Source organism: Pseudorca crassidens, chromosome 2 (assembly GCF_039906515.1).
Source record: "Pseudorca crassidens isolate mPseCra1 chromosome 2, mPseCra1.hap1, whole genome shotgun sequence".
Lineage (NCBI taxonomy): Eukaryota > Metazoa > Chordata > Mammalia > Artiodactyla > Delphinidae > Pseudorca > Pseudorca crassidens.
The window spans coordinates 146,642,069-146,703,016 of NC_090297.1; the positions used below are offsets into that span (position 1 = coordinate 146,642,069).

The 60,948-nt window shown below is 47.0% G+C and overlaps 3 protein-coding genes across 6 annotated transcripts; 2 read left to right on the forward strand and 1 right to left on the reverse strand.

The window, feature by feature from the left end:
- Nucleotides 1–15,076: 15,076 nt before the first annotated feature.
- On the forward strand, nt 15,077–30,908 carry IRF6 (interferon regulatory factor 6). 2 transcript variants are annotated; one of them, XM_067729086.1, is made up of 8 exons: nt 15,077–15,365; nt 19,790–19,966; nt 23,533–23,737; nt 24,757–24,885; nt 27,104–27,262; nt 28,298–28,690; nt 29,405–29,523; nt 30,180–30,908. In XM_067729086.1, exons 2-8 carry the CDS (start codon nt 19,793–19,795, stop codon nt 30,402–30,404), a joined length of 1,404 nt encoding a protein of 467 aa, XP_067585187.1. In that variant the 5' UTR covers nt 15,077–15,365; nt 19,790–19,792; the 3' UTR covers nt 30,405–30,908. The 2 variants fall into 2 exon arrangements, with proteins under 2 accessions (XP_067585187.1, XP_067585186.1); XM_067729085.1 differs by lacking the exon at nt 15,077–15,365 and adding an exon at nt 18,735–18,758.
- Nucleotides 30,909–34,665: 3,757 nt separating this feature from the next.
- C2H1orf74 (chromosome 2 C1orf74 homolog) lies at nt 34,666–37,009 on the forward strand. 3 transcript variants are annotated; one of them, XM_067729089.1, is made up of 2 exons: nt 34,666–35,186; nt 35,810–37,009. In XM_067729089.1, the coding sequence occupies exon 2, from the start codon at nt 35,905–35,907 to the stop codon at nt 36,694–36,696; it is 792 nt and encodes a 263-aa protein (XP_067585190.1). In that variant the 5' UTR covers nt 34,666–35,186; nt 35,810–35,904; the 3' UTR covers nt 36,697–37,009. The 3 variants fall into 3 exon arrangements, with proteins under 3 accessions (XP_067585190.1, XP_067585189.1, XP_067585188.1); XM_067729088.1 differs by having other exon boundaries at nt 34,667–35,112; XM_067729087.1 differs by having other exon boundaries at nt 34,808–35,108.
- On the reverse strand, nt 37,004–60,646 carry TRAF3IP3 (TRAF3 interacting protein 3). Its single transcript, XM_067729090.1, is given in 17 exon segments — nt 37,004–37,380; nt 37,975–38,096; nt 38,867–38,949; nt 38,952–38,993; nt 40,087–40,146; nt 41,636–41,698; nt 42,231–42,366; nt 44,350–44,487; nt 44,610–44,750; nt 47,019–47,090; nt 53,684–53,779; nt 53,873–53,902; nt 54,164–54,188; nt 54,469–54,532; nt 54,665–54,812; nt 56,461–56,864; nt 60,419–60,646. Coding segments are annotated over 16 exon segments (1,656 nt in total). The 5' UTR covers nt 56,806–56,864; nt 60,419–60,646; the 3' UTR covers nt 37,004–37,289.
- Between the last annotated feature and the right edge of the window lie 302 nt (nt 60,647–60,948).

The following is a 60,948-nucleotide window of genomic DNA, read 5'->3' on the forward strand; positions in this document are numbered from 1 at the left end:
AAATCCACGCCATCCATGCTAGTTCCTGTGTGGGGCGTGGATACAACATGAGGGGATCGTAGGGGCCAAGCTAATGGGCCGTGCTCCCCATTGCTGTTAACTGCTTCTGTTCTTCCTCTGTTCCTGGGGCTCAGAGACGCTTATATCCATCTTGACAGATACTAAAATGATCGTCTGGGTCAATACTGCCTTAATGAGAACATCTGTGCATTCTCGCAAGGTAAAGTTTCCCTCCTTGTCATTTTGGTGACTGATAATACTCCTGTAAATGTATTTGGTTTTTTGAAGCTCAGAGGGTATTAATATGTTGGAGCACTATGTAAACTTAAAGGAGTCATAAACAGCATTTATTACTTTGGTATATCAAAAAAAAGAATGTCAAGATCATTCAAATCACACATTAAATTTGAGGTTGCTGTTAGACATCTAATGAAGAGGTCCAGGAGGCAGTCAAATATGCATGCACATCTGGGATTCAGGGGAGAGTCCAGGATGCCCAAATGGGAGTGGTCAGCCTAGAAATGAGACTGAATGAGATCATGACGTGTAAATACAGAGAAGGAGCCTGAGAACTGAACCCTGGGGCCTTGTAAATTTCAGGGGCTGGGTGGGGGGATGAGGAAGAACCAGCAAGGTGATGGAGAAGAAGCAGCCATTTGGGGAGCAGGAAAGCTGATATCGTCTCCCATTCACTGATCAATCCTTCTCAGGAAAGGCAGGTTTACAAAGGGCTTAAGACCAAGGGTATTGGACTCAGCTGGATCTGGATTCAAATCTCCATCACGGTAAGTACAAAATGAGTTTACGCTTCATATATGCCACTGGAACTAGTATAGGACCTGGAGGGTATTTGTTCAGTAATCACTGATAGCGCATTAATGTACACTGGGCATATACGGAGTGGCAAGGGAGTTTATGAGAAAGAATAAAACAGAGGCCCTGGCCTCAGGGAGCTGAGTCCTGAGGGAAGGAGGAGTCCTAGAAGCCGATGATTGTCCATGACATCACAACATGATAAATTCTTGAATGAAAGTATGAGCCATGCACCGAGAGAACAGAGGAGGAGTGATTAATCCAGGCTGCGATGACCTGACTTAAATGTGATGCTTTCTTTTTTTTCTCATTCACCTTTTACGTGCCATTTTGCCTGTAAAATTCATGACTCTTCTGAGCACCACCAGTTAACCTACATGACAGTTTATGAGAATGCTTTTCTTTAGGAGAAAAGAAGTGGGGAAAAATCCTCAGGATATAGACTACGGTCCTACATTTAAAAAAATGAAGTTAAGAATTACCATCTTGAATGAAATTGAATCTATAATTGCCTCTTAGCCCAAATTGACAGCAACTGCTATGTTCTCCCACTTTTGACTGTTAGCAAATCACTCCCCGGTGTGGTTCTCCCATCACAGGCTTAACTGCCCAGCCTGTTACATCTGGTGTGGGAGGCTTCAGTGATCTTAATCTTTTTCCTTGGGCGATGATTTACCTTCTATTTTGGAGGCAGCTTTTCTTATTCAGATAGTGAAGCCCCAAGAATGTCAGCCTTTCACATATTGAACAACCATACATTTCTCATGAAGAAGATTTCTAGCATCTTCTTGTGGTTTTTCTTTCTCCTTGTTTTCCTCTCTGTGCATTTATTCTGACTAGAACTAAAATTTTTAGAAATAAAGTTTGCAGCTAAAGATGTCCTTCATGAGTTTACCATAAATTCTTGCACTGAAAATTCCACAAAGGCAGATTGCAAAGCTGCTTGTTAAGTCAGTGTTGAAGGCGGACTACCTTCATTCTGCAGACTTAGAGCTCCTCCAGCTCTGCCTGAAGAGGGGATTTGGGAGCCAGATGAATGTTTGGATCACTGTGTCCTCCAATCCTAAAGTAACTGTACTATAGTCTCTTCGATGGCTGGGGTGGATGACAGTGAATGTATCTGGGACAAGGCAGGAAAAGAGATGAGGGCAGCATGGGTAAGTGTTGAGCATTGTTAGCTGGGACCCAAGGAGGACATTCTCTTCAACCAGCCAGGAATATACCCAGGAACCAGTGTTTGTTCTTCCCAAAACAAAAAGACCGTGAAGAATCATTAAAAGAAAAATAAAATGAGACAATTGTGTAGCCCTGATTCAAAAATGAAGAAAACACTAGCCTTTTCTCTTAGAAAAGATAGTTAAGGTTTATTTCCTATGAAGGGTATATATTATTTGAAGAATAACTGCTCTTCAGAGTTGTCCCTGTACTTCAGCCTTTAACTAAAGGGACCAAGTCTCTCTTAAAGTATGAATCCCAATGACACTGAGTACAATGGACTGAATATTTGTGTCCCCGCGCCCCATTCCCAAATTCATATGTCGAAATCCTAACCCCCAATGTGATGGTAGCAGGAGCTGGGGCCTCTGGAAAGTGATTCGGTCCTGAAGGTGGAGCCCTCATGAATGGGATTAGTGCCCTTATGAAAAGGACTCCAGAGAGCAACCTCGTCTCTTTCACCATGGGAGGACACAGCAAGAAGATGGCCTTCTAAGAACTTAGAAGTTGGTCTTCACCAGGCACCAAATCTTCTTGGACTTCCCAGCCTCCGTAACTGTGAGAAATAAATATCTGTTGTCTATAATCCACCCAGTCTATGGTATTTTGTTATAGCAGCCCAAATGGACTAAGACACCAAGTTTCTCCATGAGTAGATTAGCAAGGAGTTCAGTCTTCCCTCTGGTTTGGCCAAGTCTCTCAATGATGCTGACCCAGTCCAAAGGGTCAGTCCTGGTTACATTCATCAGCAGTCACTGCTGAAGCCTGGCTGTGCTCCAGGGGGCGAGAGCAGACGTTCTCCCCAGCTCTCCCTGTGCCCTCCCCCAGCTCCCCCCAATTTGTTATACTCAGTCTCAGGCATGCCACTAGCTCCCAGTGGTATAGCTCTTTAGGGTCCGAGTTCTTCACTTGATGAGTGCATGGCCATTTCCCTTGGCACACCCATAGTGTCAAGGCAGGTGGGTTGGAAGGAGGCTTCAGCGTCAGCCTCATGCCGTTCCCAGAGCCAACTCACCCCTATGATGGGCTCCAGGCCCTAGGTCACTACTGTCTTACGGTGAAGGTCATTTCAGTGGCCTTGTCACAACTGTCTGTCACTGAGCCTTGTCAGGGCCCCTCTAGTTCATCTGACATGTTCTGGTGACTCTGAATCTCAAAGAGACTAGATCTACAAAGCTCAATATGAGCCATTATTGTTATTGAGCATCATTTGCTGTCTAAGCATAAGTTCCTATTAAATTAAACTGAATGAAATAGGAAGGTGGGGAGGAGTTGACTCTGCCACTCACGGATGAGTGTGTTTGTGTATGTTGTGGGGAGAGGAACAGGCTATAAAGACCTGAGAGCACATTCTACAGAGGTCCAGGACTCTAATTTTCCTTCTTGTGATTTCCTAAGAGTCTAGGGTAGGACAATACCAAGATGTTGAAGACAGATTTGGGGTAACAGGGAAATTTTATAACCTCTAGCCGTCATCAGAGTCAACTGTCTAAAATTCTTGAACCTTCAGCCAGTTTGGGCAGAGGCCTTGCACTGCCAATAGTAACAACATAGAACACTTCTGTACGTTTTTACAATCACATAACAGGCCAGATAAAACTCATACAGTAGGTATGTCAGGAAACCCAGAGAGAGCTGCTGAGAGCCCTGGGAATGCAGAGAGAGGCAGACATGCTTCTTTGGTCTATCACAAACATCCATTTTTCGCAACCCAACTAGTAATGCTGAGCATCTCCTCTACGCTACGCCTTTAGGGAATGGAATGCTCTGGCTCTTCCTGTGCAAGAGTTGATCACCTCCTTGGGGAAAGCAGAAGGATGCACCCCTGGAAATAAATAATGAAGACAACAGACTCTGGACAAGGCCTCTGGGCATGACCTTTAGCTGCCCTGGTTACCATTGTGTGACCAGCTACCTTCAGAAGGAAATGTTATATACCTCCCACATGGCCACTCTACACAGCAACAACCTGATTCCTGGCATCAAGGAAGAGTTTGCTCCTAGTGGTCGGGGCATTTGGGTTGAGAAGTGAGATGGCAGCAGCTGGCACCCCTTCTGTCCGTTCCAGAGCTAGGGTAGACCGGACAGAAGGCTTTTTACCATTTACCAAAAGGCTTTACTCCGGGCTTTACCATTCATCAAGGAGGCACAGACATCTCCCGGGAGAGGGTGGCTACTGTGCCTGGAGAGCCGGGTGCCTTGTTGTAGTGAAAAACCATCTGAACAAGGAAAAAGACAAGGCTAAGTCAGGGTAGGTGGGAGCAGGGACTGGGGCTGGCAGGGACATCTACCCTCGTATTGGATTAGAAGAGGTTGGCCATCTCCTGGGAGAGTGAGGTAGGTATTTCTTACAAAAAGCAAAGTCCCCCAGTTTCCTACAGGGCTATGAGCAAAAGTGCTGTTAATTATGTTAATTACAATAACAGAGCACTTCAGTTCTCAGGAGAGCTTTTCATCTTCAAAGGGACTCCAGGATGGAGCATTGCCGGTTGACATGAAAGTCTCTGGAGTTTCAGAACTGAAGTCTGAAGTCCGAGGGGCCCTAGCTGTGTGGGACAGGCAATGCCCAAGGAATTCTCTTGCTTCAGGGTGGGGAGCAGGTCAAAACAGGGTTATGTGTCCAGAAACTGGCCCTTGCCTCCCTGAAATTGGAGAGACAGGGGGATGGAGTGTCAGCCTCAGTCCAGTTCAACCGAGTCCTGCCTCCTATATTGGGGTTGCCAGATAAGTTCAGTTAAATTTGAATTTCATTTAAGCAAAAAGCGCATGGATGCACTAAACAATTATTTGTCGCACACACACACGCACACACAGCCCCTGCACAATCAGAGGCTGGGCTTCCTACCCAGAGACTCCTACCTGAGAGCTCAGCAAGTCGGGGCGTGTTCTCCCAAAGCCACAGGGAACAGGTGCTCTCCAGACCTGCCCAGACCCAGCCTCTTTCCCACCCTCCTGTAGGAATGTGAGAAAGTCCTCCTTTCAGGGACTCAGGACTGGGCTGCTGGGAAGACAGTCCAGCCTTCCCAACTCCCTTATTTGCCTTGGATTTGGGGATGAAACAACCTCAGGGATGGAATGTCTCAAGCTTCCCTTCCCTCCCCTCTGTCCTTCTCTACACACTGATATCCACCCACCACTCTGTAGCTTAAGAGAGAAGAAGCCTGTGGCCACCCACCCACCCCCATCGCCCTGAACTGCTGGAATAGAAATTCCTCTGTGACAAAACCCAGGGAGAAATGGTCCCTGGGCTGAGATGAGCTTTCTGCCTAGGCGGTGGAATCCAGGCCACCAGGACGGGTCCGGGCCTGAGCTAGAAATGCCTCCGGTTTCCCAGGCTGGGCGGGAAGGGAAGACAAGCTGGCACTTGCCACAGCACAGAATAGCAACTGGGAGGTGGCCATGCCTGCTATGAAACAGCGAAACTCTTGGGGCCTGCAGACATTGAAGCACTTAGAGAGAGGTTCCCAGGCCCCTAAACCTCCAGATCCAGCCCCTGGGTTCAGTCAGTCAGGGTCAAGGACAGAGCGTCTTGCCTTCTTCACGCCCCCAGGACAGACAGATGGTCATGCACATTCACATCCTGGGATATTACTTCAGGCCCGTGGGCAAGATTAACATTCCAAAGCTTGGGTTCCCCTCCATGACCTAATGCAAAGGACACCGAGCCAGGCAGGTCGGGCCTGGCCAGCTTCCTACTCGCCATTTACCAGCTGGTAATTTATCCATTTACCTTGGATAAGACTCTTTTAAAGATTAAATTTAAGAAAAATCCCCTGATGGACTTGAAAATAAATCCATTTAAGGAAAATGAATGTGTGCAAGATGAACTGACTGGCCAGCAATGCAGTGCATGGGGTTCTGGTTCAGAAAGCAGAGCACTGAGCGGTGACTGTACCTTCAAATACAAGATTCTGGAAAGAGTCCAGAAATTGGTAAATTACTCTCAGAATTGTATAGAGGAACAACAACAGCTTTCCCCTGCGAATTGTAATAGTTGGCAAAACACGCTAGTGTCTCCTCTCCTTATCCCTTCTTAATAAATTGAAAGTGTATGAATATATGAATAAAATGTGACACAGTTCACGGGCATCATTCAAATCATCACCTGCCAATTATGGGAGTCTGTTGAACACTGAACAACAAATGTTTCTTGACTGACTAAACTACTGTCTGATTTGATGAAGGGAGGAAGAGAGGAAGAAAGAGGGAAAGGAAGGAAGGATTGATTTTATGTCAACTGAGTAGATCTTAGCCTGACTCTGATTTTAGAAGCCTCAACCACTGAAATTCTATTTCCCCAAATCCCCCTTCACTGGCTCTATTGTTTTCCCACCTCCTTTCATTTCTTTCTTTTTTTTAAATTAATTTTTATTACTTCACAATGTTGTGTTAGTTTCTGCTGTACAGCCCACCTCCTTTCATTTCTACGTATGCAGCAGCCATGAGCAGCTCTGCTAATAATGTTTGTAAAAGAGTGAACTAGATCAGAAAAAGCCTTGTAGCTACCTGGTACCCCTAGGGATTTAGTCGTCCAGGATCCTGGCCAGCAAGATCTGGTGGGTCCTTGTTTGGATTTGAAATACCCAGAAGAAACTGCTACTGCTAGCAACTCAACGTTTTACAGATGTCACTGTGCTGGGGAGGGACAGGTGGTGAGTGGGCTGCCTCATCTCTGATTCCTAGGTCTGAATAAGATAAGAGAGGGAAAACAGTCCCAGAGAACGGGATCAGAAGTTTCCCAGGGGGGTTAAAATCAAGTGGGAGCCACACACAGGACATCTGAGCTGTCCCCACATCCTGGATAGGGGATGGGGGGCGGTGTAAGGGTGTGACGAAGAGCTGTTTCTACTCTTCTACTCTTAGACTATCTTAATCCATCTTTCTTGCAAGACATTTTGTCTATTTCCAAGTTCAGAGATTTGAACTTGAACCTGAGTGTGGCCACTTCCCGTGTCATCTATTATCCTCCATGAGCCTCAGTTTCCTCAAGCGTACAATACGAATACTAGTAACTAACACATACATATACATTTAGCAAACATGTATGAACACCTACTGTGTGCCAGGCTCTGTGGCAAGCACTGAGAACACAGTGGAAATAAGACAAAGTCCCTGTCCTCCTGGAGCTTACTTATACTCCAGGCAGAAGCCCCCAGAGGGTGGCTGCTATGCGGGGTTTTATATACAATTAAAATTTTATAAGTAATCAAAATTTTTAAAAAAACTTGTTGCAAACATATAAAAAATTGGAAGATTTTATATAAAAATCTAGATTTCCCAGTGGCAAAACTGGGCCTGTCTTTCTGTTCAGCAACCATCAGCCAGAACCCTGGCTGCTTCCTTTAAAAGGAACGCAGGCTTTCCAAGTAGACACAGTCCTCAACATTCCCGGACACTCTTACCTTGTTCAAGCTTAAACAATATTTTTGTTTACTTGTTTGTTTACCTAAAACCCTTCAAAGTTCCCTCACTGTAAATAGGAGAAAGTCTAGCTCTTCGATATGACATTCCATTCAAGGCCTTCCAGATCTGTTTCCTGCCTAATGCATCCCTATAAATGCTACACACCAGTAAACTGCAGTTTCCTGACCATCCCATGTGGTACCTCTGAACCTGTGCAGTGCTATTTTCTTTGCCTTAAATGTCCTTTGCTTCTGTTTTTCTATCCAGATAATTAATGTTGACATTTAAGGGTCATCTTAAACATCTCCCTCTCCCTTTGTGCAGGCTTCCTGTGAGGAAATGCCTAGAGGGTCACATGTTCTGGAGACCCTCAAAGATGCAAATGGTCCACTTGAGACCAAAGGGGAATCAATTGTTCTTTATCTTATGGTTGGGCCCAGGGACCTTCGAATTGGTGGCAACTTGTAAAAAACCTCAGCTTTTCCAATACGTGGGGACAAAATATAAACATTAAATGAGATAATGTCTGTAAGTGAAATTAGACAATACTTTTTAAAAAATTGAATGGAATTATTGATGCTGGATAAGTAGCAGCTGTTATTCCAGGTGTTATTATTATTCAAAGTGGAGGCCACTTCATCAAGGATGATAGGTCAGCAGCTGCAAAGTGTGTTCAGGGAAGAAGAGTCTGTTAGGGCTACAGGGTAGCAGAATAGTAAGAGATGTGATTGGACAAACAGAAGAGGGCCAGCAAGGGGCCTTCCAACTCATCTCCCTGCTTGGCCATTTTCTCTTTTCTCTTTATTTTAAACACAGCAGCCAGAGTGATCCTGCAAAACAAGTCACCCCACGTCACTCTTCTGCTCAAAACCCCTAGTGGCCCCCTATCTCTATCAGAGTAAAACCTGCAGCTATTAGGTCTCAGATCTCACATGCCAACCATCTCCCCTCTCTCCTCACTCTGCCAGACACTGGGCCTCATTCTGACCTCCCTGCTCATCCTTTAAAGTGTGCTCTTACCTCAGGGCCTTTGCACTTGCCAGCCTCTCTTTCTGGACCCATATTCCCTCTGCTATCCCCAGGGTTCCCTGCTTCATTTTCTTAGATCTTTACTTAGATGTCTTCTTCTTGCTGGTTAGTCTATCTAAAATTTTACTTCTCCCTCACCCCCTCCACTTCCTGACCTGTTGCCTTATTGTTCTTAGAACTTATCACCAACTAACACGCTTTACTTATCGTACATGTTTATCTTGGTTATTGTCTCTCTCCCCCACTAGAATATAAGCACTATGAGAGCAGAAGTTTTTATCTGTTTCTCTTGCTCACTGCTGTATCCCCAGCACCTAGAACAGAGCCTGACACATAGTAGACACACAATAAACATTTGTTGGATGAGTGAATCAAGTTTCTTGATTCAATAAACATTGGGAAATCACAGAATGTTTTTGACCAGAAGAGTAAACTGATCAGAGCTCACAAAGGGGCTTAGGCTAGATTAGGGTAGGGGATAGGATGGGGCCACAATAGTAGAAGGATACACATGTGAAAGTTTAAACAGAGGGCTTCAGTAGGAATAAAAGAAAACAATAGGAGGCAGTAAGTTTCATGAGGGTAGGGATTTTGTCTGGCATATAAGAGCCTCTGAATAAATATTTACTGAAGGATGAATGAAGGAATGATGCTTGTGTCTCATGTGGGATGGACCCAGGGCTCTGGTTTGGGTCTGTCTTAGAAAAGATATAAATCCTTTTTGATCTTGACTCGGATGTGCTCGTGGTCAGGGGTTACACGAGATCAACACTGAACTCTTATATCTGTATGTACATCTTCCCTTTCTTCCTGGATTGGGCTAACCCTCCATGGCATTTAATCACCTTGTAGGCCTCAGTTCAACTCAGACAAATTGGGATTCAGACTCTGGTAACTGAGGAGGGGGGTCGAGCTGTAGGTGTCTAGGAGCAGCATCCAGATTGAATGACCTGTTTGAATGCTATACAACCAAAGTCTTAAGTGATGAGGAGAAGTTAGTGTGGAAGGCAGCCCATAGTGTGGAAAATCAGTGTGCCAGTCCAGAGCCACTCAAGACAGAGGAAATCCCTGTGGACACCATCTTTACCTTTTCTGCAGAACTATAGGTAATGGAATAGGAGGCTAGTCTAGGTTGAGGCTGTGTACGTGGACACTGTTAAGAGAAAGTTCCCACAGTGGAGGGGTGGCAGGATGGAGGGTACTTGGTCAAAGAACCTCTCATTCATGCCCTCCCTTGTCTGCCCTTTAGTTAGCTACCTCTCCTCAAAGGAATTATACTAGGCTCTGATATCCACACTTGGACCTTGCCCCTAATACAATCAACAGAAATGAGGTGCTTCACGTTCTCCCTGCCCCAAGAATAAATATAAGAGTAACCCATTTCTGAACTCTTCGGGTTTTAATTAAACCAATGCCTGGTGCCCAGAACTGTGCCGGATCCTTGCCTAAATACGGGAGGTGCAGCAGTGGAGAAAACATACATTTGCTGCTTTACTTATTTGTTGCTTTACTTATTTCATTTAATCCTTTTGTCAGTCCTGAGAAATAGGCAGTATCCTCATGCATGAGTTGAGTAAACTGAGGCCCAGCCAGCTCACACAGCTAGGAATTGAAAGAGGGGAAATCTGAGACAACTTTTGACTAATTCCAAAGCACAGGTTGTTTTTCTGAGGACGTCAGTGCTGCCTCTATAATTTACTTGTAGAACTAGGAATTGTTAGAACTGGAAGGTGATTGTGGGATTTGTTCAACTCCTTCAGATAAAGGGGCTCAGGCTCAGCGACGGTGACAAGCTCTGCGTGTCACCAAGTACCAAAGAAAGATCTGACACCCAGGTCTCTCCTGAGTCGCAGGTGCTCTTTCTTCTTTCTTTAAAAAAAAATACTGATAATAATATTTTTCTTAAATTTTATATATATCTGCTTTAAAAATTAAATAGTACTGAAATCTTTATAATCAAAATATCAGCCCTCCCCACTCCTTATTTTTGTTAACATAATATTTCATCTCCTAATATTTTCTGTTGAAATCTTTCATCCATCTTATCTCCCCGCCTGTGCTTTTGTCCTCTCTTAACCTTGTGGGTTAAAATCTTTTTTTTTTATTCCTTCATTGTCATTTTACTGGAATGGCCTGGGGAGGGAGACAAGATAAAACACATTTGGTCAATCAGTCTTATTGAACAGAAGTCCAGTTTTTCGTCTCACTGACCCCCAATGATCCTGTATCCCCAGGTAACTCATTTTTCTGAAGTCAACACATTCTCCGCTGCTCACGGAGATCACCCTGCCCCTAGCCCTGTGCCAGGAGCTCCTGACGTACAGGAGTTCCTGTCTGGCCTGTGCCTTGCTGCCCTCAAGGACTTGACTGAGGCCTGGAGAGAATGATTTACAGGAGGAAACAAAAAGCAGATAATAGCAGTGAGAAGCCCTCCCATCCACACAGCGCTTGTCCAATTTCAGAGAGCTTTCATATCCACGATCTCATAGCCATAGATAATCACAGGATAGGTAGTTTGGTGCTGACCAAAGTCAAGACACTGCTCTGTCCCAACAGGGAAACATATTTGAAATCAGGACTATGAACCCTCATGTTCATGGTACTTGTAACTTCTTGTTTGGCTCTTTTATCTGCAGGTCCAGTGACAACTTTCTTTGCCAGGGGAGATGGAAGTGGACTGTTAGATTGGTGCTGAAGGGAAGAAGTTTGGAGCGAGGGCCCCAGGTGGGCAACATACTTCCAAGGGAGTTACTGAGCCTTCTTTTTCCTCCTCCTCCTCTTATACAGATCCAAGTTTGGAATAAAGAAAGCTGCTTCTCTGAGAACACGTACCAGTGCTCAGCTTGGTCCAAGGATAAGAAGAGAGTCAGAAACAAATAATTCTGAACACTTTAGTGGGCAATTCTCCTAAAGTCCCAAGCCAAAGTCTGTTTCATTGTCTGGGTTGGAAAGTGAGATTCATTTATGGATTTCTACTGCAGCTTCCGTTGCAGAAATCTCAGTGATTCTAGGATTTGGATTTCATTCTGGGATGCAGTCTATGGAGGGTAAGGGGACAGAGGAAGGGGCAACACCAATGTGCACTACAATTTAGGTTGTTGTTCAGGCAATGCGTTAGGCCCACCTGTGGCCCCAGTACCTTGAAACACTTGATGGAGCCAGAGATAAACCAGGGCACAGAAAGGACTGGGGGTAGACCTGATGGGTTCCAGAATTGCCTTCCAGAGGCTGGCTGGGGTCTGAGTTCCTCTGAGAGAGCACAGAATTGAATTGTTTAGCTTGAAGTCCCTAATACCCCTTCTTCAGCAGCTCCACTGACGTGCAGCCCAGTCTCTGAGATTATTCGTTGTCACTGATTCCAGGAACACTCTCCACTATAGCGAGCCATTGGGAAAGGTTCCAGTTGCCATGCCCTCTACTCTGCCAAGGAGAGGGTGGGATTTGGGTCACATTTGGGCTTTATTGTCATATGTTTGATACTGCAGAGGCTAAAGCCACAGGGTGGTGAAAAAGACCCCTCCTCACCAGGTAAGAGTTGCCTGGGAGCCAGAGAGGGAAATTCCCTGATTCCCTGTAGCTGTGAATCACGGCCTCTGTGCTCAAACGTACATCTCACTGCCTGAAACTCAGGCTCACAAGTGACTCAGTAATGCCTCACCTGAGCAGGGACATAGGGCAAAATGCTGGGAACACTGCAGGCTCAAGCCATACTGGGGATGTCTGAATCCCGTGACAGCTCTTTTGAGAACATAGAAGAACTGATTCCTCTAGAGCCCTTGCAGGGACTCACAAGGTGTTCTTCTTCCTCAGACCAAGCAGATGAGGTATGTCTCAAGCAAAGGAGACTTCAGGGTGGCCTATTGCCAGCTCTCATAATTTGAAGAGCCAGAAATTTCCTCCTGATCTCTACCTTAATTCCTCCGGCTTTATTCCCTTTCATTGATTCTTCAGTAGAGTGATACAAGAGTTGTTCACCATAGTATCGACAGTGTCTAGATGCACGGGCAACTTTAAAAAAAAAACTTAACGACCAGTGCAGCACAGTCAGAATAGAGTCTGGCTGGGGTGCTGAACAGTCCAAGCGGGAAGAGCTCTGGGCTTGGGTTCTAGTCTTGGCTTTGTGGCTAATTTGCTATGTGACCTTAAGCAAATCACTTGACCTCCCTGGGCCTCAGTTTTCTCACCTTTAAAAAAAGGATATTTGGACTAGAGGTTGCAAACTCATATGCCTACAGAATCGGGAGATTAAAGTAAATGAGTGAATCCAATATGATGGGGTTGTCCTGACTGCTACCTGTAGACTCTCTCTAAATGGGCAGCTGTTGCCTGTTGGAAATGCTGACCTAGGCTGTCCAGAGCATTTGACTCTTCAAGAGATGCTAAGGATCTGGATGTGTATGTGAAATCTCCCAATGTTTAAAAAACTGTGTGGGGGACTTCCCTGGTGGCACAGTGGTTGAGAATCCTCCTGCCAATGCAGGGGACACGGGTTCGAGCCCTGGTCTGGGAAGATCCCACATGCCGCGGAGCAACTAAGCCTGTGAACCACAACAACTGAGCCCGCATGATGCAACTACTGAGCCCGTGTGCTGCAACTACTGAAGCCCATGTGCCTAGAGCCCGTGCTCTGCGACAAGAGAAGCCACCGCCATGAGAAGCCCGTACACCGCAATGAAGAGTAGCCCCCGCTTGCCGCAACTAGAGAAAGACCATGTGCAGCAACGAAGATCCAATGTAGGCAAAAAATTTAAAAAACCAAAAAACGTGTGGGTCAAACAAATATCTCTAAGCCAGTCTCATCCCGAGACTAGAGGATTTGAAGGGCCCTCCCAGCTCAAATTTTCTGATTCTAAAATATGTGTCTTCCAGGGAATTCCCTGGCAGTCCAGTGGTTAGGACTTGGAGCTTTCACTGATGTGGCCCCGGGATTCAATCCCTGGTCAGGGAACTAAGATCCTCACAAGCCACACAGAGCAGAAGAAAAAAAAATGTGTCTTCCAGAGAAGATCGCTAAGAAATCACCTTAGTTATGGTAATTTCAGCTACTGGAAAAGTGAATGTCCGTGTGTGTACTCATACTTGTATGCCATTGGGCTTTTGGCTCCCCTCAAATGATACTCCCCTGGTGGTCTTCCTCCATCACACACACCTGCAGTGGACTGTTTGCTTGGTCTCAGGAGCCCAGCCCTGGGCCAGATGGAAGATTTGGCTTGTCCGGTGAGCTCATCAGCAGTAATAGACTGGCTGTGCTGATGAGATAGCCCTTCCCTTCCCCTAAGTGAAGGGAAGAGTGGCCACAAGCAGTGACTGAGACAGAGGCTGCCTGAGTCAGGATCTGGACCTTGCTGCCTTCCCAGGCCTTTGCTGGCTATGTCACTAGGCTGAGTTGGGACTAGGAATCAAGTCCACAGTATTGCACAATCACATTCTGAGATACTGCAGGTTATGGGACCTCAATATCTGAATTTGGGGGGGGACATAATTCAGTCATAACACTACTCCATCATGGTCTCTAACTCATTGTTTTAAACTCCAAAACCTAAGTACCCTGCTTATGCCCCTTCTTACCTGTGACAGCCTAGTGCTTCCACATCTCATGTGCTAGTACACAGCTCACTGTAAGCGTGCACTTTACATGGACTGGAGTTCTCTGCAGTGGGAAAGGTGAGGGAACTTTTATCAAGCACCTGTTAGGGGACATACAGGCCTTGAATTTCACGTAACAGTAGATGTCTGTTTATTCCATGAGGCAATGCCAATATGGTACTTTTTATCCTCACACCAATAAAAATGGTATTTATACTGCACTTGGAAAGTGCCAAATACTGTTCCAAGCACTTTATATGAAGTAATTTTTTGAATGCCCACAACGCCCCTTTGAGGTGGGTACTATTATTTACCTCCTTCTACAGATAAGAAACTGAGGCCCAGACAGCTTAAAAAACTTGCCCAAGTCTGTAGTAACTGATGGAGTTGGATTTGAATATCAGTAGTTGGCTCCAGAGGCCATGCTTTTAATCATTACCTGATAGTGTTTGGAAAAGGCAGGACTATTATTCTCATTGAATAGATGAGGAAACTGAAACTGAGCAGCTAAGCAACTCACTCAGGGTCATAGGGGTAAAAGGCAGAGTGAAGGCAGAATTCCTGCCCTGTAAGCCACAGGGCTTCCCTCACAAGGGACCAAGTGTCCTGAGTCCCTTCCCAATACCCCACTCCACTTACACAGGCCCACAGGTATTAGGGCCAACCCAGAATCTCTAAATCCTTATTTGTAGTTAACCGTCTCCATACCGCAGGGTGATTATGGGGCATGAAGGAAGGGAGGCACCTTCTCGACTTAGATCTAAGTCTTTTCGACTTATTTTTCCTCCCAGTCGCTTCCAGTTCAGAAGACCACTAGCCCCAAGGGGTCAGGTCTAGACTCCAGTCCCGGAATTTTCTCAGCCCGGATTAGAAGCGGGGGAGGGCGGTGGGGAAGGGGCTGGGGGGGGGGCTGGGCTGCCCTGGAACACAGAGTATCATATTTCTCGCAACCCGCCAATCCTGAACGCATGGGGGCGTGGCCACACCTGGGAGGCGTGGCCGGACGGCAGATGGGTCCGCGGCGTCCCGAGGCGAGGCGCTGACGTGAGCTTGGCTTACCTGGGCGGGGAAGGTGAGGGCCGGTGTGGGACTGGGAGCGGAGCCTGCAGTCCCTACCTGCGCAGAGCCAGGTGTTGCTTGCCCAACCGGCCGAGGAGAGCAGTGGCGACGGGTGATCCTAACTGGGACTTGGTTCGGAGGGACGTTCGCTTCTGGCAGCCGGATTGAAGAAAGTGGGGGGCGCCAACGTCTGGAGCCTCGCTTGAGGGAGGGAGGACACGCCCGCCGGTGAAGAAGCGTCCCCTCCAGAGTTTGTGGGGGTGAGGAAAGCTTGCTTAAGGACATCTGTTTGTTTGGGGATACCCTCTAGGGCTGGGTGCCCATCGCTCTGCTTCAGGTAGCTTTCGGGCGGTCCTAGCCCGGGGGCGCTGGGCCCTTACCGACCCCCTACTTCTGTCGACTCCCTTTCCCTCCCGCCCAACTGGAGTGTGCGGCTCTCGGGCCCCTACCTACCAACCGTCGGGGAGCGCTAAGGCTCCTCCACCACGCTGGTCCTCCCAGCTCACCGCTCCGCAGGCCCCTGGATCCCGAAGAGGGGATTTCCCAGGCCGGCCGGCCGGCCCTTGATCTTGGTGGGTGTTTTGGGAAATTGCGCGTCGGGGCGGCCAGTAAATTTAGCCAGTTTGTTTCCTCTCCTAGGATTTGTTTAGCGCAGTCAGGCCCCTGCCCTGGGCCTGAGAGACACCCGTGAATTTCCAAGTAGCTAAGCTACTTGCCGGCGAGGGTGGCGCCGGGCGTGGTTGCTCGGGGGGTGAGGCCCTCTTCGCCTGAAAGGGCTGGAGGCCTGGTGTAGAGAAGTGGGGAAAGTCTTCCAGGCCAGACTGGAAAGCAGGCCCAGGGTGCCACTGTTTACAGGGAGCCTGCTGTGTGGTAAAGGGGTCATCCCTACCCCAGCCCTGCTCGCTTGGTGGATGTCACAAGTGGAAGCCAGGGAAGGGAGAGGAAGAAGGCGTTTGAGTAGGGGTTGGTGAAGGCTGGTGTTGACCTAGGAGAGTAGTTTTCGATGTTTGTATAATGCGTGACAGCCGCACCTATACCCTGTAGCTCCCTCTCTCCAGCCCTCAACTTCAATCAAGCAGGGAGGCAGGGCGTGGGAATTATGGCTAGAGGTCCAGAATTTACCCCTAAACAGGGCTAAACTAAATGGAGGAAAGACTGGGGAACTTGGAAGATGGCATTTCAGGTCTCTCCAGGAGGAAGGGAAAAAGCAGGACCACGCCTGAGGCCTGTCTGCAAGAAGTGAGGGTGTGTGTTTTACTCTGAGCCAAACCATTGACGACTGAATCTTGGCTTTGGGGTGGCCATGTTCCTGGAAACTAGTCTGGGCAGGGGCCGCAGAGGTGGCAGTACAGGTGTTTGTAGGGGACCTGTTCCCTGGAATGGGGGTGTGAGAGAGGATGGTTTATGCCTTGGGGAGGTTGATAGTGTCCCTGCTCATTGCCCAGTATGAGGGGAGTGGATGGGTTAAATCTTTGTTCTTTGGCTAGTTGAATACCTGTTGGAGACACAGGCCTTGAATTTTGCTGTGATGGCAGCTAGAGATACCAGAGCTGAGTTAAACTAGGCTAAGCTTGTTCTGTGGGCATTGGGATTTGGGTGGTGAGAGTGTTCTGAAAGAGAACTCTGGTTTAGGTGTGTTTAAGGCTGGGTGTCATGCAGTCTCCTCCCTAACCACTTCGTTGGCCCTCCATGCTGCTTGGATCTTTGTTGATGTTTTTCATTTACTTTCTTGGTGTATAGAAGAAGGGAGGGACTTAGAAACCTGGGTGCAGTGGCAGGATATGGTACAGCACACTCTGACTGAGAAGTGTTGGGTCCAGGCCCCACATAAAACACTTTGCTGTGCCTCAGTTAACCCAGCTGTAAAATGGGGATGATAACAATGGGGATGATAATTTCATTATGAGGATGAAATCAGACACGTTAAATAAAAGCGCATGTAAAAACTGTTAAGCCTATGTAGATAGAGGATTGCTGTTACCGTGGTTTCATTAGCTGAAGGCCATCATCTTTTATATCTCCCAGTGGCCAAGAAATGTCTTAGCTTCCTGTGGTTAAAAAAAAATACTACGTAGTGTTTTAAGTTGTGAATCGAAACACGTCATTGTAGGAAAATGTGAATCGTATATAAAAGTACTTAGGCACGTATAAAATTCACCCACAGTCCTATCACCAGGTAACCACTAAGAACTTCTTGTTGCATTGATGTATTATTTCTTTCCCTTTTCAACAATTCTCAGTGCTTATGTACACAAGTGCATGTTATGGTACAAGATGGAGACACTACTATACAGTCAATATAGTATGATGCCTTTTCCCCCCTTAAGTACATATTTAAACATTTTCCCAAATCCAGTAAACATTCTTCAGATGCCTCGATGTTAATGGCTACTTGATATTGCAGCCTATGAATGTCTAATTAGATATTTTTCTCTGTGATTTTGGTTGGTTCCAAAGTTTCCCTCTCTGCCTGTTCTTATAGTCTTAGGTGCTGGGTGGCTGGTGGAGGAGATCTCGGTGGACTTTCAGAAGGTGGAGAGGGTTAGCTGTGATGGAGGTGGGGCATAGAGGAGGAGGAGGCTGGGGCAGCATTGCTCCTGTGTACTGCCATCTTGGGAGAACGCTGAGAACGCAGGGCTCTAGATCTTAGTCATCGACCTCTAAGGGCGGCTGCCTCTCCCTCCCCGTCACTCTGTGCAGTTCCTTGCGTTGGCCTGGTTGCCTTAATTTTTTTTTTGATGTGCTGTGGATCAACTAGGATAAGCCCTTTTCTTCAAAGCCCATGATCTGTCAAGAGGTGGATTTCACGTGTCTGCCAGGCCTCGACACAAGACTGACCAATATTGCAACAGAAATTCTCGAAAGTCCCTCACTAGGTGGACCAGTTTGCTGCCCATTTCCCTGTTCTCTTTGTTCTTCCCTTACCCCATCCCCCTTCCCGCAGGCCAGGACTGAGGAAGAGAAGGCTAGAACTTGCCCTGGGGAGAATATGCATTCCCTCCTCCTTATAAGGTAAATGTTCTCTGTGGTTTGATAGCTTGACTTTGCTGTCCTACAGAGCAATCTACATCAAGGCCAAGAACATGGGGGTGGGGGGCCCTTGAATACCGGGTACTACCTCACCTGCCCACTGTGAGCTGCTCCCGGGGGGGAAGGTTTCAGTTGCAGAATTTGGTAATTGGGTCAGAAGGCTCAGGTGAGAGCAGGTCCTGCCGTGTTCTTAAAGTGCCAGTGACCGAGCTGGGTTTGAGTTTTCCCGTTTGCTGGGAGCCTGGCTGGGGAGAGAAGTGGCCTTAGGACCCACCCCTTAAGCTAAGTTCCTCCGAGGGGGAAGCCTTCGGCTGACTCAGCTGGTTTGGTTTCTGAACCCCGATCCAGGTGGGAATCTTTCTGGGTGGGAAGGTGACTTATTTATCTTCCTTTTCTCAGGTCAGTGGATGTTTGAGCAATTCCAATGTGGATTTCTTCAGGGAGTCTGATGAGGACATTGTGTTTAGTAACTAATGTCGCTCTTGTCACACAGTAGCTGACGGACAAATATTTGTTGAATGAACGTTCTTTTGCAGGCCTGTCTTTCTCACCTGAAGTAAAAACAAAGAGAAATGAGAACGCCAAAAAGTCTAAACACAACACCCCAGGCAAACACTTCTCCGGTAACTGCTTTTTCCTTTAGGCACCCAATCTGGGCAGGCCTTTGTTTCCCGCTGTGAGTGCTGGCTGCCACCGAATGTTATCTGCTACGCTATGCCCTTTATGAGAATCAATTGCAGACTTTACCCAGGCTGGCTCCAGCAACCAATCAGTTCAATTCAGCCTCTGTGGGGAGGTAAACAGACCCAGGCGAGGAGGCTGTCCTAGCAGTACAGAGCTTGTCTTATGACTGGTTTTAGTATTCTATAGGGTTAGGAACTGTGGTATTTGATCATTCTAGGGCATCTTAGCTTTACCAGACTCAGATACAGGGCAGGGTTCTTACACTTTGTCTCCAGTGCTCCCAAGCCTTCTCCTAGACACTGGATTGTCATGGGGATAACCAGCTCAGACCCCCCCCCATCCCGCATTTGGGTGGCCCAGAGAAAGGAAAACTGACTTGAGGCCCAGCTCTCAGATCCCTGTGGATACACTGCCTGCTCATCTATGTAAGTGAGGACTTTGGAACCAGGGACCATCCCTCGCCTACTTCTCTCTTATCACGATGCTGTCATTTCTTACTAAAATATTCCCATTCACCTTAGTTGTCTAAGAAGAGAGCATGCTTCAAGTTCTTGCCTATATACCTGCTGTTTCCATAACTTTTTTCTTCCTTCTCCCGAGATGAGATTGAAAAGAGCAGTTTCTCTTCTCTTCCCTTGGTACTTGCGGAAGGACTGTTTTCCAGCAGGGATGACATCATCTCTTTATTTTTCTGCCTCAGGATTTAAATAGAAGAAATGTGATCTACTTACGTGATAAGTCTGATTTGGCTAGAGCATGAAAAATAAATGGCTTTGGAATAAGAATCAAAAGAACCTTTTAACCTGTTTTCTTTTCTTCCCCACCTGGCACAGTTTATTCCCATATTTAGTTTCTTTGCTGTAATCTAGTGAAACTGTAGCTCTATCATATGGGAACAGTGGCTGGGAACTTTTCCCAGGGGCTGGCCTAATTCTCCTCTCCCCATTTCTTCCCCCTCCCGCCAACCCAGATCATGGCTCTCCACCCCCGCAGAGTTCGGCTGAAGCCCTGGTTGGTGGCCCAAGTGGATAGTGGCCTGTACCCTGGGCTCATCTGGCTACATAGGGACTCCAAACGCTTCCAGATTCCCTGGAAACATGCCACCCGGCATAGCCCCCAACAGGAGGAGGAAAATACCATTTTCAAGGTAAAGGTATTCTTTTACCATCTGACTTGAAGTGTTTTCCAGTTCTCTCAGACCTTTCTGGTTTTTTTGTTCTTCTGTTTTCAATTTTGGCTTGAAGATGGTACTAGATCCAAAATGCTCATGCAACAAAGAGAATGTTTATGATGTGGGGCGGGGGCAAACTTAGCAGGCATAGTAATTTCTCTTGTTGGGGCATGTCTGTTATGGTTGAGGGCATTTATTCTTTCCCATTGGTCAAAGCTACTCAACTCACATCCCAAGGGATCCCAGGTGTGATTGGCTAAACTCCTGTAAGTGCGTGTATGCTGTGGTTGTTCTAGAGCTCCCAAGGGTCAGCCAGCAATCAACCCTTCATTCGCTCAGGGCTCTTGCCCTGGCCCGGGAATGGCTGTCCAGATCAGGGCACAGCTACTGAGTGTTAGCAGGCTCCTAACAGCCTGTAGCATGGGTGTCGAGGGCCCTTTGCAAGTTTTTCTTTTGATGTTAAAACATTTTGCCCCATCCATAACCTCCACTTAAAAATGAAAGGCGATTTAATTACAGGTTTTTATTCTACAAATATGTTTTCTTAACCGAAGAGTAGCTCTGATGTGAGAGTTATTTTGCTTCACTGAAAATAAGATTGAATCACATGGCATTTCATAAAATGTAAGTGAAACCAAAGTCTAAGACAGAAGTAGGTGGGAAGCTAGTTGTGGGAAGGGGTATTATGTGGTTTGTAACTCCGGAGCCCATGCCTCTGCTCCAGACCAGCTTCTCTGTGCTGGTCAGTCTTCCATCTCATGAGTAGCTTTAGTTCCTGCACTCCCAAGACACGGAGAAATGAGTTTCCCCATTTCTTCCCTGACTATAAGCTGGAAGTCAGAAGTGAAATCCAGTCCCTACCCTGAGCCCCTCAAGATTGATGCTCCAGGTTCTTGCTGAGACTGGGCCAGGAAAGGTGGGCTCACACCTCAAAGGAGAGCCAACTTACAGTTGTTTCCCACCCAACTCAGTTATATTGGGTGTAGAGATGAGAGGTAGAGAAAAAATTGGCCTGTGAATACTTAGAAAGTAAATGAATGCTTTTAATGTAAAAATTAAATAATGACATGAAAGTGGTAAGGAAAACATCCGTAAATCAGCACCAATTATTGGAGCTGGCATCAGAGGGGGATGGGCCTGCCCTGGCCCAGTTGGCCTCTCGCTGTGGCCTTGGTCTGAAACTGGACTTGCTGTTGAAGTGCCTGGTGGTGGCTGGCCGCGGGGGAGGAGGCTGGTTCCTGAAAGCTCCACTCGTGAGAATGTTCTGTATGCTTAGGGCTTGAGGAAAAATTGGCTGTGGGAAGCTACTTTGTCTTACTTATATCTGTGTATCTGTTTGCAGAATGCTAAGGGAGGGCCTGGGTGTCAGGAGAAGTGTGAGGGTGCTTTCACAGATCCCAAGCTCTGACAGGCCTTTGGCAGGATATGGGGTGTGGGCAGTTCTGACTAGCATTAAGTGGGTGCCCGCTGCCTACCCTAGGTCCGTTATCTCATTTGCTTCTCGACAACACTGTAAGGGGGGCGGCACCCTCATGTTATAGATGCAGAAGCTGAGTCTCAGAGGGGCTATGTAACTTGCCCAAGTCACACAGCCAATAAGTGGTGGGGTTAGGGTTTGAACCCAGGCCTATCAGCTCCCCCATTATCAGACGGCCCCTCCTGACCAGGAGCTGGAAGACCTGGCTTCAGATCCTACTACCATCACTTGCATGTGTGGTCTTGAACAAGTCACATAATCTCTTGGGGCTTTAGCTTCCCCTTCAGTAAAATGGGGCTAAAACCAGTCTTGCCTGCCTCACAGGATTGTTGTGAGAATTGAGTGAACTCAGTGTATGGGAAGGGACTCATACATTGCCATAAAAATGCAGAGACTTGTGTCCATTTTAGGAAGAGAAATAGGGACCTGCCCAGTGACCAGACTCTCAGAAGCAAGACTCAGAATGGGTTTGAATAAGGGATGTTTATAAAGCACAGCGATTGCCACGTGGTGGGTACCACCCTCTGCTGCCTCAGCCTCAGGTTCTCTGCATCATCTGAGTGGGCCCTGGGGAATGGCTGTGTCGTGAGCAGGATGTTAGTCTGGCTGCTCTCTGTGGAGGGGCAGGGATTCAGGGAGCCACAGAAAGCTTGCAGACCTGGGCCAAAGTCAGCACAGCCCAAGCCAGCTGGATGGGGCCAGAGGGGGAGCGGGCACGGAGGATCCAACAAAGAGAGGGGAAAACGTGAGGAGGCAGCAGCCAGGTACTGCCAGGTGCAACTGGAGATGTGCCTCTCCGACACTAGGGACTGGTGAGGCTGAAATCCCCTACGGGGATTGGATGGAATGGAGCCTGCTGAGTGCCCAAGGGCAGCAGCTTTGTCAGACTGCTTCATTCCATACTGCACGTCAAGTGGAGGAGCCCCCAGGTCTGAGAAGATGATAAGAAGAAATGAGTGAATTGGAGGAGAAGAATTTAGCTCGGCTATTGGGAGAAGCTTCCTCGTGATTGTGAGGCTCTGCAGGGATTGACTGAGGGAGACCAGAGAGCTCAAAGGATGGGGCCAGAAAAATTCCATTTCGGCTTGAGGAAGTGGTCTACGTTCAGGAGCGGAGGCGGGGAGTTGGGACTGGACAAGCGATATGCCCTGTCCACTTGAACAAGCTGCCGTGTACTTCCTGATCTTGAGTCCTCTGCAAAGGACATCCCCCTTTTCTGCACCAGCACATACGTCACAAGCCCTGAAGAAAGTGTAGACATCTGAGATATGTTCACAATGGGGGAGGGCTGATATCCCGTGAACAGACACATAAATGCCTGTTAGACCTGGAAATTGAAAACCAGAGAGGCGGGGCCACACTGGTTTTGGCCCAGGCCACCAGCCACTGGTGTTCCCAGCAAAATGTTCCCAATGTGGGAGTTTGAGGAAGCAGGGAAAGGCAGGTGGTGTGAGTTTATTAGGACTTGACGCCCTCAGCCTCCCACTGAGGCAGGCTGAACCCCCAGAGCGTGCTTCCTGCCCTCCTATGGTCTGCTACTCCTAAAGGTACTTGGTTTCAACAGTTTTTGTGCATCAGATGGAAGACTGAAGGGAGAGGGAACAGCAAGCCTAAATTCTTCATATCATACGGCATCTCCCTTTCTCTTCTTATTATATAAGCAATTCATGTGAAAAATAAGTCAAAACAAAACAAAATTACCTGAAATCTTGCTATCCAAAAGTTACCATTAGTATTTTGGTGTATATTTGTTCCAGATTTTTCTTTATTTTCAACCCTTCATTATGGCCATTGTAGTCTTGACAGATGATGCTGGCACAAGCACTTGAGACGAGGCTCCTCTTTTTAAAATATTGTATTTGCATTTGGCTTAATTTCTCTCAGGCCCTGCCTTGCCTGGTCCCCAGTGTGGTGTTTCCTGCTGCAGTCTCTGTAAATTGGAGTTGGGGTGATGGGGCGGTCAGGCAGGGCTGTGTGTATCTGTGTCTGTATGAGGGAGGGCGGGCACACTTTCCAGTGTTTCTGGGCAACAAGCAGGCACTCACTGCAGTTTCCTATCCCTCAGGCCTGGGCTGTGGAGACAGGGAAGTACCAGGAAGGGGTGGATGACCCCGACCCAGCTAAATGGAAGGCCCAGCTCCGCTGTGCGCTCAACAAGAGCAGGGAATTCAACCTGATGTACGACGGCACCAAGGAGGTGCCCATGAACCCAGTGAAGATATATCAAGTGTGTGACATCCCCCAGCCCCAGGGCTCTATCATTAACCCAGGTGAGACCCCAGCTGCTGGGGAGAAGGTGGACAGTGTGCCGGGTTCCGGGCTGGACCCTTAAAGCGATAGTCAACTTGAAAGTCGCCTCGCTTACAAAGTTGAAGACTGGTAAAGCAAGAAATCCTGTCCCTAGAAAGAACCCAGAGAACAAAAGATATAAACTCAGCAAAGTCTTCCTGCCCACCCAGTGGAACAGTAAAGCATTAGAAAGAAGAGGGGGTATTGAGTTCTGTAAAAAAATAACTTCTCTTGGGACTCAACACTGAGAAGAGAGGCCAGATAGTTTAGAAGAAGGAGGGATTAAAACTTAGAAGGTCTGAGTTATAAACCTCGTTCTTTCCATTTCACTACTTGTGGGACATTGAATCAAGTCATTCAACCTTTTGAGCCTCAGCTTCTTCCACTATAAAATCTGGGTTCTCATCTTTCCTGCGTATTTCAAAGGCTGTTCTAAGAATCAGTTGACATGACATTATGAAGGCTATTAAGTTCTCTTTATAAATGATGGGTAAGTGATCATTTAATTTGTATGGTATTTTTCCTAGGAGAATACCACCTGATCCCTATGTTTACTTTATGTTTAGCAAGTTCCGACTAAGAGCCAGATTATTTAGACTTGACCTCCAGTGAATCTAGTGAGGCTCTGCCATGAGGGAAGGGTCTGTCTTCACATTAAGCTTACAAAGGAGAGAAGCTGTGCTCCTTGGGTCCTTAGAAGGGATGCTAATGTGTAGAAAGGGGTTTAGAGTAGGAATTAAAAGATTTCTAGGAGAAGGGAGTAGGGTCTGCAGCTCCTGGATAGGGGAGGGGATGAGAGCTTGCACTGGGGCTCCGTAGGAGGAGCTGGGAGTGGGGTGAACACCCTTGGTTCCCACTCTTTGGCATTGAGGGTGCACACTGAACCCAAGGAGCCTCTGTGCTGGCAGTGCCTAGCTTGAACAGTGGGTCAGCTGCAGGGATGACAGTGCAAGGTGAGCGGCTCACCTGTGACCTTTGTGTGTGTCTGTTTCTCGGGTAGGATCCACTGGATCTGCTCCTTGGGATGAGAAAGATAATGATGTGGATGAAGAAGATGAGGAAGATGAGCTGGACCAGTCACAGCACCACGTTCCCATCCAGGACACCTTCCCCTTCCTGAACATCAATGGTGAGTGGGGTGGGGGGTGGGACAGAGGCATGGAGAAGATGTAAGGGGCTTTGATTTTGCAACCGTTGACACCATATCCACCATTGCACTGGGAGCAGCGACCAGGCCCTGTGGCCAGGCTGCCAGTCTGTTAGCAAGTAGGAGTCATAGGCAAAGGAACTCCGTAGGCATAGTTATCCCAGTGGGGTGGCTTCTAGGCAGAGAGAGCATCTTCTGAATCTTATGTGATAATTCAGAGAAATTAAAAAATTAAATTCATTCTCAATCCCACATACAAATACACAAGCTGTTATAAATTTTGCTGATTTCCTTCAGGCCAAGTGCAGAGATCATTTTCGTGAATTGTAGGCAAACTCTTCTGCTATTTCCCTCGGTATAAATTTTCTGTCACTGCCTTAACAGCGTCTGCTAAGGCTGTATCATGGGAAACTTGTGGCTCTACAGCTCTTAATACTAGGCTCTGATAAAATTTATCTACTAGAGACTTTTATCTTTTTTTTAAATTGACTTTTTGAATTCAACTTCCCAGGAAGGATGAGTTTAGAGGTTGCAGGGTCACTGTGAGACAGAGCAGGTACTGCATCTCCCATTGCACATTCTGAGGGTGCTCAAACACAAGGTGAATCGCTCTTCCACGGCATCTTCACTTGAACTTTTCACTGACATGCTCCTAGTCATATAACTTGCATTCAGTTGTGTAGCTTTTCACTACTTTTCTAAGTTCCATCTGGCTGCTAGGGTCAAATGAGATACTTTTGCCACCTAGAAAATTTAGTATATCAAGATGATTCCTGTAGGATTTTGGAGTACCCTACTCTAGGTGATGCCCCTTCTCTTGAGAAACAGGAAATGACTCTTATCTGTCTACTTGCCCTCCTTCACTTACCCTGTCATTTATAACTTTGCAACCAAGTGATGAGTAAAGACAACGATCATAGAGCTCTCTCAGGTTAATATTGCTACAGCTACATTCCCACTTGGTGCAATTTTAAGATTTGGACATTTGGAAATGTGAGATCCTTTCCCAAATCTTTGGCTGACTTATTCTGTTATTCTCACCCCTTAAAAGGATGCAACCCATTTCCAGAATCCTGATTTCCCTTTTTTTTTTTTTTCTTTTTTTTGCGGTACGCGGGCCTCTCACTGCTGTGTCCTCTCCCGCTGCGGAGCACAGCCTCCGGATGCGCAGGCTCAGCGGCCATGGCTCACGGGCCCAGCCGCTCCGCGGCATGTGGACCAGGGCACGAACCCGTGTGCCCCGCATCGGCAGGCGGACTCTCAACCACTGTGCCACCAGGGAAGCCCCCCCTCATGTTTTTTTAAAGCTAATGTTGTGTGGCCTTATGTTATGGGCCACCTTGGATCCTTTATGGAAACATGTGAACATATATTAAAAATAAAAAAGTAAAATACATAGATATAACCAGACTCGTACACAAAGGGTCAAAGAAACCTTAACCTCTGTGATTTCAGAGCTGTTGGGCAGAGGAAGAAGAATTGTTGAAGAATAGATGCTTAAAAGGTGAGGCTAGGAGGAAAAATCTGTAAACTTTGGAGTGAGCCAACTTTGACAATAGCAGGGATATAGGATGTGTTTTTCATTCTCTCTTTTAAAAGCTTTAACTGGATACTTTTGAATAAATAATACTCTTACATGGTTTAAAATTCATAATGGTACAAAAAGGAAATCAGCTGAAAGGTTTTCCTTCTAACTTGTCTGAACAGCTCCTTCCCTGGAGGAGACAGATCTTTCCAGGTTCTTGAGTATCCTTCCAGATGTTTCATGCATGTAAAAAAGTATGTGTTTGTTTTTAAAGGAATTTCTGTACATTAACACTTATTCGAAGCTAATCAATCAATTTAGTTGAGTTCATTTTATGGAAGACAACCAGTTTCTGTTTAATCGCTGGGTTCAAATTTTGTAACAGGGAATCTCTCATTCATGCCTGCTCTAATTTAACCCCAGAGAGTACCCACTTGTCTGTTAATCATCAGCAAATGCATGTTTTCAAAATTATGAGTTTATGAGAGAACTAATAAGATTAGGAAGCAGAAGCAGGGGAACCTTATTTCTTTTGGTGTTTGTTGGGGGAATTACTGATGGGCTGCCACACTGAGTTGTGGTCCAGTGTTGGACCTTTTAGATTTGAGAGCTTCGGACCCAGGTGATATGCACGTGTGGTGCTCCTGCCTGCTCATCCACATCCTTCTTTTCTAGGTTCTCCCATAGCACCAGCCAGTGTGGGCAACTGCAGTGTGGGCAACTGCAGCCCCGAAGCAGTGTGGCCCAAAACGGAACCTCTGGAGATGGAAGTACCCCAGGCACCTATACAGCCTTTCTATAGCTCTCCAGAGCTGTGGATCAGCTCTCTCCCAAGTAAGTGAGCCTTGATATTCTAGGTGGATCTTCAGCTCCTATTACAGTCCATTTCCTGCCCCACCTTCTGCCTCCATTTCTTTGCCATGTATAGAATAGTCCCCCAGGCAGCCTCTGTGTCTGGTTCCTGGCTGGCTGATGAGTCACCAGCCCATACCTACTTGCCCATGGGGGTTCTCTGATTGGTGCTGTGCAGCTCTAGGTTACTCACCTATTAGGTGGGTGGAAGGCCTGGGTTTATCAGTTTGCCCAGGGGATTTGAGGACAAGGTCAGTTGTGGGTTGGGGAAGTTAATGACTGGATTTGATCAAGGAGGCTCTTGGGTTTTGAGGGACTTTAGGACCCAGAGAAAATCTCTTTCTGAATGGGGTACAAATTGATCTCAGTGAAGAATCATTGTCATTGCACCTCCCTTTCACACTACATATGGTAGGGGAGGTGCCAGGAGAGTACTAGCATTTTGTCCAAGAGGCTGATAGCTTTGATAAGACCTATAGGGTTCAATGGACACTTGCTGAGTGAAAATTTACTTTGTTGTGCACTGTGTCCTTCTGTGATATATTATTAGAACATATCAACAGTGTGTGCTCATCTGTGTAATTTTCAGAAATATGCCTTGGTATTTCTTATTGTTCCTCTGGTTTCTTTAAACAGTGAGTCAAAAATGATACACAAACCAGATGCTGCCTTAGTTTTCAGCTCCTTCCAATGCCTATTGATGTAAAGACTCAGTCAGTACAAAATGGGGAGACCGGGACCCAGAACTTTGGTTGGAGAAATTCTAGCTTTAGGGTGTGGTGACTGAACAGTGATAGTATAGATGGAATTTGAGCTATTTGCTTCAAGGCAGCCTCTTGAGTGAATATTCCAGGGATATGTTGATGTCTCCCTTTGTTGCATGAAGGATAACTATGGCAATGGCCTTCCTGAATGCTGGTTGAAAGGTGGCTTGATCTTGATGGACTTGCATGAGTCCTAGGGATGGATGGGCAGAGCAGCAGAGCAGGACTCTCACTGTCCCCCCTCACCTTGCAGTGACTGACCTGGACATCAAATTTCAGTACCGTGGGAAGGAGTATGCACAGACCATGACGGTGAGCAACCCCCAGGGCTGCAGGCTCTTCTATGGAGACTTGGGTCCCATGCCTGACCAGGAGGAGCTCTTTGGTCCCGTCAGCCTGGAGCAGGTCAAGTTCCCAGGTCCGGAGCACATCACCAATGAGAAGCAGAAGCTGTTCACCAGCAAACTGCTAGACGTCATGGACAGAGGACTGATCCTGGAGGTCAGCGGTCATGCCATCTATGCTATCAGGCTGTGCCAGTGCAAGGTGTACTGGTCTGGGCCATGTGCCCCATCGCTTGTTGCCCCCAACCTGATCGAGAGACAAAAGAAGGTCAAACTGTTTTGTCTGGAAACGTTCCTTAGTGGTGAGTCTTTTTTCAGACCATTGATGATGGGAACTGCTCCCTGCAAGTATGTCTTCCTCCTTCCTTCCCCCTTTTCCTATCTCTGCAAAGATCTTAACCAAACAGTTTCTTCTGGAGGAAGTCACGGTAGAAGGGGACCTTGATTCTGAAAAAGAAAAGTGACCTGGGCAACAAAGAAGGGTGTTCCACTCCAAAGCTGTGCATTTGAAGCCGGTTTTAGGTGCTTATGATTCCTTTATTGGCAGAAGAAGAAGACAGCCTTGATATTGCTCCCCACATTCTACCAGCTTATCCTTAACTTTGGAAGGTGACCCTGTTCATCATAATCAGCAAAACGTATACTCTTCTCATTTGGGACATATTTGCATGGCAAATTTAAGCAGACATATTTAGGGAGAGCACTGAGATGTGAATTTTCCAATGTGATTTGAACCCTAAGTCTGGTTTAAGCGGTGTCCAATAGAACTCTCTGAAATGATGAAAATGTTCTATATTTATGTTGTTCAATATGGTAGCCACTAGCCACATGTGGCTATTGAGTATGTAGATGTAACTAATGTGACTAAGGAACTATTTAATTTTAATGAATTTAAATTCAATACCCACATGTTGTGGCCAGTGGCTACTATTCTGGACAGTATAAAAGAAAGTGTTTACTGAGTAGGTGTGGAATGACCCAGTACCCCAAACTCCATACTCTTCCATGTTCTGCAGATCTCATTGCCCACCAGAAAGGACAGATAGAGAAACAGCCACCATTTGAGATCTACTTATGCTTTGGGGAAGAATGGCCAGATGGGAAACCTCAGGAAAGGAAACTCATCTTGGTTCAGGTGAGGAGATAATAATGTGTCAACAACTCTTTGCCTTTTTATCAATGCTTTAGCCCCTAGGTCTGGGCTTGAGCCCTGAGTGAGGATCCATCAGCCTCTGTGGGTTTTAATCCCATCAGATGTAGCAACTTGAGCTTTGTACGTTGTACAAAGTAGGACCAGGCTGGAGAATACAGTGTCCTCAAAGCGAGTGACTGATTCAGGGGAGATCTTATTCTCTTACTGACGTTAGAGTCTTGCTGAAACCTAACAGGATATGACTCTTTCTAGCTCTTTCAGTAAAACCTTTTGAGGTACTTTTAAGAACGTGTTCTCATTCTGGAAAATGGCAGCAAGACCACTTGGGTCTGGCTGTGGATTTGTGCATCAAGACAGGCAGCAGATGAAATTCGGGTAAAAGTCTTGCTAAATAGGCAGTTATTTATTTAGGCATGTGATGTGATGCTACTTCTAGGTTCTTTACCTTCATTTGAACCACATTCTAAAGTGAACCTTGGCAGGATGGTCCAGAGAGATGAAGGCATAGTCTGTATCTAGACATTAAAGTGGTGGGTTCCCCACAGCCTCACTGGTCCTTCCGTCAATCTTGGGCCCCTCCTGCTGTTTAAAAATACCCTTTCCTCAGTGGATAGCTGTGTGCTCTGTGTCCTGAACAGGTCATTCCAGTGGTGGCTCGGATGATCTATGAGATGTTTTCTGGTGATTTCACACGATCCTTTGACAGTGGCAGTGTCCGCCTGCAGATCTCAACTCCAGACATCAAGGATAACATTGTTGCTCAGCTGAAGCAGCTGTACCGCATCCTGCAAACCCAGGAAAGCTGGCAGCCCATGCAGCCCACCCCCAGCATGCAACTGTCCCCTGCCCTGCCAGCCCAGTAATCATGAATGCCATCTTCCTTCTCTTTTTTACAATATTGTACATATGGATATTTTTTATTAGATTTAACCAGCTTTTAAACCTTTCTTCTTTCTAACAATATTAGTACTCTCTGACTCTCCAAATATGCCTAGCTTTTAAAGTTGATTTAATTTATGGAAAAATCACCCTTCATACTTTCCCTTTCTTTTTTAAACCTCCCCATGGTAGTGTAATGTAGTAGAAGGAGATTTGGCCTGGGAGTTTGGACACCAGGGTTCTAGCTGCAGCTTTGCTTCCAGTGGTGTGACCTTGAACCAAGTCATTTAGCCTCTGGGCTTCAGATTCATTACTGTAAAATGAAGGAGTTGGAATGATGCCTGAAATAATGCCAGCTTTAAAACTCTGACTCAGTGACTTCCTTCTACTTGTACAAGGCAAAACTGCCTGGAACAGAACATTTCTGCCTTGTTCTTGCACCACATTTTTTTTTTTTTTTTGCTTTCATTAAAGTTCCCTCAAGCACTGATTTGTCCAGGATTGATCTCCGTTTGACCTGTTCTGCTAGTATAGTAAGCTGGCTCCCTGATGGGGGAAGAGGGAGGGAGGGGCGCCGGCTGGTTGCTTGGGAACCAAGCTAGATATCTAAATAGAAATAGGTGCCAAAGTCTGAAAGTCACCCAGCCTGTGGAGTAAAAACTCACACACTGAGCTTCTAAGGGGAAGGTGTTGATGTAGAGGCTTAGGGATTCTGTAGAAGAATTGGCTGTCAGGTTTTCAACTTATCACCACTGAAATACGGGCATACCTCGGAGATATTGCAGGGCTAGTCCCAAACCACTGCAATAAAGTGAATATTGCAATAAAGCAAGTCACAAATTTTTTGGTTTCCCAGTGCATATAAAAGTTATGTTTACATTATACTGTAGTCTTTTAAGTGTGCAATAGCATTATGTCTAAAAGTACAAATGTGCATACCTTAATTAAAAATACTTGGGGACTTCCCTGGTGGTGCAGTGGTTAAGAATCTGCCTGCCAATGCAAGGGACATGGGTTCGAGCCCTGGTCTGGGAAGATCCCACATGCCACGGAGCAACTAAGCCTGTGCGCCACAACTACTGAGACTGCGCCCTAGAGCCCGCGAGCCACAACTACTGAAGCCTGCATGCCTAGAGCCCATGCTCCACAACAAGAGAAGCCACCGCAATGAGAAGCCTGTGCACTGTAATGAAGAGTAGCCCCCACTTGCTGCAACTAGAGAAAGCCCGCGCACAGCAACAAAGACCAAACGCAGCCAAAAATAAATAAATAAATAAATAAATAAAAATAAATAAAGATACTTGATTGCTAAAAAATGGTAACCATCATCTGAGCCTTCAGCAAGTCATAATCTTTTTGCAATAGTTACATCAAAGATCACTGATCACAGATCACTATAACAAACATAACAATAAAAAAGTTTAAGTATTGTGAGAACTACCAAAACATCACACACAGACATGAAGTGAAAAAATGCTATTGGAAAAATGGCGCCAATAGGCTTGCTTGACGCAGGGTTGCCACAGATCTTCAGTTTGTAAAAAACACAGTATCTGCAAAGTGCCATAAAGCAAAACGATAAAATGAGGTATGTCTGTACCACTGTGTGTGTGTGGTAGACAACAGTATGTAACTCAGTGATAACCTTTGGAGAGGATAGAGCTCTCTTGTTCTTTTTTCCCCTCTTTGAGGAAGACCTGAGAGTGAGCTGGGCATCCAGGACCAACTCCTGTAACCACAGAGGAGACAGGGACAGTTCCTCCTTGTATGGAGATGTTTACAGTCTTCCTGTCATTTGGAGTTTTTGTGGATGGGAAAAATGGGGTTTTGAATGTGTTAAGGTCAAGGTGAAGAAGGGCTGGGCAGTGCTTTTCTGGAAATGGCTCACCTAGCACAAACCTGCTTGCCTCCCTTCCTGGTGGAGGTAGCTGGGTGTGAACATTTAAGGTGAAGAGTGTAGATTAAGGTGTAGAACATTGCAGCTGTGGCTGCCACAAACTGGTCTGATCTATTAACTTTTGCTCTGTCCCTGACCCTTTGACTCTGTTTTGTTTTTGTTTTGTGTTTTAGGATGAAATTATACATAATTTAAACTCCAGGGCCTAAATGGAAAACAAGATGCTTATCTCTGGTTGCAGGTTCCAACCCTCCTGAATACTGATACCTATGTGTGCCATGCCATATTAAGAAAGTCCATGTCTGGTCTGCTACCCTTAAAGCAGGCCACCTCCTACTTGCTACTGTAGTTGAGCTAGCTGTAAAGTTGGGCTAGCTTTATTTCAAAAACCCCTCAATCACAAGTGGCAATGGACTTATTTATTTAGAAAGCTTAAGCTGTGGTTTTAGGGTCTCTAAGGGACCTAGTAGTATCTGCTGTTACTAAAGCATGATCAAGAGAAATCTGGGTGTTCTCTCTAAGGGACCTAGTAGAATCTGCTGTTACTAAAGCATGACCAAGAGAAATCTGGGTGCTCAGGTGCTCAGCTGTGAGCAGAAGTTGGGCTTCTAGAGACCAGGAAATGTGCAAGGTATAGGAACTTGATATTTTGGGGGCATTCTGTTGAGTGGGTGAAGTGAGGGATTTGGTCTTGATGTCTGGCTCCCTCTGTCTCTTATCTGCAAAGCTCAAAGTTAAAAAGAACCCACAGAAAATACATTGGGAGGGCAACTGCTGGATCTGGGCTGGGCCCTTCCCCTTATTCTGTGAGATGCTAACAGCCAGGCTGTACACCTGGGTGGGGGCCCAGAAAATGTGAGCTGGCAAAGGGTATAGAGAACAGTGTTCTTAAGTGCCAAGAAGGATTGAACTTTTCGTATGTGATTGTAATGAAAAGCTGATGAATATGTTAGAGGAATGGATGAGTGGTTTTATGTAGTCTTAACCCAGTAGTGTAGTTTCTTCCTTGTTCTTTATCCTTTTCAGAACACTGGGAGAGTGCATGCAGGGCTCTCCACTGATCTCCCTCAGTGCTCCTTCTGTGGTCCTGATGCCAGGTGTCCTTTCTTGGAGACTCAGCCTGCTATCTTCTTTGGTGGCTACACCACTCATTCCCTTGGTGTTTTCTACTTCCTTGCCTTCAGCTTGCTTAAGACTGGGAAGGGAGTTAGGTGGTGTCGCCAGCTTTTCATTTTCTCACTGTCCACCCCACTAAACTAGATTAGCTGTAGGTGTAAATTGGGAGGGCAAATGTTGGATCTGGACTGGTCCCTTGCCCACATAATTAGGTCCCTGGCTATATGTTCCCATAGCACCCTATAGTTCCTCTTTCAGAATAATCAATTCCCTTGTAATTACTCAGTTTGTGTCCTGCATGACTACAGACTTGCTGGAGGTAGGGACTGTTTGTCTTGGACTTTGCTGTCAGCCCTTAGCACAATGTCTGGTACATAGTATGTTCTCAAATATTTATTGTTAGAATAAATGCATTAACTCAATACGTCCTTCATTTCAGAAACTGATTGCTAACTACCATGGGAAAATAAAGTAAATATGGGGATGGAAAAAATTCTAAAATTAGTTTCTGCTCTGCTTCTGGCTCCACGTTAGTGTGGGAGCCCCTACAAGCTGGACCTCCTTCCAGGCTGGCCCCACCTTTACTCTACAGTGGTCTCTTCAGTCTGAAGATACCACCAAGGTACAGCCAGGAGTGAAACTTCCAGCATAGGTGACTGCAGTTCCCTTAGCCTCTGCCCTGCCCACGTATCAATAAATTTGGGCTATTTCTTCAGATACGAATTTTCTCAAGAAATTCTCTCCCTTCGTGGTATGGGTCATATCACTGGTAGTTAACCTTTCAGTGAAATAACTTTTTCTTCCTAATGACCTGAAAAGCTTCTGCACCTCTGCCTCTCATTTCTCATGTGAAGTCAGCAAACTGAATTCCTCAATTTGAGCTCCAAGAAGGTGGGGTTTTTGTCTGTTTTCTACGCTGTAATACTTCCAGCGCCCAGAAGCATACCTAGCACACATTTGTTCGGAGTGAATACTCATGCACTTCACACCCTGCTTAGAGATGACAAACTTTGGCCAGGACACCTGTCCACCCACTTCTCGGAATTCAGCCTCTCAGGATTTAGGTAGGTCAAAGTAAAAAACAAAAAACTTTCCAGCACCCACAGGTGAGGATATTATGCAAAACACGTCGCTTGTCTTGAGATAAGTTTCGTTTGGAGGGGAAAGTACATTTCTCCAGAGACGAATCAAAGCGTGCTTTTGCGTCGAGTGCCCTGCTTCCGCCTTCCGGGTTAAACGGGACACCGGACTTAACACAGAAGGAGGGCAAGCGGCGGAGCCGAGGGCGGGCGGCGGCGGGATACCAGCTTCACCCGCCTCTTTCCATTCCTACGCAGACGGGTGGGGCCCACATCTGCGTAAGAATGGGAAGGGGCCGGAAGGGGCCGGGCCGCAGGCGCCCAGACTTCCGGCACTCAGCCGGGCTGCCCTGCGGGTAGTTCTAACGCGAGGCGCGCGAGTGGACTGGGTGACGTCAAGGAAGGCGGGGGACGTGTTGGGCATGCGCAATAGATCGACTTCGCCCACCCTGGCCCCGCCGGCAGTAAAGGACCTGACCACGCGGGTGGGATTTCCAGTTTTGTGGCAGAGGGCGGGCGCCTAGCGGCTTTCTTGGCAGCGGGCAGGAAACTGGCAGGAGTTCCTGAGCCTGAACGTGCAGCGGAAGTAGAAGAACGTATGTATGTGTGAGAGAGACCTCTGCCTCATTTAACAAATTACGATACTATGCTCAGGAAACGGTGTAGGGGTTGAGGTGAGCCCATCGTCCGAGGGTCCGTGGATGTCCACTAGTAGGGGAAGGCGGGACCAGCAGAAGTTAAAGTACAACCCTCTTGCAATTCTACCCGATTTCATTTATTTACTTTTCTGTCTCAGGGTGAGATGGTTGGTAGTCCACATTCTAGTGTATATTAGTTTAATCAGATTGCTATTCTTACAACTATTGGCGGGAAGCGAAGGGGGAGTTGGCAGTGAAGAGAGTGCATTTGGAACCTAGAACTCCATCTCAGAGGGCAGTTTTAGGTGAAATGCTCAGAATTTTGCCAAAAACTCCCCTGCTTCCTTTCTGCCCCAAACTCCTTAACGTTTGAATCAGAGAAAATAAATTACAACAGGTAAAATTCAGCCAGAGAAAATATAAATCTAGGCGTAGGCTAGAAAGACACATGAATTTGGGACTAATGGAGGCCAAGTCAACCAAAAAATCAGATAGCATTGTTGACCCCATCTTGTCTGGGCTGGGTTAGCATTCCAAAGCAGAGGGAGGGGAAAATGGCCTCTGGAAGATGCTGTAAGACTTAAGGGAAAGTTGTTGGCAGGTTTCCTGGTATGTCACTAGCTGGTGTTAATAATTCACTGCTACTGCTTTGATTTTAGGCCCTTCTTCAAGTGTCTGGAGCTCAGAGATGCAGCCCAGGGGAGGGAAATGTGACTAGTTGAGGAGGCCATGCTTACTGTTGCTGCCAGGTCCCATGTCAGCACCAAGTCCTCAGCTGCTGGTGGCAGCTGCTCAGCAGACCCTGGGCATGGGAAAGAGACGAGGCCCACCCCGAGCTGTCTGCCTTCATCTAGCCGGAGAGGTGCTGGCTGTGGCCAGGGGACTGAAGCCAGCTCTGCTCTATGATTGCAACTGTGCAGGGGCAGCGGAGCTCCAGAGCTATCTGGAGGAGCTGCAGGGCCTGGGCTTCCCGGCCCAGGGACTTCACATCCTTGAGATTGGAGAAAACAGCCTGATTGTCCTTCCGGAGCAGGTGTGTCGGCACTTGGAGCAGGTGCTGCTTGGTACCATAGTCTTTGTGGATGTTTCCAGCTCTCAACTTCACCCTTCCATCTGCTCCCTGGACCAGCTTCAGGACTTAAAGGCCCTCGTGGCTGAGATCATCACACATTTGCAGGGGCCACGGAGGAACCAATCCCTGGCAGTCTCCTGCAGCAGGCTCCGTTCCTCAGACTGGAATCTCTGTACTGTGTTTGGGATCCTCCTGGGCTATCCTGTCCCCTATACTTTTCACATGAACCAGGGAGGTGACAACTGCTTAGCCCAGACTCCACTACGGGTGTTCACTGCCCGGATCTCATGGCTACGTGGTCAACCACCAGTCTTGCTCTATTCCTTTAGTGTCCCAGAGAGCTTGTTCCCATCCTTGAGGAACATTCTAAACACTTGGGAGAAGGACCTTAGAACTCGATGTAGGACTCAGAATGACTTCGCTGACCTCAGCATCTCCTCTGAGATAGTCACACTGCCGGCTGTGGCCCTCTGACTTTAACTCTTTTCCTGTGTAGAAGGAGCTCGGTAAATGATCAGCTCTAGGTCAGAGATGGCACATAGGAATCATCTCAAGTGCCAATTCCAAGCATCTCGGGGACCTAGGGAAGAATGCTGTAATAAATTTGCCGTTTTTATGCTGAACTGGACTAGGGAGAGTAGACCAGGATGCTTCAGGAATAAACAGAGTTCTTTGGAACAGAGGCCATCAGGTGAAGTTTGTTTATTTTTACAGCAGGTTAAAAAAATGAGAGTCAGAAATCTCAGTTGAGTTGGAAAAACCCACACATTAAAGTACCCAGACCTGAGTTTTTTTTTTTTTTTTTTTTTTCGGTGTGCGGGCCTCTCACTGTTGTGGCCTCTCCCGTTGCGGAGCACAGGCTCCGGACGCGCAGGCTCAGCAGCCATGGCTCACGGGCCCAGCCACTCCGCGGCATGTGGGATCTTCCCGGAGCGGGACACGAACCCGTGTCCCCTGCATCAGCAGGCGGACTCTCAACCACTGCGCCACCAGGGAAGCCCCAGACCTGAGATTTTTACTGAATTTCTTGCTTCTGATTTTCACCCAAGGCAGCTGTCACCAGTTATTCAGAGCTTCAGGCTGTCCTTATTGGCCAGGAACACTGCCACTGCTATAGCAATCAGTGCCATCAGCATCAGAAGCCATCGGCCACATTGCCTTTGTGAGGAGGGAGGGGGAGAGAAGAGAAAGAGGCCATGGGTTGGTCAGAGAAGATGCAGGCAAAAATAATCTTCCTTCTTCCCATTCTAGCCCAGTGGAAAATCTTGGGTTGGTGGAGGAGAAAAAGCTTTTTATATCTCTGTCTCTCTCACTTTGCCACCTCCCTCGGGATAAAACCACTTTCCAGTGGTCACTGGCCCAGCGAACCACAGCTAGCGGGGGCCAGGTACTTCAATACTGATATGAATAATCAAAAGTGGAAAATAACTCAGCGAAATTGTATTCTGTTTATATTCCTTTTCTCGTCACTCTGTCCTTGCCACAATACTCATAATAGACTAAAAGAACACCGTTTCATACTTCAGCTAGTAGTAAGTTTTTCCCTTCAGGCTCAGGCTTTCCATGAAAATTGGGCTTGGAGGCATGAGCCAGTGTTTCTTTACATGGTTGCTATACTCTCAGTACAGTATAAACCAAGCTGAACGGGGCCGGCTGGTCAGATGTTGGCAGGGGCTGAACAATTTTATGGGCAAGATTTGGCTAAAGGAGGAATCGTCCCACGATCACCTAGGGCTGTATGGGAGGATAGACCCTCTTACTCTGGGAGGCAGCTGCTGGCTCTGGTTCAGCTCTTCTTGACAATGCTGCAGCTTACGCAGGCAGGAGAGATACTCATCACTGAGGTTGTCTAATTCTGAATGCAGTTCTTTGCACTGTGTGGGGGCGGGGGGGGGGCGTTGCGGGAGAACACCACCAAGGTCATCAAGACAGTTCTGTCAGGGACAGAGCCCAGGTAGGGGAGAGGACCCTGTGTAAGTTGCCCTGTCATTCATTTGGAATTTTTACCTCCATCCTCCCTTCCCAGCTTTTCTCAGAGCTTTCAGTTTGCCTTCTGACTGTCTCACCTAGTTTGTTTGTAATGTGTTTATTTAAATGATTGATTATAATGCATATTATTATATATTACACATGTGTGACAGTTGTATGTGCCAGTGCTTTGTAAATGGAGACACACAAAAATGAAGTTCCTATAGCACACACAACCTGGAAGAGATCTTAGTGCAAGTCTCTTTGCTGGGAACTAGTTGCATGTGAACACTTCAGGAGCTACGTATTTCTGTGAGTATGGAAGATAGGAAGAGATAGGAAGAGTTTTGTTATTTAAAAGACACTGTATAAAGTTTTAAGATGCTCAATGTAGGACAAAGTTTGAGGAGTTAATGTGTTTGTTAAATGTGTTTGAGTTTAGGTTGACTTTCTGAAAAGTAACTCTTTAGTAAAACCTTGAATAAGGGTTGGTATAAACAAGAGAAAAGATTGACAAGTTAACCCGAAAGCAAAGATGTTTTATTCAGGCCTAAATGAATACCTGCAGGCACCCAATCACAACTTAAGCTCAGAAATGCCTGTTGTCTGGCTGCCTCCCAGCAGTTTCCCTGTCACTGTAGGATGAGCCCCTTACTATCGGAGGTCACCATCTCACCTCCTTTTCCTTGGCCAGGAGCTGCAAAGTTTTCTTTTGGAGCTGGTCTCTGAAATCCCAGTCCTTCTCCTTCCCTGGACCACTTCGTTATGGGAGGGCTTTGGACTCCACCCAGGCAAAGCCTGATCTAAAAAATCAGCCAGATTCGCAGTGAAAGTGAGGCCCATACCTCTGAGGAATGGTCCCTACACACTGAGAGAAGCCCTAAGCGGGAGGGAATAAGGAAGGGCCTGTCCCTGGCCAGACCGTGTGGATTGCAATTCTCTGATTTTTAAAGAACATCCATTGGGATCCTGCCCAGACTGGACAGAGAGTGGGAATTTGAGCCCCTTGAGGGCAAGGTTGGCATTTTACTTTTGTCTGTATCTCTAGTCCTGTCTAAAGCCAGATACTTTTAGAAAATACTCATTACTTTAGTTTCTTTGGTTGCGTGGCACATCTTTTAGACTGGGAGGTTTGCTGGATGCTTCAGTATAACTCCATTTTCCTTCTGTCCTTGTTTCAAAATGATGAGATGAGAATGGCAGTCATATAACTCATCTTCATGTAGTTAAAGATGGTTTTTCAGCCACCTGGCAGTCTGCATCGTGGTGAAGAGAGCCCTGGCCTGGGAGTCAGAAATTCTGGATTGTGGTCATAGCTGTGTCCTTAATTTGTATGACCACAGACCTTCATTTACCTTCATTTTCTTATCCATCCTATGTGGGCATAATAATTCCTTCTTTATATTCTACCCAGTGATTGTGATGACAAAACAGAGGGCCATGTGCAGTGGATAAATGAGGAGCTTTCGCCCCTCCAGATGTATGATGAATTCTTCTCAGGAAGCTAAGGCAGCAGACTTGAGGACTGAGAGTGAGGTGACTGTTCCATGTGACGTGGTTTCTACGTGGGGAGCTGGATGTGGTTTGGAAAGTTAAGGGTAAAAATTAACATAAAATCCTGAGTTCAGAATCAATTTATTGAAATATTCAATGCAGACATATGTTTTCAGAGGGAGTAGGAATCCTTTTCACAGTTTATATACCTCTCAGGATAGGAGGCTAACTAAACTATTCTCAGAGCCAGTGATGAGTCCTTAAAATGGCCCTCTAGCTCCCTGACCTAATAGACTCCCAGAACTGGGTGGGACTCCAAGAGGTCATGTAGTCCATCCCTCTGTCTCTAGGCGGACAGGGAAAGGGCAATATCTTAGAATTTGTGGAAATAAATTTGCTGACCTTTCTTTGTTAAGAGTTTCTCCTGTTCTTGAAGCTGTAAGGATTGATTCTGAAGCAGACCTGTTGGAAAACACAAGGAACTTTTCTGTGCCAGCATATTTACTGCGAAGAGTATCTTTTCAGAACTTTGCTTAGAACCTTAATGATTGTGTTCCCATCTGTGGTTGGTTGAATTGTGTCTCCCCCACCTGCCCCCCACAAATTCATATGTCAAAGCCCTAACCCCCAGTACTTCAGAAATGTGACCCTATTTGGAGATAGGTTCTTTGCAGAGGTAATCAAGTTAAAATAGGACATTAGAATGGGCCCTAACCTAATATGACTGACGTCCTTATAAGAAGGGGAAATTTGGACACAGACGTGGATGGATGGAAGACGTGTGAAGAGATGGACAAGACAGCCATCTCCAAAACAAGGAAAGCGGTCTAGAACAGATCCTTCCCCCAGAGCCCTCAGAAGAACCAACCCTGCCTGACACCTTGATTTTGGACTTCCAGCCTCTAGCACTATGAGAATGTAAATGTCTGTTCTTTAAGTCACCCAGTTTGTGGTGCTGTGTTTTGAACACACCATCCTTATGTCTTTTCCTACTATGTACATTTAAGTCTCTGCTTAAATGTTACCCTAGAAGAAAGACTTCCCCAGATGACCCTGTGTAAAATAGCAACTATTTTCTCTTTAACCTGCTTTATTTTTTTCTCTGTAGCCGTTATTAATACCTGCCACATATTTGTTCACAGAAACTCCGTAGTCCACTGTAGTGTTTCCTTAGAATGTAAGCTTTGTTAGGGAAGAAACTGTGCCAGGTCTGTTCATTACTGTATCCCCAGTGAGTATCTAGGGTGTCTGGCACTTGGTAGGGGCTCAATAAATATGTATTGAATAAATAAAGGCATGATTTTGAAGTGACTTGCCCATTCAGCTCCTGCTGTGTAGGAGCCCGGCTTCTGCTGGTGTTCTTTTCCCCTTAGCCCTGTGGCTGCCTTGCTGTTTTCATATTCATTGCTGTTTGCATGAAACTTCTCTGTCAGGGTGTCAGAGGTTAAGGTGTGAGCTATTAATTGAATCAGGTTCTCCAGCTTTTCAGAAATTGCCTGCTTTTCTTCTGAGACGTCCCTTTTCTTCTTTGGCCTCAACATGTAATTTTGAAGTGGACTGAGGCATATGTGGTGTGAGCTTATTTTCTGAACCATTCCTAGTGACAGGTCTATGTGACATATGTACATAATAAATTAGAATATATAAAATAAGAAATACCTTAGAAAACTCAACACGTTTTGAAATCTGCAGTTCTGGGGGAAATGCAGGTGGTTGTCAGAGAACATGGCGGAGAAAAGTAGAAACAAAAAAACCCAGAGGCTAATGTGGAACTTGTGAAGAGCTGTAAATGACCTCACTGCAGAAGAAGAGGGTCTGAAAATGCAGAGGTAGAGGATATGCCAAGGACCAGGCTCCCCATCCCTCCTTTGGGTGCCTATCGTGGGGCAGGAGCCCCAAGAATACCAAAAAGCCACCTGTGCTACTTTCAGAATCTGGAAAAGGGACTTACTCTGCAACTGCTGTACTTTGGTCACCAGGGCAAGTTTCTCCTCCTCTGACCTCTTTAGTTGATCTGAAAATGAAATAATGCAAACCAAAATAGACGAACCTAAGACTTAATGAGCTCACCCCTGAGGCTGGAAATTAGTAACAGATGCTGTCTTGCCCATGGCATCTGACAAGTGTCCAGTGGAAGTTGCTCTTTCTTCTGCTTGTCCCAGTTTGGAAGAGGTGAACCAGAACCCGACTACCTGGGATTTCATCTGCATCAACAGTGGGCTGAATTAAGGGTTATATGTGCACATAATTTGGTCCTCTCTCAGCTGACAGAGGCTGTGACTGGGAAACCTTCACTATGCCTTGTGTTTCAACTGACCTTTCCCTTTAAATTAGGAATGCGCCCTTGACACGTGACTGCTGTGTTCTGGCTTAGAGGAATGGGCTGGATACTTTCAGTCTTGGATGATTAAAACAGCCTTGACTTTTTCTCAAAGTCAAATGAAATCGCCAAGTCAACCAAAAGAACAAGTGAAAGACTGAAGCCTTTCCACCCAGCTTCCTTTCTCTGGGCTCCTTCAGCCAGAGGCCTCCAAGGAGAAGGGTACCTTGTAGGTGCTGGGTATCCGAGCTGCACAGGTCTCTGTCCCGCTGCAGGCGTTCAGTCTTGGTCTGCAGCTCCTGGCGCTCGTTCTCCAGAAGCCTTAGGGCCTGGTTCATCTGTAAGTCTCTACTGTCTGCTCCCTGGAAGGAGGAGGAGGGGTGGACACAAGCAGGTCAGTGCTAGGGTGGAGGTGGGGGGCAGATCCCAAGGAAGAGGAAAACTGTAGAAAACTGTGGAATTTTAGAGCTGGAAGGAGGCTTAGGGAAATGGAAAAATAGGAAAAGTTTTTAAATTCTTTGCTTTGCTCTATTCCTGACGCTTACAGCAAACAGTGCATTAGATTTTTGATGTTCACAAGGGATACATTTGGGTAAATGCCCAAATTAAGGAATACTGAATCATCACTTTTCTAGATGTCTTCACTTTGTCTTTACTTCTCATTCTCACGCTATCCGGGGTGGCGGGGGGAGGCGGGGTGGGCGGGGAGGAGGCGGGTAGGATCATTTTTCACAATGGATTAAGGTTAAAAAGAAAAGGGCCTTCAGGAGGGTTGCCTTGTAGGTGATTCGAGGAAGAGAACAGTGGGTGAGATGTGGCTGCGGTGCAGCGCCCAGCGAGGTTCCCTCCTGTGATACGACGACTCACTTGCTGTTACTTATCAAATGGGCTTTTTTTTTTAAAAAAAAAAAAAAAAGAATTTTAATGTCCTTTGAGAAATTCTTTGCCTTTTAAAATAAAAAATTAAAGAACAATATAAGAATAATTTGTACATAAGAATATAAAAAGTGAGAAGCAAAAAAAGCGAGAAGCAAATTCTAAGGTTTCTGTTTTTTAGTAGATTTGAAAGGAAATCTATAGATAAATCTTTTTTGCGGTACGCGGGCCTCTCCTGTCGCGGAGCACAGGCTCGGGACGCGCAGGCTCAGCGGCCATGGCTCATGGGCCTAGCCGCTCCGCGGCATGTGGGATCTTCCCAGACCAGGGCACGAACCTGTGTCCCCTGCATCGGCAGGCGGACTCTCAACCACTGCGCCACCAGGGAAGCTCAACCTTAAATGTTTTTAACCTCCATTCCTCTGTCTGATCGGTTCTTCCTTTTTCTACATTTGGAACATTAATTCTTCAAAAACAAATGTGATGTCTATGAGTACAAACTGCTCGAGGTAATAAGGGAATTACACATGTCTTTTTAATGACTTTGAACTAGAGTTGCACTCTTCTTCATTGCTAATAGGATATTGTATATAAAACTCAAACACATTGATATCTGGACCACCATCCCCCCAACAAATTCTTTACAATCACTCAAAATGTTCCCCTTTCTCCCTGCTCACCTTAGAGCCACACATTAAGGTTTAGGTTGTTAAAAAACATAACAAATCAAACAAAAACAACTTTCACACTTAATTGATCTTATTTCTAGAACTGGCACACACTAGGATTCTCAGATCCCAGCTTCAGTAAAAGTATAAAGAGACACTTTTGAGGTGGGTCCTCAACATTCCAAACCAAGTAAGTAAAATCTGCGAAAAACAATAGCTAATATCTATTGAGAGCTTATATGTGCGAGGCATTGTGCTAAGTGCTTTGCATGGATTTCCTCACCTAATCCTCACAACAATCCTATGGTAGAGGTACCATTATTATCCTCATTTTACCGATGTGGAAACTGAGGCTTAGGAGGTTAGCTAACTTCTCCAAGGTAAACACGGATTGGAAATGATGGAACCCTTGAGAATGCCAAGGGTCTACTGTAATGGCTTAAAAACACATTGGCAAGATGTGTTAGTTGATACTCAAACTGTAAGTAAACTGGTGACGTTTATTCTGCCCCAATAGTGGGCATTTCTGAACTGGATGCCCTGCTGGGATGGGGTGCAGAGAGTGGGTTGGGGCATGACAGTAGGCTGATGACTATTCCAGCCCAGCCCTTTGCATTCGGATGATGTCATTTCAATGAACACTTAGGTCATTTGCATGAGCAGTGCAGACATCCTTGCTAAACTCAAAATTAGCTTTGGGTCCCCCTGCCCAGCGACAGCTTCTCTCATCACTGCTGTCAACACCTCCCTCCCCTAAACCCTGCCTTCCCTCCCCACCTCCCTACTCCCAGGGCCTGGTACCTGCAGTTTGGACTGAAGCACGTGGAGCTGGCTCTCCAGCTCCCTGTGCTGGGTCCCCAGGGTCCTCCAGTCCTCCTTCAGAGCCTCGTACTGGCTCTTCCACTCTTCACACTTCTGCTTGGCCAGAGCCAGGGACCGCTGAGGGAGATCAGAGGAGAGGGTGGTGCCTTGGGGGTTCCAGGAGGTCGTGCAGCTGGCTCCCTTGCCACCCAGACTGCCCCAGGGTTTCCAGCCCCAAGGATTACGGAGCGTCCCCACACCTGTGTGCTCTGCAGCTGCTGTTCTGCACTCATTTTCTCCTCCAGCACTTTCTGCAGTGACTCCTTGGCCTTCTGCTCATAGCTGTTTTTCTGGTCTTCCATCTCTAATAGCACCTTATTCATTCCCCAAGGAGTGTATTTCTGTAAATTTGAGGCAATTCAACAAATACACATTGAGCTACTGTGTGCTAAAGCCTGAGCAGGGATACAGAAATGAAAAGAAATTGGTCCTTGCCCACAGGGCAGAGATGTCAGTAATCTGGTGGACCTTCTTCCAGGCTGGAGGCAGGCAGGGAGAGTCCCTCAGGTGATGTTGAGAGGTGAGTGGGGATAAAAAACTGCCCTGGGCATGCTGGGCATTCTCCCCTAGGCCTTCCACAGGCACTTGAAATCCAACATTTCCAAAGGGAAATCATCTTTCTAAACCTGCTCCTATCTCAGTGACCAGCATCACCACCCACCAAGTCTCCCAAACCCTAAACCAGGGAATCACCCTTGATTTCTCTCTCACCTTCTTCAAGGAATCAGTTCAACATCAAGCTTTGTCAAGGCAATGCCTTTAACAGCTCGTACCTGTATCCTCTATCCCTACTGCCACCTCCTTAGTTCAGACCCCAGTAATACTATTATATGGATTATATCGAGACTATATATTATCTTCATGCCTTGCCTCCCTTCAAACCCTTTTCAGTCCTGCAGCTAGAGGGTTCTTTCTAAAACTTAAATCTGATCACGTCACAACCTGCTTAAATCTCTCAGTGGTTCTCAGTGTTCTAAGAATCAGGTCCAAACTCCTTGGCATGGTTTCTACTTACAAGCCCAGACTTTCATCTCATCCTGCCTCCACGCAAGCTGAACTGCTTGTAGGTCCCCTAAGCACTGTGCTTTTCAGCCTCTGCCTTTGCCCATAAAGCTTCTTCTACTTAGAGTATCGTGACCCACACTTCTCACCTGGTTAACTTCTGCCCATGTTCAAGATTCAGCCCTAGAATCATAAATTCTGATAAACTTGGCCAACCATACCTACCCCCCGACTCTTTATGGATTAGGTAGTTTTACTGGTGTTCACATAGTATCTATATTTCTAATCTATTGACTCATCTGTCTCCTTTAAGGGACTGTAAGCTCCTTTGAGGCAGGGAGCATTTTTAAAAAAATAAAATTATTTTTGTAGGCTTGGGGATCTGAACAATATTCAGTAAAGTCAAGTTTTAAAAATTAATACATTTGTATTTTTAGAATTTCTCCTGGCTTCAAGATCAAAAAGAAAAAGACACGAGCAGCTTTGCAAATTCACTGGGGGTCTTGCCCTTCCAGTGCTTTTCATTTTTATGCCCTGTGATTTTTGGGAAAGCAGGAGTCTTTTACTATCAATTCTGGGTTACCCAACTGGGTAAGAGATAGTCTAGATAATGCAAATTTAGAGTTCAATATCAAATCATTTCCATTTAGCTTTGGAGTCATCTGAAAGTTTGGATTTAAATGTTGAGTGGGTCTTATGTTCTTGGAATTGTCATTAGAAACCAGATACAGGAGTTACTGGTTGAGATCATACATGGTTATGTCCAGGTTATTGGACTTAACCATGCTGGTCACTGACCAGCTTTATCCCCCATTGAAAACGAGTAGACTGGCATTCTGGATTATATGTCAGTCTCTTATGAGCTTGGTTGGCATTACTGAAAAAATAAAAGTTGTGGATCCGCAAACCCATAGACTATATAGACTATGTTCCCCTGCAAAATTCTAACTACATGGCCACCTTATCTTCCTAACATCAAGTGGGAGCAGTCTGGCCGGTTCATCTCGTTCTCTTGACTTATCTCCCCGCCTGTCAGAAATCTATCACTTCTCGAGTGTGAAAACTGACTTTTTTCTATCTCATATAATCCAAGATCAGGCCAATCAAGAGATTACCGGAGCTGGATAACAATGCCACAGAAAGCCAGGAGTCACAGTCTTTTACTTTCTCCCAGGGATTGCTGCTAGATAAAAGTTGCCCATGGCATGAAAATCATTTTGCGAGACTTCATTGTAATATCCAACTCATCTGTTCAAATATTCGGGCCTGTGAAGTTCTATCCAGGTGAGCTGAATCTTTACCAAGGGCCTCTCCCTCCGTTTCCAGGTATTCTCAAGGTTCCCCTGGAGCTGGCAAAGCGCTTAGTGCTGGGCTTCCTTTCCTAGGGTACAAAGTGAAGGACACCAGGAGAAAGGGAGAGGGGGATGGAGATAGTGTTTTGGTGAATTGGAGACCAAAGTGAAAATGGTAAAGGCCAGAACTGGGTGAGTAGGGATGGGTGCATTAATCTCTAGCAGGTGATGTTTCTAGAGAGTAAGCTTGACGTTCAAGCATTCTCTCCCGTAATTCTAGATTCCTGGGCTAGAACTGTCCTCCGGAATGCTTACCTGGGTACAGGTGTACAGCTGGTTTTCCAAAGATCTCAGTTTGCCCTTCAATTTGTCTTCATTAAGCTGGCCCTGGAGCAAATGGGATGAGTTAGCCAGAACACAGCTTGGGCCAGAATACAGCATGCAAAGAGTTTTGTTCCGCATTTCCAGCCTACTGCCTAGAATAAACAGTGTTTGTGGAATTGAGCTCTTTCAGGAGGTAGAGAGAGGGAGAGATGACAGATGTTTGGAAAGAAAAGGATCTTTTCCTCTTTCTCTGTAATAGGAGAAGGAAGAATCAGACTGGCCCCCAAAGTCTTCTGTGTACCTTGAGGTTTTGTATCAAATGGCTCAGGGTATCATAGCAGGGGCCCATTTGAAGGAAAGCTTCTAAGCTCTCCTTTTCTTCTTTCATTACCTCTCTCCCCTGTCTGTCCAGGCACTTATATACTCCACACCTCCTCCCAGTCTAGTACATGGCCCTTTACCTCTAAAGGCCAATAGGACTAAAGGGGTCTCCCCTCCCAGGGGGAACATACATCCCTCCCTTACCCCCTGTTATGGGCTGAATTATGTCCCCCTAACCTCCCCACAACATTCATACGTTGACCTCCTAATCCCCAGTACCTCAGAAGGTGACCGTATTTGGAGATAAGTTCTTTAAAGAGATAATTGAGGTCCTTAGGGTGGGCCCTAATCCAATATGACTGGTGTGCTCATAAGAAGAGGAGATTTGAACATCAGGATATGCAGAGGGAAGACCATATGAGGACACAGGGAGGAGAAAGCCATCTGCAAGCCACGGAGAGAGGCCTCAGAAGAAACCAACCGTGTCAACACCTTGTTCTCACACTTCTAGCCTTCAGAACTGTGAGAAAATACATTTCTATTGGTGAAGCCACCCAGTCTGTGGTACTTTGTTATAGCAGCCCTAGCAAACGAATACAGTCCCCTCCCTGCCCTACACACACACACACACACACACACACACACACACACACACACACGACTCAAGATGAGAAATTCTTTAAGAAAGCAGGAAAGGGAGGAGGGATATTAGAGCAGGGTGTGTATGCGTGCGTGGTAGTGACGGTGGTGGTGAGAGGACCTCCCAGAGAGCCACACGCTATTTATTCACGATCTGGGTCTGTCTAGTGGCATTTTGGACATTCCAAGAGGGACGTAAATCTCAAGGGCGGGGGTGGCGAAAGGCAGGCAGGAAGGCCCGTTATCTGTTTCTCAGTTTTGCAGTATTTCTGCTGAGCAGCCGACAGCTTCCTTGCTGCCTTATTCTTTCCTCCACGTGTAGACATCTTCCTTTTTCCCAGGTAGGGGTTTTGTCCCTCCAGTCCTGAGTCTGATTTAAGGTCGTGTGTGTGAGGGGGTGAGGGTGGGGAGGTACCGTGGATGAGAGCCAGTTTCCCAGAGAAAAGGCCATGGGTCTCTTTAGCAGTAACCGGTTCTCATATCCTTTCGCTGGCTTTTCCAACCAGGCCCCGTGGGACGCTTGTGAGGTCTAGAAATTACATTTCTCCTCAGGCCTGAGACGCCACCGTCCCTCTCCGTCGGGAGACGGCTTGGACAAGGCTTGGACGTTTCCAACCCTTACAACGTTTCTGGTCTGTAATGACCAGAGGGCAGAGGAGCCTCTGTTTTTTTTGTTCGTTTTGTTTTTATTTTTTTCGGTACGCGGGCCTCTCACTGTTGTGGCCTCTCCCGTTGCGGAGCACAGGCTCCGGACGCGCAGGCTCAGCGGCCATGCCTCACGGGCCCAGCCGCTCCGCGGCACGAGCCTGTGTCCCCTGCACCGGCAGGCGGACTCTCAACCACTGCGCCACCAGGGAAGCCCGAGCCTCTGTTCTGAGGTCTGTCCCCCTCACTGAGTTTCAGGGCACCTGGGAGAGGCAGGAAGTGGTATCTCACAGCTCCTGTTTTGATCTTGTTTGGCCGATTCTTCTAACCCTGGGAGCCAGGGTGCACCTCCACCCTTTTTCCTTCCTGTATTCCTCAGCGGGGCCTTGCAAAAGCAAAAGGCTTTGCCAAAAATAATTTTTCAAAGTGCCTCCTGCTATTAACGTTTTTCATAATGTCTGGTGTGAGAGCCGAGAGTCAGGATTTGGCGTCTACAATAACCACAGGGCTTTGGGACAGATAGAACAGATGGAAAAGACTTCCACTGTTCTGGGCTCCGGAGTAACTGGGAAAAGCTACTCCCCTGCATGGCCTGTTCATTCTTAATCCACAGGTCCTGAAATCAACTCCCTCCACCTGTATCGCAGCTCCGGGTTCAGAGAGTCTGACTGTGTATTTTCCTTTGCCTAAATTCTTACTTTGCAGGATGCAATGAAACCCACTAAGTTTGACAGTTTATCTTGTGGTAGTTTCAGAAGAAAACAAACAAGCCCAAGGCAATATTCTTACAGTTCCCTCAGTCTCCTACCCTTTCTGGGTAGCTCCCTTCTCCTTCCTTAGTATGGTTTCTATCCAGTATTTTTGCCTCTTCCAACTGTTTTTGTGTTTTAGCCACTCCCCAGATTACTTTTCCATTCATGTTGTAATAGAAGACAATTCAGTTAGCCCCTTCAGTGGAGACGAAGGGCCACCCAAGTCTGGGGCTTGAAAACATCTCTGATCCACAGCTCCGCCTGCCCAGACTCCCTAAGGCAGGCAGGGAAGTTACGGCCAAGTTGTTGCAAATGGGGCATGTGGTTTCCTGGTCTGAGCCCCAGCTCTCCCCACATGAAGCCCAGTGGTACAGTATGAGGAAAGGAGCACTTTTTACAGGCCAATTGTGGAACTTTTTTGGCAGTAGCATCCCAGGAACCCAGGGTTCAGAGAGCATAGTACCCCCGCTTGTAAAAGGGAGCAAGGTGGAGGCCATACACACCCGGTCTGAGGGCTTCAGCTCCTGCCTCTGCTTGGCTTTCCCCTGCCTCTGATCTGCTCTCCAGAAACACCACCGCCTCACTGCAGAAGCACCAGCCCACTTATCTCTCTGCTCTACTAGAGGTTGCTTAGGGCCTGCAGCCAATCCCCCACTGCGCTGTCATCTTAAGATCTCATTTCCACTTTGCAGAACTTAAAACCCATGTGTGCCCTGCTCTGGGTTTGTATTGCCCCATACTGAGGGCTTGCTTTCTCTACTGCCCGAACTGTTTCTGCTCTGAAGCTTGCAGCCAGTCAGGAGTCTCTGCTGTGCCCCAGGGCCTGTCACATCCAAAAGGCCCAAAGTCAGCTTGAAGGTGGAGGCAACAGAGGGAGCTGATCTCTGGTGTTCTAATAGAGTTTGTGGTGAGCTTCTCTGCATGTGCAGTTGGAGATTCAAATTATGGAGGCCAAATGGAAAAAAAATAAAGGCCTGAACTTGGCTGAATATCGGAGTCCCTGTTCTGGCCACATTCTTCCACTTACTTTTCCCAAGTACGGCAGTCTGGGACTGTCTTTTCATTGAAGTTGAGCTTTCCAAGGAAGGGGTAGGGGGTTGAATTGTCTTGTTTTGGGGGAAGCAAGAGCTGTTAACTGAAAAAACCTGAGACTATTTTTCTTAAAAACAGGAAGCTGAGGGGTTTGTGGGGAGGAAGAAGACAAAAAGGGTGAATATTAGGGGGTGGGGGGAGAAGGGAGGGAGAAAACCACAGCTGGAGGAACTCCTGCCCCCCGCAGGAGCATGGAGCTAAACCACCCTCAGAGTCTACCTTGGAAATGTCTCTTAATAAATCCTCCCCATTCCCACCACGCTGGCTGTAATTCAAGTTCTGATTGTGTCTTACCTGCAGTGTTGCAAGAACTTTCACCACCCCTACACCCACTGGTAGCCAGGGTCCTCATTGTTGTCAGAGAACCTTTTATAAGGTTTATAAAACACAGATCTGATCAATCGCTTTCAACTCAGTTCTACAGCTATCTTTTTCATTTCATTTAATTAATTAATTTATTTCTTGGCCACGCCGCACAGCACGTGGGATCTTTCTTCCCCGACTAGGGATCGAACCCGCACCCCCGGCATTGGCAGCGTGGAGTCTTAACCGCTGGACTGCCAAGGAAGTCCCACCACAGCTATCTTAGTACACGTGCTGCCAAGCGAGTGCAACTCCACGGCTACTGGACAAGCTCCTTCTCAGGATGGGCTGGACACTGCTAAGCGTAGGGCTTTAAACCTGAGGAAAATGTGGTCCCACTGCTCCCCTGCTTATTGCCTGCGGCAGTGTTTCTCAAACTGGGGTGGCATGCATTCTCATGAGATATATATATATATATATATATATACTTTTCCTTTAAGAGGGAATCTATAACTATTAAGTTTGAGATACCCTATTCAACAGAAAAAGTTTAAGCGCCATAATTCTAGAGACCTATCGGAGGCCCTTTCGGTCTTATCTTTGGAGCTACTCTGACACAGTCCCTTCATTTCCATCACACTCTGCTATACCCTATGCTTTGTTACACCTAGGCCTGTAATCATTCTGATTCCTTTACTGTAAGCACCCTTTTCCTTTTTCCTTCTTCTTACCCTTCATCATTCCTGCTTCTGTACTGGTAAACTCCTATTCAATCCTTCCAGACCCCGCTAAAGTGGTCCGTTTCCTTTGGAGTCTACCCTATACCACCTCAGGCAGAAGAATTGCTCCCTTCTCTTTTCTCTGTGTCACTTTGTAGAAAGTGCTGTTACAGCTTTAGCACACTGCAGTAGAGTTATTTATGACCTGTCTGTCTCTTCCTGGCTGCTACTGGAACTCCTAAAGACAAAGGACCCTACCTCTGTCCCTGTAGCACCCAAGCCAGCACATAGTTGGAACTTATCAGATGTCTGTTGAATAAACGAATGAGACAATCTCAGTTTAGTTCAGCACCGGAAACCACCTGGCAGGCACAGCTGTCTGTCTCAGGCTCCTACTCAGCTATGAAAACAACTTCCTTAACCAGCAGGAGCCCTGAACATAAACACCTAAATCCGGATACAGTGACCGACGCGAAGAGGGAGGGCTGAGCCTAGGAGTCTCTTCGACATCACTGCAAACTTCTTAGTTTTGTCCCACGTCCTCCCATCCCATCTCTCTGTCTAAGCACAGCCATCTACGTGGTAAGGTCAGATGTTCACGGAGGCTGGGAGGTTGTGTGTTCTCTCTGTGCACCCGGGGCTTTCTGCTCCAGTCGCATCAAACTGCTTATGCTCTCTGAACATTAAAGTCTAGGGGTTTCGATGTGGGGTCCAAGGACCCCTGGGAATCCAGGATCTGCAAGGTCTTCCCTTTTCCAACTACATATCTGTGTGAGGCTGGATTTTCCTCATATGCTTCAACCAAAACAATGTATTAACAACAGACTGAATGCAGACGCAAATACGAGAATCTAGCTGTCTTCCGTTCAGACATTAAAAAGATTTGCCAGCTCGGTGCTTTGCGACCACCTAGAGGGGTGGGATAAGGAGGGAGGGAGGAGGACGCAAGAGGGAGGGGATATGGGGATATATATATGCATATAGCTGATTCACTTTGTTATACAGCAGAAAATAACACAACACTGTAATTATACTCCAATAAAGATGTTAAAAAAACCCAAAAAACAAAACCAAACAAAAATTTGAAAAAGCATAAAACAATGCCACTCCTCTCACTATTTTTTTAAAAAAATATATACTTATTTTTCACAAAAATATATAATTTAGGTTCACATGTAATCTATTTACTATTGTTATTTTAAAATTAATACATATTTTAAGATAACTTTTTTCATTTCAAAGTGGTAAATATAAAAAGTTCTTTGGATTTTAATAATTTTTTTTAAAGAGTATAAAGGGGTCTTGAGATTAAAAAGCTGGAGACCCATTGCATTAGCGTATATCATGCCTCTGGTTCTTTGCCTATGCTGTATCCCCTGCCCAGAATATAGTTCTTGTTTCCACATTTGCCTGGAAAATACTAATATAACTATAAATATTTCCCTGGTTCTCCCCTTCTGTGGAGTCGTTCATTCCTCCTTGTATTCTACTATATCCTCAAAACATTTATTTCTCACATCTCTGCATTGTTTAGGCTTCTGTCTCCCTGACCCGCAGCCTCTCTAAAAGCAGGAACCCTGTCTAATTAATCTCATTTCCAGTGCTCAGTGTAGAGAACATGACTTATGAATATTTGTTGAATGAATGGACTAAAATCAGGAGGTCTGAATTTTAGTTCCAATTCTGCCTCTAACTAGAAGTGTGAATGTGGACTAGTCACCTGACCTCTCTGACACTCAGTTTCCTCATTGGCAAAATGAGAAAATTAGCTAATCTCCAAGGTCCCTTCCCGCTTTGACATTCACGTCTGGGCTGACTAGTAGGTGTAGGATGACTTGGAATTAATATTGGTGTGAATCCCATATGAAAATAGTTGCATTTATCACAGTCAGTAATATTAACTGAATTGGGACCGTCCTTTCTTTCTTCCAACAAATTAAAAAATGGAAACTCTTGCCTCTCTTGGTTCTGGGTCTTCCCTGGGGGTGTCCTCAGCTGACCACCCTGGACTGAGCCAAGCTCAATACTGTGACATGTTTGACCTTTAGGTCTTAGCACCATCCCCCACCTTCAGCCTCTTCAGTAGCAAAAAAGCCCCTTCTCTTGCTGGGATGGTATGGAAAGAAGAATGAGATAGGCACACATAGAAATCCATGAGCTTTGTTCAAGCAAAGGTTTCCCTTACCTTCCAAGAGCTGTCAGAGGCCCGAATCAGGGCAGACAGTAGGTCTTGGAGAATCACCATTTTCTGTTTTAGAACCAGCTCCCTCTGTAGGGCCTCCTGGGGGGCAAAATGCAAGAGGGTAAGATTAAGTTGGAGGAGAAGGGAGCAGATGGATGGAGGAGCTGCAGGGAGAATTCACATGTTACTTACTTTGAGGTACTCAGAAAGCTGGATGATTTCCTAGAGAGAAAGAAAAAGGTATTTAAGAAGATCGTAGGTTCCCTGAAATCCTAGAACATGGAACCCGAGCCAGGATTGGCTTGTGCTGAGTAAACTTTCTTCCTTGACTCAGGGTCCCTCCAGGCCCCCATGTCTATGCTCATCTAGGAAGAGGGTACCCCTCCATCCCAGCTGAGTTTACCATGGAATTCCAGAATGTCAGAGCTTGGAGGAGATTAGATGCCACCTGATTCAACACCTTCACCATGAGGATTTTCTTACCTTATCTAGAACTGCAACTCCATAACTGGAAGAGAAGAAAAAAACAAAAAAATAAAAAACAAAAATGACAATGGATCAAAGAAATAAGAGTGTCAGGAGGCAGTTGTATTGATTCCTTCTCTGATCTCTTCTGAAGAGCCAATGGGGAAGGGGGGGGGAAGGCCTTCCTTTTTCTTAATTAAGGTGGACGTGGAAGTTCCTTGTGCTCCTCTCCACATTCTGGGGGAGGGTTCAGGTAAAACCTTAGGAGAGAGGAATGGATGGGCTGTGAAGGAGTTGAGGTCAGGAACATGAGAGGTACTCACTTGGTTTGCTGACTGGCATCATGCTTAATTGTTGGCTGTGTTTCTTCTGCCTTTGTCTGAGTGCCTGAGGGATAGGGATAAGGTGATTCAGAACCCATGGGAGAGGCAGTGAGGGAAGTGGGGAGGGATAGGGACTCTCCACTGCCAGCGAGTGGAAATGCCTCGGCCCAGTGAGTGAGGAAGGCCCTGCTCTTACCATGGTGGTGTTTGGGTGGCTTCTTGATGGGAGGGTCCTGTGGTGGAAGGCCCCCAGCCTGGGAGGGGAGGTGGTCAGCCGGATCCCTCCAGGAGCCTGAGGGAGGCTGGTGTTGGGTTGCAAAGACCTCGGAGCTGGTCCCTGACACCTGGAAAGCAAATGCGGGATGCTGAGAGCATCTTAGAACAGGATTCTCCAGCTGACTGCAGAAAGATGAGCCAGTGATCAAGTTTCAGGTCCAGAAAACCAAAGGAACCCATTCAAGGCTTCAAAGCTACAAGGTTATCCCTGCTCCTGCCCTTTCTTGTCCTGGCTGGTGGGATCGGTCCTCCTCAGTTCAGGCAAATGGGGAGCTGGGCTTGTCTCCAATTACTCTCTCTAGAGTCCCTGATCCCGGAAAGAGAACCGGTCTGAGGTGGGAGTGAGGGGATCTGGGATCAGGTCCTGCCTTTTCTTGGTCTCAGTCTCCTGGCTGTATAATGAGGAGCTTGGAGTAGATGGTGTCCAAGGTGCCTTCCTATTCTAGAGGTGGTTTCCTTCCTCTTAGTAACAGCTGGACTATTGTTGAGGTTTTGTGTGAAGAGAAGGTAAATTAGGCAGCTGTAGGGAGGAACGTAGCAGCAGTTGTCACAATTTTGCTTGCTATTTTTATATTTTCTTCTTACAAACTAAAAAAATTTATGTTTGTAACATAACACTAAAAGGCTAAGAAATGCATGTGGCAGCTAATCCTGCAGACTAACTCTATCTCAAGAAACCTTAAATAACTGATAGGCTCAGGAAGAGTTCTTTAGGTAACTGTGTTTTCTGTTCTATTTCTCCTTAAAATTATTTTTTCAACCGAAAGCACGTAGAAACCTTCTTGCCTTAGAAAGTACACAGTTGGTTTTATTTTACAGCTGGGCTCGAGGATCATTTTTCTGAACAGCACCTCCTGTTGTGGATAACACATGCACTGGTTAAGAAGGCCCAACAGAGCACCTACTCTGGGGACAGTACAATACCAGTTACTTCCAGGGAGTCCGGAGGACCCATCCCTGCTGTCCACATGCTCACAATGTGGATAGGAAGACACAGATGGTTTGCTGGCTGAGCTCATTTCAACGTACCCTGGCTTTTGCCAGCACTGCTCCTTCCCAGGGCGGACTAATGGGCCCTCTAAAAGTTATACAATCTTAGAGGATTTATAACCTCATAAAAACCACAGAGAGCAGAGGTGGCCTGGAGAAGCTAGGGAAGCTAGGGCTTCCTGGGCCAGATGCGGCCTTAGGTGAACGATACTGGAATTGGGATGGCCCAAGAGGAAGAGAGAAGGTGGGTGATGCAGCAGCCTTACAGAAGAATAGAGATGAGAAATGTGTGTGTGTGTGTGTGTGTGTGTGTGTGTGTGTGTGTGTGTGTGTGATTTGAGGGAGACATTAAGAAGATTGGTCTGTGTCCCTGGCCTACAGTAAGCATTCATTGAATGTTGAATGACGGATGAATGAATGCTGTAGGAGATATGTCTAGATAGACTGAATTTGAACTAATACTAGGAATTAGCTATGGAATTGTTTTTAAATTATTCTTTTCTCTCCTAAAAGGCAAGTGCAAAGTAAAAAAATAGCTAAACAAAAAACACCCCCAAAACACAACAACAAAGATATCTGTTGAGTAAGTGGCTAAGGGAGACTTTATGATGACTGAGGAAGGACGGACTTCATTTAAATCACTTCTTAGTGACCTTGAGCCCACCCACCTGTCTTGGTGCTGCACCCCATCCCCTCCAGAGCACTGTGTCCCTCAACATGGCCCACCTGCTGTCTGGGGGAAGAAATCCTGTTGGCCCAAGACAAGGGCTCCTTGAGGTCGGTCGCCTGGCCTTGCCTCCTGGAGGGACCTGGCTCCCCGGCCTGCGGGCTCTGTGCCTCGCCTTTCTCTTCCACCTTCAGGTTCCTCCGTCTGAAAAACTGCTGTTGTCGTGCCCTCTGGAGATGTTCCCTCTGCTGGGTCCTCAGCACCTTCCCCACCTGGCGGCAAGTGGTCACATTGGGGCGGCAGCGGCGGCTCTCACGGGTCTCTTGCCGGCGCTCGTACTTGGTCTCGTAGCTCTCAGCCCACCGGGCCAAGCCAGAGGCAGGCCTAGGGTCTGGGCTGATCATGATGGCCTCCCGAGCACCTGTTGTGCTTGGCTTCCAGTTCCTGGAATAGCTGCCCGGATCTGCCAAGTGCCAACAGGGAGGCGAAGAGGAGGGGTCAGGAGATGGGCCGAAAAATGGCCATCTTCCTGGACGAGGGGGCAGAAATAGCACAGCGTCCCATATGTGTGGGTTGACAACTGAAGAGGGGATGATGTCACACGGGAACTCAGGACATCTGGATTCAGCCTCTAGACTAATTTCTGCTCTTCTCTGGCCTGCGTCTCCCCTTCTGCAAAAGTGGCGAGATTCCTCTGCTGCCACTTCTTCCTTGACCAAACGTCTCACCCTGCCTCCAAGTTAGGGGAACGTGAGAAATAATTGATAAAAATCACTAAAAGCGTCTAGCCTTCTGGAGGGCAGATGGGGCTGTGTTCCTTTTCCAGGGACTTCTAAAGAACCAGTTAAATTGGCTCCCTGATCCCCAATCTAAAAGGAAAGCCAGAATCTTCACTGCTCTCTTGGCCCAGTTGTTACTCACATAGGTGAGCAACTTTTCTCAAGGCCTGGAGGGATAGCCAAACCCCTCGACGTGCTACCAGTCCTATGACCAGCACTCACTGTCCTCTGTTTAGCCTTTAGCAGCTATCTTGCCAGCCTGGTCCAGGGCATGGTTCGGGAGGGACACCCCACGCTATTGCCTACAGTCATGGAGCCCTGACCTCGGTCCCTTGGCACTCCACTCCTGGCCCAGGACTGGGCTCTGACTCTGAGGTACAGGACAACCCAGATCCGTACTGGCTGATTACTTGCCACTTGCCCATCACGGGCCAAAACTCATTTCATACTGAGCTTTCAGCTCAGTATCTCTTCAAGTGGCAGGTTCCATTTTTTTAGCATCACCTCCCTGTTAGGGCTAAGTATGGTGCCGAGTCTGCTTTCCTCAGCCCAGACACAGATTGCGCCATTGAAACCAGCAACGATGTGGATTATACGTAAATAAGGCTATTGCCAAGAAAAAGGAAACCAAAGCGAACAAACAAAAACAGTAACCAAAAGTCCCCAGGGAACCAGGCTTGGAGTAGAGACCACACTTGCTGCCCCTCCACATGGCCTCACCTGCTACTCACATAACCCCACCCTCACCCCTTCTGCCTTCTCCGTGCCCTTCTCTCTCTTTCCTACGCTCCCTCACCTACCTTCTGCAAATTTGTTCATTCTCCCAGAACCCTCTGGTAGCTTGGCTGAGTTGGGGCTGGACATGGCTAAGCTGGATTCTGAGCACTGGAAATTCTGGTCCCTGGGGTCAGCCCAGAGACTGAAGAAGGGAGGGGGACTTCCTCTTACAGTTGCCGCCTCTCTCTGTCCCACAGCCTCACTACCCACTGCCCTGGGAATCTAGTTCCCGGGGAGGTCAGTGAAGGGATTTCTCAGCTTCACCAACCAGGAGGCATTTGCTGGCACTGGCCCTTCGGGTTTATTTATAGTCAAACAGACTCGACAGGTAGCAGCCTCTCCGCTCTTTCATTGGAGATCCTTGCTCCTCCTGGATCAGTCTGGAATTCTCTGCAGGATTCTTGCTCTCTCTTTCTCTCTCTGGTCATACGACTCCTTCCGGGGGCTCGTGGGTGGGGTCGTATCACACCCTGAGAGGGGGTCTTACACAGTCAGACCCTGTTCGCTCTCCAATGCCTGACTCTCCAGGCTTGGAGGGGCATCTCCTGGCCTTGGGCAGTGCTGACCCCAAGCAGAACTGTTAGGTTGTCAATGCTTGTCCGCTCGTCTCATCCCTGGGTGCCTCTCCCCTTTCTTTAGGCTTTTCTCCTCACTCCTACTCTGTAGGGTCCCCTCACTTCTCACCTGCCACTTTCTTTGTTTAAAAACTTAGGAAAGGATCTGAGAGGCCCATTCATATTAAATTATGAAGGACTGGGTGTGCAGGTAAACTCCACTTTCAGAATCTATACTTGTGGTGTCCTAAGCCATAGGCCCTAGTGATTCTGCCGTAAATGGGGGAGGCGGGGTGTCCCGACCCTGGACTCAGACTGTGTGGACTCCTGTCCTGGCCCTGTCATCTACTACCCACGTGCTTTTGAACAAGCTATTAACTGTCTCTATGTCTCTGTCTCCTCATTTATAAAGTGGGAACCTACCTCCTAAGGTTATGAGGATTAAAGAGAAAATGCACGTCAAGCATCTGGGACATAGCACACAATAAATGTTAGCTTTTTATAATAATATGATTATTATCACTCCTGTCCTACTGATCTTGGATATTGAAGACTCAGTGCGATAAGACAAACGCCCCGAGCTAACCTAGCACTCCAGGACCAAGAATGCCTCATCCTCCAACTCCCTTGGCCCCTTTCTCTTTGAAGGGGCACTGTCTACCCCACGGAGGCGATGCTGGTCCCTAGTTGAAATCATATTTACTGTTGCTCTGTTCCTCTGACTTCTGGGTGTAGGCTACAGGGAGAAAGGACTACTCTGTGGTCTGGATACAACTGCCATTTCAGTTAGGCCTGGCAGAAAGGCAAAGAAGAGAGGACTGCCTCTTTCCCACCTTTAAAATGTGGGGCGCTAGGTCCCCTCCCTGTTTGGTTCCAGGTAATCCCTCAGGCTTCGTAGACGAGGCAGATCCCTTGATTGTGGAGAATCCTCCTGCCTCCTGCTGTGAAGAAGAGAGGGCTGTCTGGGAGAGATAAGTGTGTGGGCTCTGTCTACACTAGTTCACTGAAACGCATGGCTGCCCTGCTCTGTTTCCGGGGTGGGGGGGTGCAGACGTTAGCCCTTGCTACCCAAGCTGGGAGTTGCAGTGGGAAAGTCTCCTCAGAGATGTGAGCGTTCTCAGGCCCCCAGGCTCTCACACTGGGTAGGATTTGGTGTGGCACACCTGGGTAGAATCATACCCAGCTCTCCGGGAGGTCTTGGCTATTCTGATTTGCTTAAACACAAGAAGTCATGTGGACGGCTGACTGACAGAGATGGGCTATAGAAGAAAATGGAACGGGTCCCCGTGTGCTTCAAAGAAAGGTCACTGGGCCACTGCCCAGGCCGCACTTGGTGGCATGACAGGGCCCAGCTGGAGCTCTGGGAAAGGGTGGTATTGGCTGGGGGAGACTGTCCTCACTGCTCCAGGGGGAGATCAGGGCGCTGCCCTCACCTGACAGTGCTTTGTTGCTGCCTTTCCCGGTCTTTGCTCCTAATTCCCTGCTGTGTGTGTGATAAATGGCCTCCCGCATGAATGAACGGTCTGGCCTTCCTAGCCAAGAGCTCTCAGAGTGAGGTAGGAGAGAAGGGCCTGCACGCAAGCTGCTGGGCAGGCAGCTTGGTGCTATGGGGTCCCTGCTGTGAAGGGAGCGGTAAAATGTACCTCCCGTCACTGGGGAGCCTGAACCCTTAGTCATCTGACTCGCTGCTAATCTGACCTTATGGAAGCAGCAGAGAGGGATGGAAGCTGTGCCTCTGGAGACCAACGTGGGACACTTTCCTGTTTACCCAACCCCCAACACTCAAACTACAACATCCACTCCAGTGTCTCCCCCTTCAGACCAGGGAAGCTGGCAGACAGAGCCTCTTTTGCCCCCCCAGAATCGGAGGTCCCCAACCTGGACACAAAAGCCTCCTCCTAAGTTACCTTGGGTCCCAGGCTCCAACCCAAGCAGCTCAGGAAAGCATCCCAGCTCCTGGGCAGATCTCGGCTCTGGTCTCTGATGGGGCAAGCTCTCGATCCATGGCTCTGGGCCCCCTTAGCATTTCCCTTCTTGGTACTGTCTTTCTTTTTGCACAGCAGCCTTGCTGAAACAGGAAACCACAATACTTGCTCACCCCAGTTCCTCTCTCTTCCTCTCTGGTGCGATCTGAGGGGCGCCTGAACCCTTGAGGCCTTCAGGGCTGGGCTCAGGAGCTCCTCCCACCAGCGGGCATCCCAGCCACCCTTTCTCTTGCTCTTCGATTGGTCTGAGCTCTCGGTCAGTTTCAAGTCAAAATTCCCTTTCTAGCTCAGACAAGGATGGGTCTCTGGGTCAGATTCAAACCTTGCAGTTTCTATGAAGGGGAAGAAAAGGCCTTTCTGACCTAGAAGAGAGGTTCCAATGTAGGTTTTCATGTGTATCAGGTAGTTCCCTGTGTAAGGATTTTCTCTTTTCTTACTTTACTTCTTCCCAA

Coding starts and splice junctions, on each gene's coding strand:
- IRF6 (XM_067729086.1), top strand. CDS start 19,793: ATGGCTCTCCACCCCCGCAGAGTTCGGCTGAAGCCCTGGTTGGTGGCC. Junction 24,886..27,103: donor CCCCTTCCTGAACATCAATG/GTGAGTGGGGTG, acceptor CTTCTTTTCTAG/GTTCTCCCATAGCACCAGCC. Junction 27,263..28,297: donor GTGGATCAGCTCTCTCCCAA/GTAAGTGAGCCT, acceptor CTCACCTTGCAG/TGACTGACCTGGACATCAAA.
- C2H1orf74 (XM_067729089.1), top strand. CDS start 35,905: ATGTCAGCACCAAGTCCTCAGCTGCTGGTGGCAGCTGCTCAGCAGACC.